Genomic DNA, 72,089 nt, shown 5'->3' with positions numbered 1-72,089 from the left:
TGATATACCCCTTATCTAGTAATTTCTACAACTACTCCTTTAATTCTTTCAATTCTGTTGGTACCATTCTATAAAGAGCTTTTGAAATCGGTGCCATCCCTAGAAGTAAGTCAACAGTAAATTCAATTTCTAGATCAGGAGGCAATCCCAGTAAATCCTCTAGGAAGACATCTTAGAATTCCCTCACTACCAGAATATCTGCAAGGTTTATTTCTCTCCCTTATGCTTCCTTTATACATGCTATGTACCCCTGACATCCGAGTTGAAGTAGCCTCCTCACTTGAATAGTTGATAATAGCTATGCCGAGGAGCGCACACACGACCTCACAAATCTGTACTCCCGCTCCCAAGGAGGTCTGAATACTACTTATTTATGATGCAATCTGTACTAGCACAGTTAGCAGCTAGCTAGTCCATCCCTTGAATTACGTCAAACCCATGCATATCCAACACAACAAGATTGGATGGTAGCACTCTCCCCTAAATATCCACTGGATAACCTTTGAGTACTTTTCTACAAACTACTTCTGTTCTTGTTGGTGTGGCGATAGACAATTCAACATCCAATAATTGGGGTTCTATCCCACATAGTTTAATGTACTCCACAGAAATAAACGACTGTGTTACCCTTGAATCAAACAAAATAATAGCTTTAATTAAAAATATCATAATAGTACCTATCACCACATCGCTGGCTGCCTCTACGTCTCCTAGTGCTAGTGTATAAACTTGCGCTTGCACAGTATTCCTTTGCTAGCCACCTCAAGGTACTCGGTTATTTCCCTAGAATGGTCTATAGGCAAGCGTTTTATTGAGTGGCGATCGATAGGCTTTAGCAATGTGGTTGGGTCTACCGCACTGGTAATAGACATTCCTTCCTACTCGGCACTCTCTTATATGCCTCCTACTACATATGGGGCAAATAGGACTAGTCCGATCACCCTGATACCTACGATTCTTCACCTCCTATCTCTGTCCCCTACTGTTTCTGACTCTCTTCCCTGGGCCTCGGCTGGTACCTGCTCTGAAGTCAGGAGTCGCATACCTCTTCCTCTGACTCTGCACTGCAGTACCTCTTTGTAGGTTGGTCTCTATCACTATAGCTTTATCTACTAACTCTGAGAAGGTTAGGATCTGGAATGCCACTACCTGCTCATAGATACTCTATGCCAGGCCTCTCTCAAATTTTCTTGTCTTCTTCTCTTCATCTAGCACCATATATGGGGCAAATCGGGACAACTCTACAAACTTAGCTACATATTGTTGGACCGTTAGATGCCCCTAAGTCAAATTCATAAATTCCCTTACTTTAGCATTTCTGGTAGTAGTGGGGAAATACCGTTCAAAAAATATTTCCTTAAAGCGGCTCTAGGTCAAAGCTCTAGGTATTGGCCTCTGATCTTCAAGTAGTTTCACTAACCACCACCAACACTTGGCTTCCCCTATTACCTTAAACGTAGCGAACAAAACCTTCTGTTCATCGGTGGAAGAGAGGACTGCTAATATATCCTCAATCTCCTAGACCCAATCTTCTGCCATGAATGGGTCGGCTCCTCCTAAAAATGATGGGGGATTCATACATGTGAACTCCTCAATCGTGCAACTTTGTTCCCCTGAATTCCTCGCTATCTTTATCATTACTTATTGGGCAACACTACGCTACACCACATATGAATCTCTATCGCCCATAGTGGAAGGCCCCACATCATTACTACTACTAGCATATGCATTGCTATTTTCAGGGTCCATCTTGAAATTGGAATAAAATAGTCTCAGAATCATATTACCTTAACACGGTCAATACAATCATTTAACTAGAAAACTATATAAAGTATACAATATCCATACACGACCAACCAACTTAACGTCCTTATTCCCAATTTAAGATTCAGTCTTACCACTTCGAAACAAGAACCGGCGATAGTTTACCATGGCTTTCCTGAAATCGTCATTCTAGGAAAATCACAGAAACAACCACGGAACTCCTGCCTCCAAGCTGCGAGAAAAAATTATTAATCCTTCTTTAACCTCCAATAATAACTTACTAACATCCTGATCTACCATATCCTATTCTCATCGAGATCCATTCTCATACTCTGATATTGTTTTTCGCTGTACACTGAAGTCTATAGAACCTAACAACCTTACCTCGGATACCACAATTGTCACGACCCAAAATTTCTATTATATTTTTTTTTTCATTATCATATAAAGCTTTGATACTGATAATAATATCCACACAATCAACTTGGATCCAGGATGGGGTACCGGGGATATACATGTCCATAAGTACATACTATCATTGTAGCAAAAAAAAATAATGTATCTAAGTCTCATATACAATACCAGAGTGTTATAACCTTCATACATATACATATGCATCCTCAAAAATCCATAAAATACTCTAGGGATTATACAAAATATATGCACAACTCTAAAATAGTTACCTTGAATACTAGGGTACTAAGATCCCCTCTATCTTAGAGCTCGCTCCACTCGTCTATCTTGATTTCCTAAAATGTTTGAATACTAGGGTAAGACACTTCTCAGTAAGATTGGATAGTTTATTATCAATGTGTGGCATCATGAGTTCTAGTATGCTATAAACATATACTGTATATAGTTATCTGTACTAAAATAACTGTAACTGATAAATCAAGTAAATTTGTACTCATACTGTTATAAATCTGGTAAAATCACATTTTTCAACATAAGCATATTGTATCATAATAACTTTCTATATGCATGTAAATCATCTACTATATCTATATATTACTGAAAGTTTTCCCTTGGATTGAAGGCTAAGTCATGAATTAACCCTGCATGATTTGGGTTGTATGGTCCAAAGGCTGGACTTAACTCTTGCTGGTCTACTAGATTAAGTCAAACTATGTATGTATCTGTAGCTGTAACTGTAATTGTAACTATATGCTCAATTGCCTACCCAGCTGGTCTGGACTCCAAGGGGTAACTCTACTCTTCTATGGCTAATCGATGTCCATCCACCTACACCATATCTAATAGTGTGGGTGCACTGGTTGTCTATTTTGTATAGCAACAGTACTGTGCTCTGTATCTGAACGATCCATCAGGGTTTTACTATCATATAGTACACTTCATATAGTATAACTGTAACATAAACTTTTCCTCCTAAAATCTATCATTTGCATATTTCTATATAAAATTTGTCTTATCATGATTTCTAAATTATCATAATGTACTGTACAATGTCATAATTTCTGTAATGTTTTTGACTTTTCCACAAAAAATCATTATCAACTGCATTTTTTGTATGATTATAAAATAATCTGACTTGCTGATATATATACTGTAAAAATATTTATACCTATGCCACACAATTTGAGTGTTATTCTATAACATACTAACTATTTGGGAAAAACATACTTTATTGAAATATAATATTTAATCAACCTCTAGGGCATACTCGGTTAAAACATCTGATTTCCCAAAATCAAACATTAATTCATAAATATCAATCCCATATGCCAGAATATCGAGAATTTCATATATATAGTTTCTGTGATCAAATACTCCTTTTTAACCGGTAATTTTCTAAAAATTTCCTGACATAATTTATTCCCTTACCTATTTCCTGAAAAAATGTCTGTAGAGATCTTATAATAGTGCTTGCAGTGTTCACACAAAACCTATATTCATAAACCCTAGTTTAATCAGTCCAACCCTAGAACAATAACCATATTCAAATTTCCTAGGTCCACACACTCTTAATAATTGATTAAACTTTAAAAATAATTAACTAATATAATTTTATTACCCTTACCCTAACCTTGGAGTGGTGCTTAGGAAGTACAAACTTAAAATTTATATAATTTTTAAAAATGAATATAATATTTTAATATATTCTATCTAAATTTAAATATAAATTATTGACTGTACACCCCCAAATACATAATTAATGTGTAAAATGTATGGGAAGTGGGCATCCATTTTTAATTGGAAAATTTGAAATGAGAGGGGCATTCACAACAATTTAATTAACAAACAAGAGAAATGTGGGGTGGGAGATTGACGCTTGACAGCCATTAGATTTTGAAGTGCGACATAAACTATTACATCTTTCAAGAAAATGGAGGGTGTGGACCAATTCAGAATGCAGAGATTGAGCTTGATCAGGAGACAGAGGTCCAGAGCCCCACCACCCCACCTTCCCAAAAAAATAAAGTAAAATCCACATTTATAGTTTTTTATTAATCTAATCTCAAAAAATAAACTTTAACATGAATGGTTTAAAAATTATTTCATATCTTCTTTAAAGATAAATGATATTAACCTTCCATAATATTTGGTAAAAAGGCAAGATTTTAAAAATTATAAGATTCTCTCGAGGTTTTAAGAATTCTAAAAAACACATAAACTCCTCTTCGTATTTTATAAAAAAGTAAGCTTTATGAGGGAATGATTGTATCTTTTTCACAAATCTTAGAAAAGGTTTATGGTATTTTTGAAACTTTAGGAAAAAATTATAAAAATTTTAAAATCTCAAGAGTTATTTTTATCTTTTTGCTAAATTTTAGGAAAGTCTTCTTTTTAAAAAAAATCTCTCTAAGGATTTAACCATAATAATTTTAAGAAAGACTAAAAATTGAATGAATTTGACCCTTATAAAAATTCATCATTTAAACCAAGTTATTGATGAATTCCAACAATTTCAAGCACACGTCCAGAGGTTTGTAAAGAACGAACCACTTCGAGGTTGACTTAAGGTTCAAAACTACATCAACAAACGATATATTTTGCGTAGCATTTTTTCGTATCGCAACTATCAAAGGTAAACTAGATTTCTCAACCTTGCTAAGTACAAAATCTATCTAATTCAATTGTACATGAATATTTGAAAAGTAAGAAGAGAAAAAAGAAAAAAAGGTGTTGAATGGCTCCCTCACAGTGCCCCATTTGTGGATTTTCTCTAACACACGATTCCTCTCCCTAGTTTTTATTGTTTGTTCGAAATCTAGCAGCCCAAACAATTCCCAAGGCAATCAATTTATCAATATTGCTGACTAATATCAATTGCCAACTCAAAAATGCTAGCTCCACTAGTAGAACTCAGTTTAAGGTTCAAACATAATATTGCAATATTTAAAAGATTAACCTGATTGTGTTGATTAACTCCCATCAAATGTCTTAATTAAATAGACATGCATACAAATCCATTCTTGCAATTCAAATTGCATATTCTTGCAAAACCAAATTTGTATTCTTCTCCTCCCTTGTGATACTATTGGTATTCTTAAAACTACTTAGATTTATCTTACTATCTTAACTTTTGTTAATTGTAATATAGATTTGATTTTATTATTTGTTGTAATTACCTTGGTTTATGTTGACTTTTTGAGTACGATCCCTGATTTTGATAATGACAAACCATAAGTTACTTATGTGTGCACCGGTACTTGAATAGGCCTTTAACTCAAACACACACATAAGGCAAGGAAATAGAAGTCAGAAAGGACATAAAGCGCACATCTTCCTGGCACATTCTATAAAGTTTCAGACGAGTAAAGAAGAAGAAGACTTATTATTTATTTTGTATAATGTATTTTGTTTCATTATTTGGTCTGTAATATTGGGGTTTGTAATAATTACATCTCATGCATGATAAATTTTTGCTCAAAGGTCATAGTCTGACCATAGGGAACTCAATGATCATAGAAAAGATGGTCGACTGACGCCAAGTTTTTAAGCTAAATTATAAAGGTTAGGTCGTAAAGTGACCATAGGTCCCCATGCACATAATGAAAACTCCCGAAAAGATTAAATATCACACTTACAATTAACTTATGAGGCCAATTAGGACCTAGCTTGAGTTTGGGCGACCGAACTTAAAAGGTTAAAATGGTTCGAGCGACCGAATGTGTAAAGACTCAAAAAGTTGACTGAGGTCTGGGCGACCGAACCTACTTTGAACTGATTGTCCATGGTCGACCGAACGCTCAAAGTAACTTTTCCCATTGTCCTCGAGTGACCGAACTTATAGCTTAAAATAGGCCCAGGCGACCGAATTGTGAAGTTCAGCGTCCCAAATCATGGACCAGGTGCCCAAAGTCATGAACGAATGGAAAATTACCTTGACTTCAGCCAACGAAATTCACCTCAGCCAACCGAACCCATGAACATGCATTGTGTCTATTTAAGCGACCGACTCTAAGACCAGACGATCGAACCTCTCGGGTTCTTTAATTTTAACTATGGTAATTAGGGTTAAAAAATCAATTAAACATTTTTAAAATCCTTAATTTGTCCCCCAACGGTTATTTTTTATTAGACTATATATATACCCTTTCATTTGGAGAGATTAGATAGAGATTAACTGTAGTAACCCGATCAAAATATATATATAATAAATAAATAAAAATATTTTTTGGAGGAGGTATTTTGGAGAAGATATTTTGAAAGGAGATATTTTCAGATATTTATATATAAATATCTTGGAGGAGACATTTATTTTGATTACTTAAAGGTTAAGTTAGGTTTTTCTTTATAAACTTTCATTCTCTCTCTCTCTCTGATTTTCGGGTCGTGTGTTGCCGAAATCGAAAATCCGATGACTCTACGTGGATCAGGGAAGGAATCTCTATAGGTTCTACAGATTAGAATTTCATTTCGCAGATTTCTGAGTTTTTCCTGAAAATCGAGTCAAGGGTCGGTTTTTGCTTTTGGTCCGATAGATCTATAGTATATGAGATTATACTGAAGTGTTGTTCTTCGAGTATTGGGTTTCGGTATTTTCGTGTTGTTGTTTTCAACCATTTAGGTTCGGGGTTCGAAAAGTTAGGGCTTGAGTTCTGGGTTGTTTTGGACTCCTACACACGTAAGTAAAGGGGTTATGTTAACACGGTGATTTATACAATATGAATCGATTGAAATATTGAAATAACTTTTAGATATTGAGTTACGGCGGTTCTAGGGTTTTCGGGCCTCGGTTTGGTAAGCTAGCTTTATTTTCAAAACTAACCGATCAAATTCAAATGTTATATTTTTAGAATATTGTACTTGTCATTTCGAACCTTTTCATCGTTTGGAAATGTTGTTTTCGTTGTTTAAAACTCATACTGTGATATTAACTGTTTATATTTACTTTCGAGTTGTTTTCGAATGTGGAAAATTGTGTGGCAGGTGTTGATGTTGTGAAATACTAGAACTATTGTGAAAATGCAGGAAGTTTATTTGACAGCTATTGGCCGGATTTCATGTAATGATGTATTTTGTGAAATGATTTCAAAAGAGTGTTTAAATTACTTAAATTGCACGATATGCTTTAGGAACCCTGGGGACTGATAGTGTTGGCACAAATCCGTTGCCAGGGCACCATACTTTTAATTTATATGAACCCATGCTGTATTGAGACAATAGGGGCGGTCTTAGTGTGAGTTTGCCTCTTGATCGTGTACCCAGGCTGTATTAAGAAAGTAGGGGCGGTCAACCCCGATTGTGGGGATTTATACGTGGTATAGAGTTTGAGGGTGTGTCCTATCCTGCATATCTGTACATTTAGTTAATTGTTGTTATATACTATGGGACTGTTCATATGATGAAAATGGGCTATGTATATAACAATTACCGAAACGATGATTATATATGTTTATGTTTTTGTTAAACACTTAAAGCATGCTGGCCACACACTGTTATTAGCTTAATCGTCCCTTACTGAGAGGTGTCTCACCCTATCATACAAATTGTTTTTTCAAGTCCTTATCGAGGTTAAGATTAGCAAGGACTGGGGCAGGGTTGCGATCTATTTTTGAGTGAGCGTCTCCACAAGCTCGATTTCGTAGGTTATGTTATAGGTTTTCAGAACTTGTAAAATGTTATAAGACTTGAGGATGCGTCAAGTATCATACAGTATTGTATATGGATGTTGGAATAGTTGTATGTATCTATCAGGCAGTTAGAACTCTAGTAATAGTTTGTTGGATGTTTATGTTTTCCACTGTGTATATATGTGTTGAGAAGTATATCAAGTACACAGACGTCACTACAGTAACACCCGGGCCATAAGTTGGGACCGGGGTGTTTCATTAACATTTCAATTAGCAAAATTTTTCTCTGAAAATCTTTAAACTCTCATTTGTTTATACTTCATTCTCTCAAGCACATTTTTAATACTCTCTATTATTCTTGCTTGAGAAAATCATTTTTAAAGTAAAGAGTTCTAGTTTCATATATCCTCATTTGCAAATCAATTGCAAGTTGAAAAGAGTTTTGTGTGTATTTATATACATCATTTTTAAAGCTTAGTACTCTCACTTATTTGCATTGATTGATATTGATTTTTGAGAGTAAACTAAGTTATTCTCATTGTATTTTATTGATAAATATCATGTGGGAAGAACTCTTATTTGTTTTTGAGTCTTGGCATCCTCGTTGCCAGATCTGAAAGCTTGCTTGTACTTTTGATATAAAACGTTTTTGTAAGCTTAGTTCCTAATCTCTATTATACTAAATACTTGAAAAATTTTTGTTGAGATATTTGATTAGGACTTTTTGAAGCATCTTTGATTATTGCTTTATTGATATCTTGAATCAAAAGTACCACTCTCACATACTCATATACACATCTCTAAGAGTTGATATATATAATTTGATCAATCTCACTTTGAGCATAAATACTTATCATACGCAAGTGCATCGATTATACTGTGTGTATTGTGGTACATATCTGCTTGTGTAAGAAACAAATTTATTTGTACGTAAATCTTTATATCCGTTGTATTCCCGATGTGTGGTTGGAAGAGGGAGGCTAGCATGTGAATAGTCCCGGACTTGCACAGACCCGGTTAGGAGAGCACCGGACTGGTTTAGACCCGATTAGGAGAATTAGGTGTATCATCCTGGTAAGGTATTGTAAACAGTATCGCTCCACCCATTAAGCGAGCTATAGTGAAATCCACTTACTTATGAGCTTGAGGCGGGGACGTAGGAAGTATTGGCCGAACTCCGATAACATATTGTGTGTGCACTGTTTTATATTTCCATAATTTATTTTCCTACACATGTATGTTATATTGGATATATTGTATTTATTGCGCTTAATTTAATTTTTATATATTTTATATATCTGTTGAATTGGTATATGCTTAGACAGAGCTAGGGTCTGTGCACTCGCATTTGTTCACTTAAACTCATTATTTTTTAGTTTTTAGTTTTTTGAATATCTCATAATTTATGAAAAATTTATTAAAAAAATAAATATGTGATAAAAAAATGTTGCAAATTTAATGTGCTCTTGGGTCATGAGATTTTTAATTTTCTCATATAAAAATTTTGATTGTTTTTTTAAAATTTTATTGTTTTTAAATATAAATTTAAAATTTTTAAACCTAGAAATAGGAAGCTTTAGGGATTTTTTGTGGGTCTAAAATTTAAGTATTACAAGATTGCATAATTTAAAAAATAATCCACCTTATCATTTTGTTCAACCACAATTTTTGCCTCTTCCACCTCATCTTATTCAAAAATAATGCATAAGTTTTTATTTTCGAGACGATGGTGTCCCACTCTTTGGAAACCTGACTAATTCACCAGAATAATGGTCCAACTTTTCTACGCTTCTCCACTTAAATGCTAAAATATTATCTCAAACGAAAAATCGTGACCTCCAAGACTCAAACCCCAATCATTTAACCAAAAAATCCTTGACTTTACCACCTAAGCTACCACATAAGATATTAAGCAACTTGATGATTACAAAAGTTAAAAAGATGAGCATGCAATAAAGAATCTTGTACATGCTATGAACATGCTTATTGACTTGTTATTTTATTTTATTTTATTTTTTCATATATTTTTAATGTTATATTATTATGTCCAATTATTTTTATTTATTTCAATCTTGTTATGATAAAAAATGGATGGTTTGTATTATCTAATATGATTGTAATATTGATTTTACTAATTACCTGCAAAAAAGAATTATGAAAGAAAGTGGGAGAGGCTACGTGGATGGACATTATCACGGAAATGACTACTTGTAGTGAGAAGTGAGAAGGCGAAATTATTTAATTAAGGGCCATAGCCGAGCTACCACACAATATGCATGCTACCTAAGCTAAGAAGAGACTTAACTTTTTTAGTGTGTGGACCTTACTAATTAATTAATGGGCCACTCCCACAGTACAACACTAAATGAAAAAATCAGATCGAAATTACGAACGATTTTATTTTTTGGTCTTTGATTTCGATTTTAATTTCTAAAAATATAAATTTTTAATTTCGGTTTCAGAATATAACCAAACTGAAAAAATTAAAAAACTGATTTAAATAAAAAATGAATATATATAAATTAATATAATTACTTTATATATATATGGGCTAGGGAGTGGGGAACTAGGGTTTCAAGTTTCATGTTTAATTGTTCATTTCAGTTTTACTCAGAACTCAAAAGCCTCCGTTACGTTTCTTCCTCTTGGCTAATGTAGCATGCATATTAGAGTTTTTTTTTTTAATTTTAATTTTATTATTTAATAAAATATTAAATAACACTTTGCTTGGGAAAAAAAAATTCTCATTTTAAAGCTTACCTACGATTTAGTAAAAGGAAAATTGATTTCACCAAATGAGTCAAACCATGAATATCAATAAATAAATAGATAATTTAGAAAAGAAGACAATATCACAAAATCTTCCAATGATAGTTCAAATCATTATTTCAAAAAAAAAAAAAAAATTACATGCCAATTCAAATCGCAGAAATAGATTGAAACAAAAACATCCACATTCTTAGTAAAACAAATGAAAAAACAGAAGAGTTGTTGATATGAATTGATTTTTATAATAATAAATTATTAGGAGAGCAAAGAGAAATGCAGATATAGAGATTTATGATGGTTGTCACAATGATATACAGATCGTGTACTCTAGTGTGCTCGCCTATCAATATGATTCTCTTAAGTGCTCGAGTTCTCACCTCTATTATCTATTTCTCTCCCTTGCTACCCTGAAAAGCATAGATCACAAATTACTAAATACATTTCAAACTAATTATTGATTCTGACTTAATGTTAAAGTTTGATAACTTGTATTTACTTAAATCAATTTATAGTCGAACAAAACAAACTCATTATTTGGGGACGAAACTGAAAAGGTACTATCTATAAGGTACTATCTATTCCTTATTGATGTAGTGGACAACAAGACTGAATAGGCTTCATGACATTTAATTGAAATAGGAAAGGATTAAGGGCATTTTGGATAATATTTAACTAATTTGGGCACAACACGAATAAACTTATAAAAGAGCATTATTGGATAATTTGTCGATTTTAAAACTTGTCACTTAGGATTACTAATATTTTGCCTTTTACTTTTTAAAAATAGACAAATTAGGAATAGCTAAATATTCATTTTGGTTTGATTAACCATAAGTCAAACCAAAACAAAGTAAATAACCATAAAATAAAAAAATAAAAAAAGAGTGAGAGAAATGCAAATAGGAACAAACTAGAGAAATGATTAACTTTTCTTTGGTTTAGTTCGATTAGATTTTATTGTTTGGTTTGATTTTTTCGATTTTCTTGCCCTAATCCCTAACTAGTTACCACCAATTTGTGCATTAACAATTTTGGAATTTTTTTGAAACATGTCGCTGGTTTGTGATGGTTTTTTTTTTTAGGATTTTAGGAAAACAAGATAAAAGTATGGATAGAAATCAATTAAATGTCTTTGAAGTTAGAGCTGCAATATTAAGAGAAACATGTTTATTCAAATTGTTAGGGCAATCAAAGTCATTATTATTTCTTCAGTAGCAGTTGAGGAAAGAAAAAAATGAAAATACTTTGCTTGATTACTTTTAATATAATTTGGTCGACCAAAAACCTCATTTCCCATAAACAATCTAGTCTTTAAGAAGACGAGTAATCTAAGTCGTGCACGAGTAGGAGCCGGGGGGGAGAGGGAGAGAGATTTGACCCAAAAGCTTAATTAGTCATTGAGTCTTGGAATCAACCATGTACATAAATACCCATCCTCCACTATATTTTTCCAATGTGAGGCAAACTCAACAATCTTCTCTTCAATTGTGAGCTCTAATCTCTCTCTCTCTCTCTCTCTCTCTCTCTCTCTGCTGGAGTTCTCTTTGACCTACCTAAATACACATGGATAAACATCAATTTGACATAAAAACTTATGTAAATAGGTCCTGAATCCAACCATATATATAAGCTCCTATCTTCCATTATATTTTTTCAATGTGAAACAAAGTTACAACTAAAATTCTCCACAAGAGAGATTTTTTTATTGAGAAGAACCTTTTCAATCATCTCATCCTTAGTTAGATTGAAAATTTTAGGAAACATTTTTGAGAAGATAATTTAAAGATATTTTTCAAAAGGAATATCTTTGAAACCAATCTTGAAACAGGGTTACAGAGTAGGGGAAGATACAAGATGGTACATTTTTGCAAAGAAAATTTCAAAATCAACTTTAAAATAAAGTGGAGGAATATTCTTTCCTAAAAGAGTTGTAATTTTTCTTTGCCAAAATGGAAAAGTGGCAAAGGAAAGTCTTCATTTTTTAAAGTCTGAATCCCATTGATTGAATTTGATATGGAGGCATGTCAGTCTTCTTTCACACTGCCAGTGCATGAGTTACCCAATCTACTTATTTTCCCAAGGAAAAAATGGAGATGACCCCTATCCCAGGAAACCTCTTCTGTAGTCTAATCTTCAACCAAAGATCGGTTTTGGAAGTGACAATGAACCAAGACTTTAAATTAATGTAAGAAACCAAAGAACTGAAAATTAAACCTAAAATGAGGAAAAATATTTTGAGACCTTTAAAAAATTTTCTCTTTTTTTTTAAGACTTTTCTTTTAAAAAAAATTTACTTTACGTGTTGATAATAAAAGTAACATTTGGACTTAATTTTTGACTTTTGTTAGGATAACAAAATTGATTGAGCAATGATAAGGAGAACTAAGTTTTGAAATATTTACTTATAAAATAAAGGTAAAATTTCTCTAGATTTTTTATGATGACCCCGGGGAATACTGGGGCTGCAAATAAGTCGAACTACTCACGAGCGGTTTGGGAGTTTGGATTCAATAAGGGTTTCTTTAAACTCGTTTGTTATCCAAATGAACGAATCCCAAGTCCAATTTTTAATATTGGTTTGTAACAAGTTAAGTGTGAACACAAACATGCTCAACTAGTTTCGGCTCGTGAATGGTTCAATAATTGGCTTGATGGACTTGTTTATTAAACTCGCTAAGGAGCTCAGTAATGAACTCGTTAATAGGCACATTAAGTTAACCTACGTCCCAAAGTCCAATACTAACACTAATGTCCAAAGAGGAAGACACAAATCTCAACCCATAGACACAAATCTCAACCCATACAAAGCAAATTGATGAAACTATTGCTTTTAGGTCATTTACAAAATTTCAGCTGAACCCAAGTTTGAACTTGAGCTTGCAAATGAGTTGAACTAGAGCTCGAGCCTGAGCCTATGTGTTTAATCTCAAACTGAGCTCAAGCCCAACTTTCTAAAAAAATATTATAGTAATAATAAATATACATTAAAAATAAAAAATAGTAGCAGTGAGGTAAACCTGTGAGGGTCTCCGATGTCTCGACATTGCAAGTAGGTATATGTGTACATGGGCACAAGATACAGAGAGAGACAGAGAGAGAGAGAGAGCGATGGTGGCACCATGGCACAACAGTGTGACGAGGGTCTACTGCAGAGGAGGAGGGTGAGCTAAGGAGAGAATGGGGGGTCACATAACGAGGCGAGGGGAGCAGGCGCGTTTATTGAGGAAGGCATGGCAAGTTGCTCTGCAGACAATGAGTCATGATGTTTTGGATTTATATATAGGATCGGAATAGGAGCCAACGAAACAGGTAATCGTCGGGTGACTCGACCCGAACCTGATTTGACTCGTTAATAAATAGGAGGGTCATGGATTGACCCGTTTATAAATGGATTGGCTTGCACAAACCCGAATCCGTTTTAAATGGATGGGTCACGGATCTCCAGTCGGGGTTCGATCCATTTTGCCACCCCTAACAATGATCAAGAAAAATAGTTGAAAATTATAGAAAAAAAAGTTCAATGAGTCTGAAAAAAATTTCAGAAGGATGAACTCGAACAAAGAAATTCTCATTTTTTATATAACAAGCCTTTGAGAACATCATAACATTATTATCCTCTAGGCCATGTGAAGAGAGAAATTCACAGAACAATGCCATAAAAAAGGGGAGAGAAATATGATGAAAAGAGAAAAAAGAATTATGGAAATTTTTCAGGAATCCGGGACGATCCTTGGAGGCCCAAGTCATTCCATTTGACTTCACATTGATACCAGAAATAGAGAGTTAAATTGTGCTAAAAATTCTCGAAGAATAATGATAGGATAATAATGAAGAGTTAAGAGAGAGAGAGAGAGAGAGAGAGAGAGAGAGAGAGAGAGAGAGAGGAGATGGAAAAAGAGAGAAGCTATGGAGAATTTCTCTAATTAAGCATGTCTTTGTACGGGTCATTTATTCATTTTATATTGACACCAGCAATTGAAATAAAGAGAGAAATCACACCTCAAAAAAAGTCTTAAAAAATAAGGCCAAGTTTGGATGTTAAAAATATGAGGAAAATGAAAGAAAACTATCAAGGAATTCACATATTTCAAGTTTGATTATCAAGCAAACTGAGGAAAAAAATGAAAGATATATTAAATCCATAAACAAAATTTTGATTTTACAAATAATAAATATTTAAAATTTTCTAATTTTTAATCGTATGAAAACAAACATTTATTCTTAAGAGGAAAAAATAATAGAAATTGAGTTTCTTCCTTATTTTATTTTTTTTTTTAAAATAAAATCCTTGATCCAAATGGACCCTAATAAAGATAACAAAAAATAGTGAAAAAGATAAAGATGATTTAGATGAAAGAGAAATAGAAAAGACACACATTAATTTAAATACCATTCATTCACTTATTTTTCCATGAATGCAGACATTAAAATCACATCAATTCAACAAAAAGTGGGCTCAAATTTTTCATTTCCGGAAGGTAAATTTTGCCTCATCCACTTTGTAAAAGTGATCTTAATGTTTTGAAAGGTACCAACGCACATATGTGCATTGCTATTAGTCTTTTCCCACTTAAGCATTCACACACACACACACATATAAAAGTTTAATTGAGCCTCAACCAGCTCTTTTGGTTTCTAACCACCACACTTTTTTCACCCCAAACAACACCACATGGCCTAGTCAGGCTAGTTCAAGCGGTAAAGATGACTTATGGCTTTTGTGATCCCAAGGTCACGGGTTCGATTTTTTCTTTAGTCATTACGTCGGTAAATTGCTAAGAGTGCGTCAATGGACGAATAACTTTTATCTTCGGGTTTGGTGTCGCATCATAGTATTCAAAGTAACGCGATGGTGACTGGAGTTCCCGAATTATCAAAAAAAAAAAAAGGACCACGTGGATGAGCCAAACCCAAACTTTTATGGCATAGTCTCTCAAGTGAACTCCCCTTTCTCAATGGTTGGATGCTCTCTTAGGTTGATTATATGCCATTCAGCAATATTTTATTCAATCATTATCTCTTAGTTGATGCTTATCGTCCTTAATTTCTTCAGTCAATCTCATTAGTCTTTCTTCCGTTCCATGTATCTAACTCTCACATCGTCATGTCAAACCGTGCACAATTATGGCATAAGTTATATGTAATAGTGTGCCCAATAACTTTACCTTCAAAAGAGTCATATATGTTAGAAACTTATAGTTTTATAATCTTCTTTTAAAATATAAAATAGTGATTAATATGCTTTAATTCTACTAGTAAACATAAGGACGTATACATGACGTTGGATTAACGTGTCTTTCAGAAATTTATTATATTTTATTTATTTTATTTTTATCATATTCATCTATTTCATTTCATCGTGATTAAATTAATATGCATACATTCAATAAATTAGGCTCATAATTTATCACTTTTGAGGTTAATTTGGCATCATTTTCCATTCCAAAGTGATCTCAATAATTTCAAAGATATTAATACAGATTCTTTTAGATTGTCACTCTATTTTTTGTTGTTTCACATTTTTACAATCACATATGTATCTTTACAAATCTATGTTAACACCGGAGGAGTCCATAGGTGTACTTGAAACAGGGCCGGCTCATCTTTTAGGCCATTGAGGTGTTCGCCTAGGACCCCAAAAATTTTGGGGCCCCCAAATTTTTTTTTTAATATAATAATATATTTTTGGGGTCTTAAATTTTTTTTAATGAAATAATGTTAATATTATTTATTAGGCTCTTTTCTCATGCATTAACTTCTCAACTAACAAATAAATGCAATTTAATTTTTTTTTTCAAGTCTCATTGACTTTTCAACTAATAACTTTATTATATTTCTAACTATCTATTCTCTCATCTCTCTCTCTTAGCTTTTCTAAAAAAATCTTTTCATCTCTCACACTCTCACTCTCATCTCTTGGTTTCTCTATGATTTTTACTCCAACTCTTGGGTTCATCATCTTCAAGCCTCTGATTCTCTGTAATTTTCATCAATCCTAATTTTGATTTTAATGTTTGTGCATTATTTTTCTATTATTTTCACTCTGAATTTTTTTTCTATTTTTTCTTAGATTTTGAAAGTTTTGAGGTTAGAGCGTTGTATCCGGTAAGAATCCGATATCTCTAAAGTCTCAGTTGCCGATCGATTTGCAATAATAATAATAATAATAATAATCAGGTTATATTGTTTCAATCTATTATTTCAATAGATTTATTAAATTTATTTTTATTTGTTTACATAATTTGTCAATTTATATTTAGTGTTAATTTTGAAATTTAATTATGTGAACGAGAAAATATGAATCCGGATGTAAAAAATGAAGAAAGAAAAAAAGAAGAAGAAGAAGAATTAGTGTCCTCTCAAAAGGAAGCTTTTAATAAATTTATTTTTGCATTTCAAAATGCTAGAAAAATTAATTTTAAATAAAAATAAAAATTAAAAAAAATATTGCTTGATTAAATCATTCGCCTAGGGCCTCATATTATGAAGAGCCGGCCCTGACTTGAAACACATGGGTGAGTACCAACTTGACCCAAAAGTTTAAACCTATTGGGTATTGCTTTACACCATGTATATAAGCACTCATCAAATACTTAACTTTTTCAATGTGGGACAAACTTCACAAGTCGAATTCTTAACAGTCTCCCCCTTACTTATGAGTTCTAACTGCTCCCCCTTAAACGGAAGTCATCTTCTCCCTTACAAGACAAATTCTCCAACAGTTTGCTCAAGTGGGTTGTCTTACGTGTCTCGGACTATATTCTAAATGGCGCCTCCAAACCAATCCTACCTCCCACGTCTTGACCCTATTTGGATTTGTTGTGAATTATGTCTCACATACTAAGGGAAAACATGAAAGAAATCAAGGTACAACAGAGCAAGGGGAAACCATTGATAGTTTCAAGAAAATTGTTGACGGTTTTGAAAGTTAAGGTGTAGTCTCAAGAGGGGGGTGAATTGAGTTTATAAAATTCTTTTAAGTCTTTATAACAAATTTACAATCTTATGTATATTTAGCAAACACACAAGGATGTTTTGAATTTAAATACTTAATCAAACCAATCACAATCAACACTTCAATATCAATCACAAACCAATCAACAAACAATCAACCATACAATACTTAACCAATTTGCTGCAGCTCTTTCTTATTTCAGCATTTGCAAAAAAGTTTAAAGTTTTAGTTAAAGCCCTGTTTGAATGATTTTTTTGCACTTCTTTTAGTCAATATTTATGCAAGCAATTAATCAACGTACTCCCTTTAAGATTTCTGCAAAAGATTAACCAACGTACTTTCTTAAATTAAAAGACCTTCTCAATCTCAATTTCAGCTACCTGCACGTAAACACAATTTATAGATGCTGAAAATTTAAATAAAAAAGGGTAGAGAGTGAGACTGAGAGTATTTACGAGATTCGGCTTATCCCTAGCCTACGTCCTCGCCTTAGGCAAGACCACCTAAGGATTCCACTAACACACTCCTTTGTGGGCAGAACAAACTGTTTACAATCCCTCCTTTACAGTGGAGTCACCTTTTCAAGCGACACCCCACGCTCGGCTACAACGATCCAATGACCTGAACCGTCAAAGAAATAAGAAACAAGAAAAGGTTTCTTTTGTACAAAGAATGCTCTCAGATAGAGCTGGTTAGTATAATTGAAAGCACTAATATACTTCAAAACTAATATCAAAGAAATTAAATTGAAGCTCAAGAATTTATTCACCAGATCTCTTCTCTTGATAAGAATCAACAATTCAGAAGTTTCAACTCAAAGAAGATTGATTAAAGACTCAAATAATCTTAGTAATTCTCAATATCAAGATGCAAGCAAGAGAGCTTTGAGAAAGCAAGAGAGTTTTTGGCTTGAGAGTAGATTTTCAATGCTTGGTGTAAATTTGATTAGAGAAATCATGTATTTATAGGCTCAAAAAGGTTTAATTCGTGTTACCCAAGTTACTTGGAGTGTTTTCTAAGTTTATACAAAATTTGGAGCACAAGAAACATAAATTTGAATTTTAAAATTTTTAAAAAATATAGTCGTTAGCAGTGTTCAAGCGTCTAAGGTCTTGGGGTCAATCGCCTAATGTTCCTTAAAACATGAATTTTCAATTGAAAATAGGGTCAAGCGCCTAAGGTTACCAGGTGTTGACTTTTTGAGTCCAATCCCTATTTTGACGTTGAAAAAGCATAAGTATCTTACTTGTGCACTGAGCTTATGAACAGGGTTAATTCTTTACATGCACGGATGGTAAGGACACAAGGAAGTCATAAGTACCACAAAGATCATACTTCATAATGAAGCCATTAGAAGGCAAAACGAATGAAGACGTTTTTTTGTATTATATTGTAATGCATTTAATTTTCTAGTTTGTAATAATATTATGGTCTGTAATAACTGCACTACATGCATGGTAGGCGTATAAGCTCAAATGACCGTAGGGAAATTAATGACCATAGAAAACAATAGGTTTTTTAGGCTAAATTAAAAAGCCTAGATCTTAGATCGTCCCTAGGTCTCTACACATCACTTGCACAAATCCCCTCTATTTTACAAATCATAATCATGCAAATAGGGGAAACTTTTCTCAAAAAAACAAGACCTAATTGTTAAGTTTGAAAGCACTTCGGGCGACCGAACCTTGTGTGTTGAAAATGCCTCGATCGACTAAATAGTTAAAGAGTCAAAAGGTTGACTTAGGCTCGGGCGACTAGCCCAAAATAAAAGCACTATTCACGGTCGACCGAACCTAAAAGGTGTCACTTTTCACCTTCCCTAGGCGCCCAAACTCTAAGTTCAAAATAGCCCCGGGTGACCAAAGTGTGAAGTTCAGCAGACCGAACTGACCACTAGGCAACCAAACCTTGAGCAATTTGGAAAATCGCCTTGGCTCAGCCACCCAAACCTTTGTCCGGGCACCCGAAGTTCAAAAATCAACTTTTCTATCTGTGTCTGTTCGGACAACCATGCCTATGGTTCGGGCAATCGAAACCGAGGGTTGCCATATTTTTTAACTACAATAACTCGGGTTAATTAAGATTAAAACGTTTTAAAATAATTTTAATTATTCCCTCTATGTCCCGAGGGTCAATTTTTTGATAGAGTCTATATATATATCTTCATTTGCAAAGATTAAGGATTGATTAGCACTTTGATTAAGAAATTTTTTTTCTCTAAAATATTTTGAGCTACACATCCTTATACAAGCCATATACCTCACCTCGTACTCATTCTATAGCAAAATCATATTGAGTGAGAGTATCTTAAGATTAGCTACATTTGTGCTACATGCTTATACTCTCTTGTTTGTGATTGTTTGTTGTTTTTTAAAGAGAGTTAAGCACAAAAGTTTTTTCCCATAGATTTAATTCATAAATCCTTTTGTGGGGAAACTTTTATTAGCTTGTGAGTCTTTGCATTTTCATTGCAAGAATCTTGAGCTTGTCTTGGGTTTTCTTTGAAGAAAATAATATTTTGACAAGTTTGTGTTCTAAATATCTCTTGTACTCAATTTTCTGGAAACCTTTTTGAGATATTTGATTATACTTTTGAAATCTTTGAAACCCTATTTGTGGTCGATATATTTATATATATTGTTTCAAAGATATTATCGTAGCACACTCTCTCACTTTGATTGCCATACTGACATTATCTTAAGAGCTATAATATTGTCTTCATTGAGCTTATAGATCTTATCATTGTGAAGTGCATTGATTATACTATTACAAATCTGCTTGTTAGAGAAGAACATATCTCTGTACATGAAAATTTGTATTGAATATCTGCTATATTCTAGGCGTGGCCTAAAGGGGTGATAATCTAATCCGGAAGGATTGTATATAAAGGTTGAGGTTAGCCCTGATAATTTGACCTGGTTGTAACCGGTGTCGCTCTACCCGTTAAGTGAGCTGTAGTGGAATCCTCAAGCTTGCGAGTCGAGGTGGGGACGTAGGCACATTTTCCGAACCTCGATAACATATTCGGTGTGATCTTTACTTTAGTCACTTTACTATACTGTGCATGCTTGGTTGATTTACTTGTGCAAATTTAATTACAGTTGTATTTATTGATTTATTTCATATTTGCTCTAGATTGACCCTAGGTTTGTGATATATTGTTGCTAGCTAATTGACTTAGGGCAGAAAATTTTTTAAACATCCAATTCACCCCCCCCCCTCCACCTCTTGGGCGTACACCAATTCCAACACCAGGGTCAATCGCCAGTGTAATGATACGAAGAATAATGGTTCGACGAGGGTACGCTTTGTCAACAAGAAAATATCGGGAGGATATTTGGTCGACTCTGAATTTCGTCGACGAGGGGGACAGTTCGTTGACAAGGTGACATGGCTCATCGACGAAGGCCAGTGTATAAAATGACCAAACTTCATTTTTTCAGCAGAATTTCGACACTCAAACCCTCTCTCTCTCTCTCTCTCCTCCCTATGGTTTCTCTCTCCTCTCTCTTCAATTTCGGCTCTGTCGTTCGTCGGATCAACAATCTGAGGCCACCATGACTCTCCTGGGGAAGTTCTCTCCAAATCTGCCAGAGCGGATCATTGGTGGAATTGAGTTGAAATTCATCCCTGGGTTAAGGTAAGGTTTTTTACGCAAAATTTGGTTTTCCCATAGTTATAGGAAATGTTATTTATAGAAAAATACTGAAGTTTAGTTCTGAGAGTTGTTAAATTTAGGATATTGAACAGGGAACCCTGCGGGTGTAGGACGAGTGGATTTTTAAGGGGTTTCTTCTCAGTGTCAGGTAAGGGAATAAACTAAAGCAGTTATTTTCTATGTAAATTATTATTATTTATCAGCAAATTAATTTTTAGAAAAGCATGTATTATACTTAATTATTATTGAGAAAATGCATAATTGGGAAAATACTGATGTTATATAGGAAATACGATTTTAGAATGAAATGTATGATTTTACTCAGCACCGTGTGGCATGAATATTATTTTACTTGATAAGTATAATGATAATGCAAATTTATGAATAAAGTATGTTTTTCAAAAGTTATGAGATAATGCAGTACACTATGGTTTCAAAATACATGATAAATGAATTATTTATTAAGAACGATATTTATGAAATGTTCGGCGCAAGGCCATGATTGTTAGCCGACACAAGGCCATGTATGATATATGATTTCGGCGCAAGGTCGTATGTATGATTTTGGCGCAAGGCCACAGATGTGAAAGTAAACGAAGCAAGGTCGTATGTTTTTACACTATTACAGAACATTCTATCAACATATTTACGTTAAACTATATATTATCATGTATTATGTATTATCAGAGCCCGGATGATAGTTCAGTTCAGTTACAGGGGCACGGTACTGTTACTATACAGATCAAATATTATGTTCAGACTTGTGCTAACCACCCCACAAGGGGGTAGGAGATGGATAGTCGATGTGGCTTTCAATGTAAAGTTGTAGAATTCCACTTGGCTGTCCAGACCAGGGTGTGACAAGCTCATCATAATTACAGACATTTTTGACCCGGCAGTGGTCGGCCAGCCATTATCAGGTCCTGCGTTTGTGCTGTACAACCCATCATGGGGGGTAATACATGACATCATCTAACTATTCATCTTGGGTAAATTTCAGTAATATTAATTATATCAGATGATTCATGAACAGTATGATTTATTAGAAAATATGAAAATATATGATTATTCACTATGTTATAATGTAAGTTTTTAGGTATATGAAATGTATTATATATTTATAATTACATCAAATATTCATGTTTCCAAACGGTTGTATTTAGTTTATTTTCCCTTACTGAGAAGTGTCTCGCCCCCAAACTTAAATAATTTTTCAGGAAACCTAGAAAGACCTGCGGATCGAGGCCGCCGTTGAGTTAGTTTGATACTACCCCGCTATGAGGGTAAGTTTTGTTCTAGGAACAGTGGATTTGTGTTATGGGTTCCTAAATATGTATATGTTTTGTATTTTTGGAGATTGTATATAAACATAGATATTTGGGAATATAGTTGACTCTGGTATTTGTATTTTATGGTTATGGAAATGTGATTTATATTTACTACTACTTAAGATTTCACTGTGAATGTCAGATGTGTCCCCGTTACCCACGGGTTCGGGTTGACCTTATTAGTAAATATGTTTTATTATATGATTGAATAAGCAAGTCGTTACAACCTGAGCCTACACTGCCTCTTTAGAAATTGCTGAGGAAATTCTTTAGGCACCTAAGGTTAATCTTCAGTCGCCTAAACAGATATAAATTATGTTTTTTGTTTATTTTTCAAAAACACTTAGTCATCTTGCTTTGTTACTTTAAAAGAACATTTTTCGGGATTTTAAAACAATGTCTCTAAGTCCATGACAACCCCTAACGAGCTTCAAAACATTTCAATATGATATTTAGTATGAAGTACTTACATAATTCATCCTAAAGCCTTAAACACTCTAAGCTTGAAGTCTTCCTATGAGTCTTTGCTTTAAATTTATTTTTCAAAAACACTTAGTCATCTTGCTTTGTTACTTTAAAAGAACATTTTCCGTGATTTTAAAACAATGTCTCTAAGTCCATGACAACCCCTAATGACCTTCAAAACATTTCAATATGATATTTAGTATGAAGTACTTACATAATTCATCCTAAAGCCTTAAACACTCTAAGCTTGAAGTCTTTATATGAGTCTTTGCTTTGAATCCTCTTAGAGTTAAGCTTGAGTCATCTTTAGGTTTCCACATGCTTTGATTATTTTGGTTCATTTGAGCTTTCTTTAATTACTTTGAAGATGGAGTGTGACTTTATGATCCTTGTGATCTTGAACTTGCATTTCTTTTGATCTTTTGAACTTTTTCATTCAAGCTTTCCTAAAATATCATCACTTAAACACAATATGTTAAATCAACCTTTATTTGTTATCATCAAAACGAGATTCAAAAGTCATGTTAGGCCAACAATCTCCCCCCTTTTTAATGATGACAAATAAGGAGCAAAGATGAGAGAACCTTGATAAGGCTCCCCTAGCCTTTTTAAAAAATATGAAAAATGATGATTTCAAATATAAGTAAGTTAAAAAAAAAAGGTCACAATCAAGTATATTGCATTATAGCTCATGTCAACATATATGCTTATAGTCTTATTCTTCTTATGTTCTCATGCTTATTTTTGCTTTTACTCCCCCATGCTATATGCCAAGATTTATATGTTTTTCATATTTTCTATATGCTTATTTTTCATGGTTGCTTTCTAAAATACTCATGTTTGCTCGATATCTCTCCCCCTTTGACATCAATCAAAAAGAAATGAGGGGCAGGGACACAAAGAGTTTAGCACATAAAGAGCATAGTCATATTACACAAAATCATAAGTAATAGAATTAAAAGCAACAAGAACAAACAAAGCAATATAAGACAAAGCCAATACATAGATAGGAAATACAACACAAAACAAATCAAGCATCAGCATCATCATCATCTTTAGCTTCCTCTTCATCACCTTCCTCACTTCCTTCTTCAAATTCTTCATCCGATGAAGCATCACTCCGAGGGGTAGTAGTAGTATCCATAGGATCAACACCACGAGATGAGCTATCCTGATATTGCTCGATATGAGTGAGGCACTGATCAAGTGAGGAAACATTCTCCTGAAGGGTTTGAAGTCTTGATCCCATATCTCTGTTGAAAGTAGAGAATTCATGATGAAAGGGAATAAACCAAGAAGGTGTATCAACAGGAGGTCCTTGATCCTGTGCTGGAGGAGGAGGAGGAGGAGGTACTGTTGCTGGTCTTTGAGGTCGTCCTCCTTTCAAAAACCAACCCTGATCGTGCTTTTCATAGCCCATTTTCTTGAGGGTTGTGGAGGTGAAAAGGTCATATCTAGTACATTTGATGAACAACTCCATAGATGTGGTAACATTAAGTTGGGCAAAGATAAGGTTCAATACACCACCATACGGAAGAGTTACTCTAGTAACTTCCAATTTGGCCCACATCCATTTCAAAATGAGGCTAGGGAGATCAAGTTTCTTCCCCTTTAGTAAACACCATAACACAAAGCAATCGACATAGGAAAGATGATCATATAAGCTAGCCTTAGGTAGGATGTTGTTGGAGATGATTTTATGAAGTATTTGGGCTTAAAGGTTCAACTGATTATACATAGGTGGATGACCAAAATAAACGGGCTCGTTTACCATAATTAGAGACAAAAACTCTTCGAGTGTGAAGCCTTGCTCTAGAATCTAAGTTTGAGTAAAGGTTGGACCTTCAAATTCACTCGGGGTGATATTCAAAATAGGAGCTAAGATCTGTGGAGTTAAAACAATTTTCTTTCCTCTAATCTCGGTAGTTAGGACATTTTCGCCATGGATCATGTTTGCATAAAATTTTTTGACTAAGTTGGGATACATTCCTTTGGCTTGATAAATGACAAAATTTTCTCAACCAATATTCCAAAACATAGGTAGGATTTCAGGAAATTCAAAATCGAAGAAGGCGGTGTCAATCACCTTACCAAAAATTGGGTTCGTAGAATAGAGATTAGAATGATATCGAAGCATCAATTGAGGGGTGACAATCCATTGTTCAATGTTGTTATCATCCCTTCCGGAAGAAGATCCTCGATTTGTTGTGGTCTTGGTTCGAGGCATTTTGATTTTTGAAGATTGGAAGAAATCACTCAAGAGAAACCCTAGAATCCGAGGGAAAAGATGTTTGAGAAGGATTTTGGGGCTGTGATTCAAGGGATTTTGAGTGAGAAATCAAGGGAGACCAAGGATTGGAGCTTCGGGTGAGTGATGGAGCAGGGTTCAGTAGCCTAGAGTTAGGGTTTTCGCGCTTAAAATATATAGATATATCCCACGAGTTTAGGCGCCTGAAGATTAAGTTTAGTCACCTGAAGATTTATTGAAATTGAATTTCAACAGGCAATGGCACCTCAATCGCTTAAGATATGATGGCTCAGGAGCCTAAGCCTTCAATATACAGTGTTTAGTCGCCTTAAGTCTTTAACCTTCTAAATATTTTCTTTTCTCTTAACATGAACTCTTCCTTCTTTTAATTTATCATATTATCAGGCTTCAATTGTCTTTTCAAATTGGCTTTTGAGGCATATGACTTCTTTGATCTTTGAACATAAGCTTCGAACACTCCAAGTTTTCTTGATGTTTGGCCAACAATGACATTTTGTATATATATATCTCATAAGCTTTTCTTTAAGTTTCATTTATTTCAACTAGTTCAATATTCTTGCATTAAATTGGATCAAGTAGTTTTCTTATTTTGTAAAAAGTGAATAACTGATCCTAATATCTTTGAAATCCTTTTTATTTAGGTACCCATACTTTCTTGGGTCCAGAAGGTTTAGAAAACGATGTTTCTTTTATTCTCCAAACTTGTCTAATTTTCACACCCTTTCTCTTTAATGGACATTTAAACTTAATGTGTCATTTCTTCTTACATAGAAAGCATGTGGTGTGAGTGTAAGCATTTGAGGAGGTGCTAGCATAATCTTTAGAGGCTTTTGTAAAGTATCTCATGTAAAGATTCGTTTTCCTTGTATTTTCAACTCCATTGAATCCTATGTCTTCTTTATTTAAGGACATTCTTTGTGCACCAATCATTTTATCAAAGTTATCCTTTCCTCTAGTAAAATTATAGATAATTTTGGCTTGGTCCTTAATTTAACTTTTAAGATCACAAATTTCTGAGTCTTGTGGATTCTTACTCTTTTCTTGTAGGTTTACTTGGTCTTGAGACATCTTGCTGATTTTGTTCTCTAGTTCAAAAATATATTGATTTTCTCATTATCAATAGAAGTTTGGGATCTTATTTCTTCTAATTCTTTCATCATCTTTTCATTCTTACTTTCTAATCTCTTGATTTTCAAATCTTTTTCTTTTTCAGCAAGTTTTTGAGATTTCAATTCTTTCATTACAGCTTCATTCTTATTTTTTAATGATGTGTATCTTTTAGTCATATTAACTAGAATCTTATGAACTTTGAATAGTTCACTTTGTACTTCTTCATAAGATGACATACTCTCATCATTTGATTCATTAGATGAATCACTACTATAATCATTAAATGATTTGGATGAGGAATTTTATTCTTCATCATCGTCCCATGTCATAAGGCAAGCAACCTCTTGGTCACTTGATTCACTATCTAAACTACTTGTACTAATATTATCCCATGTAGTGGCTTTCATTGCCTTTTTCTTTTCTTTTTGGAATCTTTCTTAAGTTGTGGACAATCCAGTTTTATGAGTCCAACTTTCTTGCAATTATAGCATATAGGAGGTTATTTCTTTGTTCCTTTCTTATTAGTTTCTTCTTCATCTGATTTTGAGTTCCGGATTTTTCTTTTAAATTTATTCTTCCTTTTAAGTATTTTTGCAAATTTGTTGGATATGAAGGCTACTTCATTTGTATCCATCTCTTCTTCATCTTCATCACTAAAGCTTTCATTTGAGGCTTTACATGCAATAGATTCCTAGACTTTAGATTTTTCACTTCTTTCATTTATCACCATCTCATATGTCAGAAAGGATCCAATTAACTCATCAAGGGAGGAATTTTTCATATTTCTACCTTTCATTATTGTTGTGGCCTTTGGTTCCCATATTAAAGGAAGTCCTCTGAGGATTTTTCTAATCATTTCATATGTTGAATAATACTTCCCTAAAGCATTTAAGGAATTTATTATGTAAGTGAACCTAGTATACATGCTAGTGATAGTTTCTTTCGGATTCATCTTAAAGGCCTCATACTTGCTAGTGAGCATGTCGATTATACTACCTCTAACATCTATAGTTCCTTCATAGGTTACTTCTAACTTGTCCCAAATTTCTTTGGCTAACTTACATGCCATGACTCTATTAAACTCATTAACGTCTAAAGCATAATATGGTGCATTCATGGCACTAGAGTTTACTTGCATCATTTTATAGTCATTATCGGTCAAGTCTTTTTCTTCTTTAAGAACTTCTTTACCATCTACTAATTTAGTAAGAATGTAGTCACCATATGTGACAACTTTCCATGCTTTCCAATCCATAGTTTGAATATATATTCTCATTCTTTGTTTCCAAAACGTATAGTTTAAACCACAAAAAATAGGTGGTCTAGTTGAGGATTGGCCTTCAGCAAATGGGGATACACCTAGGTGTGTCATTTAGACCTTTATATAGTTTCCAATTAAGATTTGCTACAACTTAATTCTGATACCAATTGAAATTTGAGGTGTAGTCCCAAGAGGGGGTTGAATTGGGTTTATAAAATTCTTTTTAAGTCTTTTTAACTAATTCACAATCTTATGTATATTTAGCAAACACATAAGGTTGTTTTGAATTTAAATACTTAATCAAATCAATCACAATCAACACTTCAATATCAATCACAAACCAATCAACAAACAATCAACCAACCAACCACACAATACTTAACCAATTTGCGGTTGCTCTTTCTTATTTTAGCGTTTGCAAAAACTTTGTTTAGAGTTTTAGTTAAAGCCCTGTTTGAATGATTTTTGTACGCTTCTTTTAATCAAGATTTCTGCAAGCAATTAATCAACGTATTCCCTTTAAGGTTTCTACAAAATATTAACCAACGTACTTTCTTAAATTAAAAGGTCTTCTCAATCTCAATTTTAACTACCTGCACTTAAACACAATTTATAGATGCTGAAAATTTAAATAGAAAAGGGTAAAGAGTGAGACCGAGATTTTTTATGAAGTTCTTCTTATCCCCAGCCTATGTCCTCGCCTTAGGCAATACCACCTAAGGATTCCACTAACACATTCCTTTGCGAGCAGAACAAACCATTTACAATCTCTCCTTTAGAGTGGAGGCCCCTCTCCAAGCGATACCCCATGCTCGGTTACAATGATCCAATGACCTGAACCGTCAAAGAAACAAGAAACAAGAAACAAGAAAAGGTTTCTTTTATACAAAGAATACTCTCAGATAGAGCTAGTTAGTTCAATTGAAAGAACTAATATACTTCAAAACTAATATCAAAGAAATTGAATTGAAGCTCAAGAATTAATTCACCGGATTTCTTCTCTTGATAAGAATCAACAATTCAGAAGTTTCAGCTGAAAGAAGATTGATTAAAGACTCAGATAATCTCAGTGATTCTCAGTATCAAGATGAAAGCAAGAGAGCTTTGAGAGAGCAAGAGAGCTTTTGGCTTGAGAGCATATTTTCAATGCTCGGTATAGATTTGATTAGAGAAATCATGTATTTATAGGTTCAAAAAGGTTTAATTTGTGTTGCCCAAGTTACTTGGAGTGTTTCCCAAGTTTAAACAAAATTTGGGGCACAAGAAACATAAATTTAAATTTTAAAATTTTTAAAAAATATAGTCATTAACAGTATTCAGGCGCTTGAGGTTACCAAGGTTAGTCGCCTAAGCCTACACTACCTCTTCAGAAATTGGTCAAGAAATTCTTCAGGCGCCTGAGGTTAATCTTCAGTCACCTGAACAAATATAAATTCTGTTTTTCTATTTATTTTTCAAAAACACTTAGCCATCTTACTTTGTTACTTTAAAAGAACATTTTCTGGGATTTTAAAACAAGGTCTTTAAGTCCATGACAACCCTTAATGAGTTTCAAAACATTTCAACATGATATTTAGTATGAAGTAATTACATAATTCATCCTAAAGCCTTAAACACTCTAAGCTTGAAGTCTTCATATGAGTCTTTGCTTTGAATCCTCTTAGACTTGAGCTTGAGTCATCTTTAGGTTTCCACATGCTTTGATCATTTTGGTTCATTTGAGATTTCTTTGATTACTTTGAAGATGGAGTGTGGCTTTATGATCCTTGTGATCTTAAACTTGCATTTCTTTTGATCTTTTGAACATTGTCATTCAAGCTTTCCTGAAATATCATCACTTGAACACAACATGTTAAATCAACCTTTATCTGTTATCATCAAAACGAGATTCAAAAGCCATGTTAGGCCAACAAGTTTGGCTAGGTTCTCAAAAAGTTTGCTCTCAGTATCTGAAACCGTCGACAGTTTGGCTCGGTATAGAATGCACAGATTTTTTATTTTAAATTGTTTGGATGTTATTTTGGTTGGGTTTCAGGTGGAAACTTTTGAGGGGGCTTATATATACATATATTACATTGTATATTATGTAAGAGGGGTGAGAGAAGGAGAGAAGATCATTTTAGTGTGTAAACTTTGATCTTCATAGTGAAATCTCTTGCCAATTGCTCCCATGGATTTAGGCTTTGCTGAACCACGTAATTCCTATTGTCATTGTCTTTATTATTGTTTTCTTTATACTATTGTGGTTGTGGATATATTCTATTTATCACTATTTAGATTGTTGCAAGTGCATGTTTGATTCTTTACAACAATATTGTTATTATGCTGTGCCTTGTTGGAACAGGCCCTTAATTTACAACAATTGGTATCAGAGCGTGTTGTATGGCCTCTGAATTGAAGGATCTCTTAGTGCAACATGGTTTGGCGGAAGGATTATATAGAATTTCAACTGGATAGCATGAATGCAGCGACTTGGAATGAATTGGGAGCAATCATTCGACTTGGTTTGGTTTGTGAAGTTGTATCACGTCATGGATGAGATACTCTGGCATTAGTTTGGCGAAAAATGGGAATGCCGATATATGTCTAAGAGTTTTTCAAAAATATGCAAGTGTAGTGGAGGAAGAGTCAAAATGTAGTGATGAAGATATGTTATGTGTTTCATGGGGTTCAGAGTGCCTTACGGGTAATTCTTGGCTCTTGGACATCAGATGCTTTTATCCTAGAAAATTGTTTGACACCTATAGGTCAGTTTATTCTGGTTGTATTTTGATGAAAAATAATATTTCATGTCAAATGTTTATTATTGGAAATGTCAAAATCAGAATGTATGATGGTGTTTTAAAAGCCATATGTGATGTAAAGCATGAATCGAGTCTAAGGAAGAATGTTATTTCATTGGATTCTTTAGATTGTAATGGTTATTGTTACAAGTCTGAATGTGGAGAAATGAAAGTATGTGAAGGCGACTCGATAGTGATGAAAGGAGAAAAGGTAGCGAGAAATATCTATGCACTACAGGATGTTACGGTTATAAGTGGAGTTGCAGCCGTTGAATTTGAGTCAGATATCTTGTGGCATATGCAGTTAAAGCCTATAAGTGACTACATGTATTCAGATGTTTGGGAACCAATGATGATAGCATTAGGGGATAGACATATGTATTTCGTGGATTTATCACAAAGGGTCTTAGTGTACATCATGCGATGGCTGATGTGGAGAACTAGATCAGTAGAGAGATTCTCAAGTCAAACATTGGGAATGAGTACGCTGGTTTTATTCAAGAAGTTTTTGAAGGGTAGGTTATATGCATGGCTTATAGGGTACTTCTTAGTGAAGTCAGTGAGTATGGCGTGTTTCTTGTGTGACCGATCGCCAAAGGCATCACTAGATGGAAGAGTTACAAGTGAATTGTTGGCAGGTTTTGCAATAGACGACTCGGTTATGAGTGGATGTCCACTAGTGCAATATTCTAGTGTTGGAGCATTTAGGCTTGGTGTTATATTTGGACAGTACATTTTTCTAGGGTATAAGAAAGGTGGGTTCAAGTTAGGTGATCTTATGGAAAACAAATGGGTGATCGAGGACATGTTTTTTTTGGTGATAAAGTCATGGGGTAGCGTACTCAGGTAAAGGAAGAGAAACAAATGTCATAAAATTACACCATCTGAAATCATGTTATTCAAATGGAGTTAGGGACTCAGGGCAGAAAAGCAGGGAGTTCTATCTCGGGTCAACAGTATCATGGTATGAAAGGGTATGTGATGCAGGTGGAGCAACAGATTCGGGGTAGAAATGACACAGTTCATATTGCAGGGAGTTTTAGCTCGGGAGACCAGAGAAATCACGGTGGGCCCATGTGTACTGTCAGACCACTACTTAGGTGTGTGAGTTGGTGAGGCTTTCAGTTTAGAAGATGGTGATAGGATATCGTGGGGTGATGTATATGTTGTGTATGAATAACATGTTATTAGCTGGAAAGGCTTTGACTGTGGCTGATCAGTTGGGAACTCTGTTGAAAGTTTTTGACATGAATATGTTGGGTATAGTCAAGATGAGTCTTGGTTTGCTAATTCGAATAGACAAAACTGTAAGGAGATTGGTGTTATCTCAGGGTGGTTTTGTGGACAAGGCTACAGGGAGATTAGTATTATCCAGGGTGGCTTTATGGATGGAACCGAAGGGAGACTTTGTTTGCTATCTCAAAGGGGTTCTATAGAGAATCAATATGGAATGTCTACCGCTCGATACCCAAGGACAGGCTGTGATGTCCAGGATATGTCAAAGGTCCTCCATGATTGTGCAATAGAGTGTTTCATCAGGCAACAGAGTGGACCGTTAGTTGTTAGTTTTTTTGAAGACTATGCAGGGGGCTTTGGTGATAGGAGACTTGCAGCAGTGTTTGTGTTTACTATTATGGGAAGGTCTTGTTTGGAAGCCTAGGGTTAAATCTTCGGATATTGCATCTGCAATTGTATCGGGGTTAATGGTAGAAGCTGAAGTTACCATTGGTAAGTTCAAGTGTTGTTGCTTGTACTTGATGTTTGTCTCCAGTTGTTAAACGGGAGGCGGTCCCAATCTAACATCCCAAGTTCAAGGTGGAACAGCGGGTTCATGTTTTTGGTTTCTCCTATGGGGCGTATGTTCGCCAAGATAGAGTTTGTTATGAATTATGTCTCACATACTAAGGGAAAACATGAAAGAAATCAAGGTGCAGCAGAGCAAGGGGAAACCATCCACGATTTTAAGAAAATCGTTGACGGTTTGGCTGAGTTTTTAAAAAGTTTGCTCTTGGTATCTGAAATCGTCAACGATTTGGCTTGGTACAGACTGCACAGATTTTGAATTGTTTAGACATTATTTTAGTTAGGTTTTAGGGGGAAACTTCTGAGGGGGCTTATATATATTACGTTGTATATTATGTAAAAGGGGTGAGAGAATGAGAGAAGATCATTGTTGTGTGTAAACTTTGATCTTCATAGTGAAATCTCTTGCCAATTGCTCCCGCGGATGTAGGTTTTATCGAAGCACGAAATTCTTGGTGTTGTTGCCTTATTATTATTTTTTTATACTGCTGTGGTTGTGGATATATTCTGTCTATCACCATTTAGATTATAGCAAATATATGTTTGATTCTTTACAACAATATTGTTATTCCGCTATGCATTGTTGGAAAAGGCCCTTAATTTACAACAGGATCCATCTTGGCAGCTTAGATGATCCTTCTTTAGCCTCGGTTACACACTCCCACACCCAGAGTTATGAATTATCGGCTCTGATACCACTTGTTATCACTGGAGGAGTCCATAAGTGTGATTGATTTACATGGGTGAGCACCAACTTGACCTAAAAGTTTAAGTGTATTGGGTTTTGGGTTACACCATGTATATAAATACCCATCAAATACTCACTTTTTTCAATGTGAGACAAATTTCACAAGTAGAATTCTCAACAATCTATGTGTACGGATACATATACATGATTGTTCCTAAATCATTGAAATTTGTTTGATTAATGCAAATTCCAATAAATTGAAGTTACAATGAATGAATTTAATATAATGTACATGGATCCAAGGGAATCCTAGTGGAAGCATTTGTTTTCCAAAGGTCCCAACTCTATAAATATTTTGTTGATAAGTATCCCAAGGGATTTGTTAAAATAACATGAGTAGTACATAATTTAATAAGTTACTACTACTTTTAGAGATATTTTGAAATACTCCCTCAATTTAAAATGTTTAGGAATTAGTGTTTTACCCATCTTTTCAAAATTATTACAATAAAGGTGTCTCCTACAAAACTTTACATGTCCCATTTTAGCATAAATGTTAGAGACATTAAAAATTATTTTTATAGTCAATTTAACAATTTACTTTTTTATAGACGTTCTAAATTATTTATAACTAGAAAAACTATTTGTGCTTCGTGGTAAAATAATGTAAAAGAAAAAAAAATATATATATATATATATATGAAATATGTTAAAAATAAATCTAAATATTAAGACTTATGATAACAACACAAAATTGCAATAATATATAATTATAACATAAAACTTGAACGTAAATACAATCCTAATATTAGTAAAGGTGTATAGGAAAAATATATTTGGAATAAATAATTTTGTTAAACAGTACCTTTAAAACACATATAGGGCACAAAATATTTAAGTCTAATTTTTTTGTGTATTTTTAGTGAGATTAATTGTTAATTAAATCATGACAAAAATATATCAACCTAACTTCCTCAATCAGTAAAGGATTTCGAGAATATAAAATTAGAATAATATATCATTTTAGCATGGAACTAAACATTACATTGAAACACATAAAATACAAATAATATTTAAGTATAACTTTTTTTTTATGTGTTTTTTGTGAGATTAATTGCTCATTAAATCACTTAAAAAAATATATCAACTTAATTTCCTTGATCAGCCGACAACAATACGAAGGAATTACTTAAAGATGTAATCAAATCTATTTAATCAAAGGGGAAAATTTTCACCATCAGTTGCCGAAGATAATTACTGAAAGCAGGCTAGTAGTAGGGACTCTCTTTTTTTGCTAAAGGTCCAACTGTCATATGTATAAATTATAAAAAAAAAAATGAAAAGAAAACAAAAAAATAAGAGGGAGAAGAAGATGAGTCTTAATACAGATAATATTTTAGTATAAATTTTTTGTGTATTTTTAGTGAGATTAATTGTCATATATATGTATTTCAATGATTAGTTTTGATAATACTATTATACTTTGACACATTATTTTATATATTTTTTTCAACATAATTGACAAATATTGATAAATTTATATGAATAATAGAAAATGTATATAGTATATAAAACTTTTTAAAAAAATTATGGACATATATATATGATATAAATTTATTTGTGGTGGATGAATTTAAATGTAAAATTAATTGAGAAAAATAAAATACAGATACAAGTCATAAAAATATTGAATGAGGATTTAAAATGTAAAACTTGAGCAAAATTTAAATATTTTATTTTATAATATATGAAAAGTTGAATACTTAATAAATTACATGTGTTTATGCATGTATATATAAATATATACTCATATATAAATGTAATTTGTTAATATTAGAACTTTTTGGTAGAAGGTAAGTGGGAAAACAATCACTTATTCTAATTTTAATGCATATAATATATGTAAATAGAAATGTAACACACACACACACACACAGATATATATATATATATATATATATATATATATATTTGAATAATATTAATTAAAATTAATTCAATAATTTTAGTGGAAAAAAATTATTTTGTATTGTATATATTATATTGAATATTTTAAAAATATTTCCAATGATTTATGTTAATTTTAATATATATAATGTATGTAAACTAAAATGTAACACAATACATATATATTCTTTTTATAATCCTTAGAATTAAAATTCGAGACTTTTAACATGAAAGTCTTTCACAATTAAGATCCAAACACTTTAAAGTGGAAATAATATAAAGTATTTTATAATTTAAAATTTAATGCCTTTTAATATGAATAAGTTAAGGTCTCTTTAGTTCATTAGAGGCTCATAGGTTTGTGCAACAAAACGAGAGATAACTCATCTTCTATCTTATACTCATGTTTTTATCTTTCTCAAAATTAGAACTCAAAACTTTTAATATGAAACTCCTTCAAAATTAAGACCCAAAAACTTTAATGCGCTGATCATTTAAGTATTTTATAATTTAAAAGTTAGTATTTTTTTAAAAATGAATAAAGTAAATATGTCTTTACTTCAGTCAAGGTCATTAGATTTGCACAACAAAATGAGAAATGATTGATCTTCTATTTTCTACTCCTTTTTATTTTCTTTTTCAAAATTGGAAATTGTAAGTTTCGAGATGGAAATCCTTCAAGATTAAGATCCAAGAATTTTAATGTGTAAGATTATGATTTCCAACCATTGGAAAGTTGAGTGATCCATAGATCCTCTCTGTATGATTCAAATTTCTTTGAAAAAAATTCTTTTATGAAACAAAGTAAGATAACATTTCCGCACAAAAAGGGGCGTTCCGAGAATCGAACTCGGGACCTCTCGCACCCAAAGCGAGAATCATACCACTAGACCAAACGCCCAGATGAAATGACTGATGCAAATAATTATATTATTCTAATAAATTTTGTTATATAATGCATGCTGAATACGCTCCGCCCCAGGGGAAAACAAAAAAAAAAAATCATAGGACTAACTCTTTGGCTTATATAGGAGAAAAATTAAGTCATTTTATGTCTTTTTTTTTTTTTTTTTGATACTCTTAAGTTTATGGGCTTACGCACCAGACTAATCTCACGCCTACGCCAACCATGCTCTCAGCCAACATGTAGGAAATAAATCGTAAATGTGCACTGCAAGCGGTAGGGTTTGAATTCCAGATTTCACCATTTGTCCAAGGTCGTCTAGTGAACCTCCTTACCAACCTGAGCTTATGCTTGAAGGCCATTTTATGTCTTATTGCTTGTTAGTCTGGAAACATTTCATCCATATGGAATGCGAAAATGCACTTTTCAGCTAAATGTTCATTGAACTTTTCTGAAAAAAAAAAAACAGGGAATGAAGTGAGAAACAGTATGATGATTGATGAGACACTAGGATGATTATGAAGACATCAAAATTGATAATATGGTGATGTAGGAAGGATAAGAATATTTTAAAATTTTTAATTAATTTTATGTTAAATTACATGTGTCTGTGGTGTGTAAATGTTGTGATTAAATGATAATTTCTAAGGATGAAAATTTTTTAACAATAATGAGAAGATAATATTAATTGAAAACCATCCTCTTGTTCACTAAATTACTACATGTGCACTCTTTCGCCCGAATTTTTATTGTCTACACTCTATAGGAAATATTACATATCATTAATGAAAAAGAATCCCTTGTTTTTCAAAGATCTTTCTGAAATTTTAAAAATACTAGACATCTCTTTTGAGATTTGTCAAAAGAAAAAATTATCTTTTTACAAAATACAAAAAAAAATGTTTGTGTTCTTTGGCAAACTTCAAAAGAGATCACTAAGAATTTTAAAACCTTAAGTAGGTCTTTTAAAATCTCAAGGAGACCTCAGGCACTCACGAATGCTTAGTGCCCCTATTTTTACTCTGATTTTTTTGAATTCAAAATTTACATTTTTTATCTATCTTTTTCTCTAAATAAAATAACATGATGATAAAAGGTAATACAACCATTCCTTGAACTTAAGATAATGAAAGAGTTATAGGTAACTTTTTGAGGATACATTATTTTACTAATTAACCATTAATTGATATTATTATTTTAATTTTATACTTACGAAAAATACAGCATTTCAAGAATAATTATCCCATGTTTGAGAACTTGGGATTCAAATTAGGAATATTTGCATAAAACAAAATATAGTCAATCTATATAAATCTAAATTTAAAGTACGAAATTTATTCTTTTATGCAACAGTGATACAGAGTGAGATTGGTTTCTTTCTTTATCTCTCACATTTTTTTTCCCCCTGGCTTGGGGAAGTTTGAGGTTTTTTAGCATGATGTGATCAAAAGAAGGGGCTAAAACCTTTTGCTCAAGTTGAAGCAGGGATACCCAGCTCAGTAAAGCTTGCAGATGAACATCTGAAGATCACAACTGAGAAATAAAACAGGAACTTGCAGAAAAAATTCTGGGCTACAAACTACAGAATCTGTAGAATAATACAGGCCTAAATTTACAAAATAAATACATGTACAACAGTGAAACTGAGGTGCACCATGACCAAATTTACATAGTAACATTTTGAACACAAAAAAAAAATCAGTATAGCCATTGAAAATGGATCAACTCACAGACCAAGTCTCAAATGGCTCAGTTCAAGTGCAAGTCTCGATCATCTTCCACAATCAGGTGCAGTGCAGACCCTGCAAGCTCCATTTGAAGATTCCTGCAGCATGCCCTGGGCAACCGAATGGCTCGGTCCTAAATACTATAGAACACTCAATAGAAAAATAGCCCCTTCCCAAATTTCCCCTACTTTCTTCCAAGAAGAAAGGGAGGGAAAAAAGGGGAAAGAAGCTGCCATTAGGACAATATACCCAAGGTTGTTGAGCCACATGATTCTGATTCCAATTAAGATGCTATCACATCATTCCAAGAAAAAAATGATGGAAATTGAATCTAAATATTAGGTGCTTTAAATATTTAGAGATGTTTTAGGTGGCTGGTTCGTATCTGCAGACACAGTCGTAAATGTTTCCTCCAATCAGCTTTTCTGCCAACCTTTGATTCTTAACCATTGCAAGCTGCAAAACATAGTGTTGGTGTTAAAATGCAAGTATTGGAAGAGAAGTGACTTTTTGGATGAAAACAAACATTTTGATAAAGATAAATGAGAAACTAATTCAATTTAAGTTCTTTTTTGGCCCAATTATTGATTAGAAGAGATGAAAACAAAAATTTTGATAAAGATAAATGAGAAACTAATTCAACTTAAGTTCTTTTTTGGCCCAATTATTGATTAGAAGATTTAGCATGTATAAATGGCTATTGGTTTAATACCAATAACGGCAGTCGTTACACAGGTTGGAGCTGCCAGTTACTGGGTTCCACAAACAAGAAGATATTCATGATTTTGCAAGTCTGACCCCATCACCAACACCTACTACTTTAAATCTTGACGTTTGAAAAATGAAAATGGAACGATTAAATCTGACCTTAAGAACTTCGCATTTAAACGAAACATTGAAGTTGGTATGAAGAGCCCTGCCCATCCCTTCTAAGACAATCTGCATAGGATAAACCCAAATGCTTTTACCTTCATAAAATATATATTTATTCCAACAAGATGAGGGAGAAAAAAACAGAAAAGGAGGAACACTTTTTCGGGGTGAAAAAGTGAACAATTTAAACATGTCTAACAATTTCCTCAGAAAGAGAATTTTTTTCCTCAAAAATTGGTTGTAGAATCATACCAAGTCAGCATCTTTTGCAGCAGCGGCTAGCTCAGAGCTTACTTGCCTCAAGTCTATGCATGGACTTCCACACCCATTCTCAACAACCATCAAAGGAGGTACAGGTGAGTTTTCTTTAGAACCATCTCGGATGTTAATCATTGCATCCACCAGTAGACCTCCTGCTTCAGCAGCTCCACGGAGGATGTCACAGTGCTGCAGACTAGAAGAGTCAGTTGCACTTCCATCCATGTGTGTTTGGACATACAGTGGAACAACAATCAAAATCATGTGAGCGAATAGCAGAGCAGGCATTATATAGGGTGAGGATCACGTGTTCAATTTTCTTAACAAACCCCCCATGGGGCCCGTGGCAATACTGCAGCTTAGAAGAGTCAACTGCAATTCTATTGGTGTGTTTAAATATCACGGTATAGTGGAAAAACCAAAACCATGTGACTGAACGGTGCTGTGGGCATGATTTTTTTTTGGCAGGGGGAGCACCATCCCAAAGAAAAAATGGAGAGGCAATTAATGAGTGTTCGTCATGGTCAAACTAATACATACAATGACCCTACAATCTTAGGATTTCAGCAGAAGAAAAGCATTAATTCAACATAATTTTGATGATAAAACTCCCAAAAAATCACTTATGAAAAATGATGCATTAATGCTTATGGCACAAAAAATGTACCAGTATAATTGTGTCTGTCAGTCTCTCACATGGACCACTATAATCTTAAATATTAATTTGGGAAAATAAACAAACTCTTTTTTCTTCATGAATACAGCAAAGCAACTTGTTTTTGTATGCAAAGTGAAAACTCAATTCAAATGTCATGTTTTTAGTGCCATCCAAACACCACTTAATTTAGTGACAGAATGTAAAATTGTTAATGCTAAATGCTCAGATGACATTAACTGAACCAACTTTGTCAGTTTAAAGAACACTGGACTATCCTAGCAGAGTTACAAATCAATAGGTATGCTAGGAGCTTAGGATATGGAAACATGAAAATATGAGAAGTGTGTAGTACCGAAGCAGATAAACCAACCTTGGCAGCCTCGGCCACAATATCAGGAAGCTCCATTGCAGTAACATCATTTAGAGCAGGAAGGGAGTTTGCAACCAGAACAACCTGTAAAAATAATTTAAGGAAACAAATACAATTTAATATAAACACCAGTAATTATAACAGCTAACTAAGGTATTTATATACAGAATAATTTCAAACTTCCAGACATTGGGGGGTTGGAGGGAAAATTACTACAAATGTTTCGTATTTACATTTTAGAAACAGCAACCCTGGAGAAAATGTGTTGTATATGCAATGAAAATGAAATGGTACTAAAATAATGAAGGTTAAAAAAAGAAAATTGAGCAGATAACTTAACATGCAGGATACTAAAGATAATGAGATGTTACCATACAGGCACTAAAATTAGAAAGTTTAGGCTCTGTTTGGAAATCAGAGAATATTGAGGAAGGGAAAGGAAAATATCAAGGAACCCACATTTTCATGTTTGGTTATTGAGGAAAGTGAAAAAAATATAAAATATAAAATATACAAAATCCATAAACAAAATTTCGATTTTACACATCATTAATGTTCAGTTTTTCTTAGTTTTTAATCATATTAAAACAACTTTCATTTTTGATAATACTTAATAGAGAAAGAAAATACAAGGGAAAAAGAGTTTCCTTCTTATTTTCCTTTCCTTTCCTTTTCCCAAGTAAATCCCTTGATCCAAACGGACACTTAAAGATTCAGGGACAAAGAAAGTGAGGTAGGGCAGTAAGCTGGAAATTGAATGAATAAATTTATGCACTTTCGGTGATGATCCAAAGAATAGGACTAAGTGTTTCTTGGGTCCTAAGCCCAATAAACTATGTTTATCTAGTCAGAATTATTTTTATGTTGGACGTTTATTTTAAATTTTAGGGGCCTTTTATTTAATTAGGAAGGGTTTAGGTTGTGACTTTCACTAGTTAAATTTCTCTCAAGGCTACTTAGGTGGGCCTATTCAAAGTAGAATTCAATTAGCTCCAATAAGAATGGGATATTGAGGAGAATAGGATCAAAAACATCTTTTAACCACACAGCTGCAAGGACAAAACAATTAGTGAAACCCATCAATAGTGCTATCAATAAAATGAATTAAGCTTTGAAAGGGCAAAGGATTCCCATATGGTAGCTTGTGGAATGTTCACCCTTCAACAAAGTGATTCCAATCCTTTTTTCTAGCATTTCAGAGGAGCAAACTTACTTCAGTTCCATGCCGCAAGAGTTCCCGTGCCAGGGGAAGCATCCCTAGGACAATGTCAGCTCCTGAGTTGTCCACAAAAAGCAGTGCCCTTTTATGTGGCTGAGCTTTCTTGCCTCCAGACCCTAACATTCTCTCCTTAAAAATGTCAAAATCATCCACCTGAGACAAAATTTTGTTTTTATATTCCATGTTCATTTACCCAAAAAACAAATAAAACTCAAAAGAATTTTATCTAGCCAATCAACTATTCTCTCCAAACTGAAAATATTTTCACTGCACTTGCCCGCCAAGGTCTCTGCATCTTGTTGCGACTCATTCTGTAAATTTCAATAATTGTTCCTTTATGATATAGATCTACACATGCACGAGATCCCCAGTCAAAGATGTTTGCAGCAAGAACTCCTTCAATTACGGTGAGCAGTCTTGTTTCCTGCAAATCAGAGGAGCTTTAAATCAACAAAAGAATGGTGCAAAGGGTGTCATCAGGTGGGGTGGCAAGAATGAGCCAAAAATAATTGAAGGCCCACACTTCTGTAATATATAATTCAGCAGGAATCATTTCAAACTAAAATTAATTTCGTTTAAGCGACAAAAGGAGTTTCAGCCAAGAAACAAACACAGATACAAAGAGGCATACCTCGCTCATACTATCGAGCTCCATCAGAAGGTCAGGAAATACAGCAAGGGATGCTTCATTTTCCCTGTTGCATGCAATGCAACAAAATAAAAAAGATTTATAAAGGCATGGGAGATACACATATTTAGGTGACTAACTGGGAGCATTCAATGCTTTAATCTAAGCATCCCCATCCCTATCCTTTTTTTCATTTTTTCTTTCCTATTTACTTTCACATGTAAAGACATAAGAATTAAAACAGATGAAATGATCACGTATAATTTTTTTCCTTTAATTTATTTTAGGATACTATAAGTTTACCCACTATGACCTGTTTAAGCAGGCAAGTTGGTGATTGCCATTCATGAGATTCCTGCAAGCTAGTATGCAGGTAAATTACTCTATGCTCATGGAACTATACAGGAAACAATGCCTAAATCAATAGCTGTAAGTGTATGCACATTCTAATTGTCCAGCGTAAAATAGTAACACAAATGTAAAATGAAACAAGATTACTGTTGTTGATCCCACCAAAGGAGATGTATTTTTTGTAAAGAAAAGGTTTCATAAAATTTGATAACTGGGCAAAGTGCCCCCCCCCCCCCCCCCCCCCCCCAAAAAAAAAAAAAAAACCGGGAAAAAGGAAACACAGACCAGATATTAATAAAAAAAATCATCTCAAAGCTTGATCAAGAATGTTGATACCTCTGCTTTATGCTTCTATATGCATCAAAAAAATGGAACTCTCTCAAACATTCCTCCCTTAGTTCCAAAAGATTGGCCAGCCCTAGCTTTCCATAAGCAGCAGGCTCCTCCATCAACCTATTAAACAAGTTAAATGATTGCAATGAAACTCGGCTCATTCAAAATAAACTTGCAGGAAGTTTACGACTTGCTCGACAGCCAGTGGCCTGACAAGGCATAAATAATGCAACACTGTGAACTGTATAAATGATTGCAAAAAGAAGGCACGACTCTTTACAAAAAAAAGGCAAAAATTGAAGCGGCATCAGTATGGACAGTAAGACAAAAAAAAAAAAAAACACTACGTGATGGGCCTGTCTACAACAGCCACCACCCCTCCCCTGCCCACCAGCCCTGCCCAAAGAAAAGAGAAATAAAAAATCATTTCCTTGGTGTTTGTATTCCACCTTTATGTTGCTATTTTGGTGTTCATGTCTTCCGTCCTAGTGATTTTACATTTAAGATTTGTTGGAAGCTCAAGGCAGAACTCTGAAATCCAAAACTTAAAACCTGAGGAGGGGGGGGGGAGGGTAGCATGGGTGGAGTTTCCTATTTAAATTTTAGAAAACGAAAACAATAGTTTTTCTGTTCTTTGGAAAACTAGAAATGAAAAATGAGAACAGCTTTCCATGGTAAACAGATCCAGGGAGAGCAAATACAATAAAGCCAGCAGTTTCTACAACCTTTGCTTGTTTCCTATAGATATGGCCAAGTGTAACAAGCCGAACACGTCACACCTTATGAAGTGCTGTGCGACACTTGTTATAGCATACTTAGTCAGCCAAAAGTATACTGCAGTTTCACCACATCAACAAATTCACAACCACTGAATGCAAATGAAGCAGAAGCAGAGCAGTAAGCAAACATGATAGTAAACAAGAGTCTCGCAGTGAACTGTAAAGCAATGCAATTCAATACTCACACCTCTGTAGACAATGTGTGTTTAGCAAGGGAAGCAAGTTAGGCTAACCCTCCCCTAAAGAGCTTTTCTTACGCTATTTTCGTTCTCATTCTGTCGAAAACATCAAAATGACCGAAGAGCCACTCACTATTTTCACCAAGGCATCATCCTACTCAGAATAAATCCTACACTGGTATTTACATGATAGTTACACATCCCATGCACACAAGACAAACTGTCATATGCATGCATAATGCCCTGAACAAGCATAACGCATGACACCAAGGAAAGTAGGGACCTACAAATTAGTTTTTTAATCCATTCATAAATCATCTTGTTTATATTGACATGGCAGTAATACGGCAACACAAGCCAGGATTGGCACAGCAATCAGATGATTTTAACATGATAAGTGCTCAAAAGAATCCTGACCCAAGACATTCCAATCCTTCCAAGATAATGTCCATATCAACAAACATGAAAATGAATACTTTCTAGTAAGGAACAACTGCAAAACACTCAATCAAGAATCACCTTGTCAACACACATCTAGGAAATATGACTTACATCTTTTTCATCTAACCACACAAAAAATTTTTTAAGATAATTTATTAGTATGAGTGGAATTTCAATGATTTATCAGAGTTCCTTTTACTTAAAGCATTGATTTTGATGATTACTAGGCTTGCAATGCGTTAAATACAAAATTTATGGGCCTGCAATGCACCCTGGAGGCCACCCCATACCAAAGGTGGTCTCCAAACTGCCTCAACTTGAATGGCAAACTTGAGATGAAAAATATGGGGTGGAAAATAGCGTCGTCACTAATATGTTACTACCAATTAATTGGTGTATAAGCTACGATAAGGACCAAGAGACCAATAGTCATGTTCTACGCTACAAGAGTCGGGTTCATCATTCATGAGTACTGTTATGCAAGGAGAAGGTATTAACACTCCCTACACACCCTTCCTATGAATGTTACCTAATTAACTAGAGATTACTTTGTGTCTCATTTTTTGAATCAGAATGACATGCAACTAGGTTTTATTTATTTTAATAACTAGCCGTTTTAATATTGAATTCCTCGTGCCCTTGGAATTCCTTCAAGCACATAAGGTTCATTTTACATTAGGAAAACTCGAAGTGACATAATTGCCTCTCCCTAGAGCTTTGTTGTTAGATTAATTTTAAGAATTTTATCAATTTTATTTATACCCAGCCTTTAGGTACTGAATCCCTAGATGGCCATTTGAAATTCCATTCATGCACATGCAGTTCATCTCACTTTAGGAAAACTTGAAGGGACGCAATTGTCCCTCCTCCGAACTCCATTGAACATTCTTCAATTTTGAATTTTAAATGATTTTTAAATCAGAAAATAAATATTTTCTTTCATAAAAAAAAAAAAAAAGTGGGCATCCAAGTTGAGTCGGTTTGAACCAATGACCTGAATAGGTGGGAACAAGCACGAGGGGTTTAGATTTCGTGATAGGCCAACCAGTCACTGCAAATGAGGGTTGCCACATAGCCTAGGGTTTTCAATTTAACCCAACGACATTCTCAAATCTTCCTCTTCTCCATCTTTACCAACCATGTAGCTGTGCAAAAGGCAGCCCAAGGCTGCTCTCCTCCTGCAGACACCACCAGCAGCCACTATGCTACCCCGAAGTGCCCTCAAACTCCAGTTGTGGGCATTCCAGCAACACCCTCGTGTGCTCCTCAGGCCACCACTACCGTGCGCCTCATCGTGCCCTCAGCTAGTCAAGTGAGCTTCTTCTTTGTCGTCTTCTCCCTCTCTCTCTCTAACTCTCATGGCTGCCAAGGAACATTGCTGCCACCAGCAGCCATGGCTGCCCATGCACGCTCCACCATTCCTTGACTCTGATTTCTTCTCTTTCAAGATTTCTGTTCTCTAGCACTCCTCTCGGGTTCTTCTACTCCATGCCACCTTTCAGGAACAAACTAAGGACTTCCAAATCTAGTCCTTTTGTAATCCTTCATCTCTGCTCCTAATCTTACTCTTCTTTCTTGTCTTTCTATACCAAAGGTCAAAGACAAAAAAAGGTAAAAAAAAAAACCCTCTTCTCAACCATCAAGCCTCTTACATGGACTCTTTTAAGCTGCACTCTTCTCATCCATGACATTTTTATTAGCCAATACAACTTTTATTATTATTACTTTTTAGAATTTTTTTCCCCGCTTTCTTCTTAGCCAAACAAAACTATACCCTTCTAACTTCTAGGACCAAAATTCTCTCTACAGTTCGCTCTACAAACTCTCAACTATCTATGATATCCTCAAGCTAACTCTGCAATCCTGGAACACATATCTACCCAACTAAAGCTCCCTCGTGGCTTTTGAACTTTTCACTCTCTAATTCACCCCCATGATGCACTTGCTCTCTAATTCCTCTCTAAAACATAAACGAGAACACATACAACACTCACAGCACCTTCACATTCTCTCACTTGCACTTTACTCAAAGAAAACACAACATTGCCCATTTCTGCAATTCAGCACATAAATGTCAGCACATGAAACTTCACAGGCTAGTTAACTACAAATTAACAAGCATTCACGGATTAAATCCTCAAAAATCAACGAAATTGAGAGCAATATGGCAGTACCTATACTCAACCGTGGCTGAAAGTAAAGAAATAGTGCTAGGATTCCTGTATAGGAAGGAAAAATAGAGAGAAATCCATAAAAAGAAAGACCCAAGCTCTTCCTCTACCTCTCCATCTCCTTTTTCTGAGTTTCAATCCCTCCTCCAATGGAGAAAAAAATCAGCTGCTATGAGAAGGGAAGAGAGCATGTAGTAAGGACAGGAGTACTTTGCCAAAGTGGGCAGCCCCCTAGCAAGGAAAGCAAGGATGCCTAGTTAAAGGGAGTGATGAGAGTTGGCTATTGCAAGATTCACATCTTTCCCACATTTCCCCCTACCATCTAAGGCACTAAAGCAAGAAGAAAAAAATGAGGAGGGATTTCTTGGATTGTTAGGCAGCTGAAAGGAAAGAAAGACAGCAGGTTAAGGTGGAAGGTCCTTGTTGGAGGGAATATACAATTTTAAGAAAAAGAAGAATGATGAACAAAGAAAAGGGTGGTTAGGGGGAATCTAGGGTTACATTTGGTTCTCAAAACAGCGATTCCTTGGAATAAGAAGGAAAATGGAATAAGAAGGAAAATAATGAGTAATTTAGGAATAGAGTTAATAGATAATCCTTGTACATTCCTTATTATTTCATTCAACATGCAAGAAGAAAGGAATACACATTCCCATGGTGAAATAGGGGAATATTTATTCCTTATCTATTTCTTGTCCATGATTCATAAAAAAAGTTAACATTGTTATTGGCTTTCATATTTTTTTTTAGAGCAAAAGACATTCACCTCCCTTGAGGTTTGGCAAAAAGACAAAGAGCTCCCCTAAATAATGAGAAATTTGGGAATAGAGGTAATAGATAATCCTTGTACATTCCTTATTATTTCATCCAACATGCAAGAAGAAAAGAATAGACATTCCCATGGTGAAATTTGGGAATATTTATTCCTCATCTATTTCTTGTCCGTGATTCATAAAAAATTTAACATTGTTATTGGCTTTCATATTCCTTTTTTAGGGCAAAATACATTCACCTCCCTTGAAGTTTGGCAAAAAGACAAAGACCTTCCCTAAAACAATAAGAAATTTGGGAATGGAGGTAATAGATAATCCTAGTACATTACTTATTATTTCATCCAACATGCAAGACGAAAGGAATAGACATTCCCATGGTGAAATTTGGGAATATTTATTCCTTATCTATTTCTTGTCCATGATTCATAAAATATTTAACATTGTTATTGGCTTTCATTTTTTTTTTAGGACAAAAGACATTCACCTCCCTTGAGATTTGACAAAAAGACAGAGACTTCCCCTGAGGTTTGCCAAAAAGACACAAATCTCCCCTAAAAAAAATTTTCCTTTTGCAAAATATAAGGGGATACTTGTGTCTTCTTGACAAACCTCAGGGGTGGTCCCTGGGATTTTTGAAACCTCAGGGGAGGTCCCTGAAATTTTTTAAACCTCAAGGGAGGTCTTTGTCTGTTTACCAAACCTCAAGGGAGGTTAGTGTCTTTTGCCTTTTCTCTTTTTTTTTTTCCAAATATAAACTATCAAATTCTTTTATTATGACTAATCTATTCCAAGGAATAGGTGCTCTGGGAACTAAATGTAATCTAATTGCAGGAATTGGAGCAAAGGGGAAAATGGGAACACATGCATATTTTATGTGCACGTGTAGTGAAATGTGAGTATTATGTAAGTAACGTAAGTGGACTTTAGTGAATTGTGGATGGAATTGATGGCATGCAAATGAAATTGAGTGAAATAGGTGTGACATGTGATATATATATGGAATGGGAGTGAAGTGTGAGGTTAAATTTCTGTAAAACTGAGTGATTTGCGAGGTTGTTAAGAGTGCTTTGGAATTCAATTTTAGGGCCTCTGGACATTTACTTGTGGAATTGGGTCGGGGTTATGGAAGTTTAGCAAGGCCAGGATTAAGGAAATGAGTTGGGAATTTCCCCGGGGGGGAGGGGGGGGTGGTTGAGGCTGATTTGGGTTCAATTAGCATGAAATTATGGACCCACCATGAAATTGGGATGAAATTTGGTCCAAATGAAGGTAAGGATTGAGTCAAGGTCCATTTGGGTGAATTTGGGCTTGATTGGAAGTGGTTGGACCCAATTGGCACCCAATTTGGGAAACTTGGCCCACTTAGGCTATATTTTGAGAAAATGGCCTATTTAGGGCTCAATTTTGAAAGCAAGGCCCAATTGGGCCTCAATATTGAAAACATGGTACAATTGGGCCTCACCTTTGAAAACATGCCCACCAAACTTTAAATTTTAACCCTTGGCTATGTGTTTGTGGATATGTGTAGGTGGAGGTGAACTAAAGATGAGGGCTTGAAGAAGTTTCCTTTTTTCTTCTTTGTCTTGATCCTTGTTTCTATTTGTTGAAGAAGTTTCTTTTTTCCTTCTTCGTGTTGATCCTTGTTTCAATTTGTTTTCATTGAATGTGAGATGATTTGTACACTTGTCATGTTGTAGGGTTGGTATTTGGAAGGTGGCGATGTAACACTTGAAAATTGTGAAGAAAACCCCTTTTAATTTTTGCTTTGCATTGATGTGGGAGGATGAGAGGGAAGAGGGACATGAAATCGAGAAGGAAATCCACCCACAAGAGAATGCCTACCAAAAACCACTTCAAGTGCTGTTTGAGAGCTTGGTGAGATCAAAGGAAGAGAGATATAGGAGCCCTTCAAAGTGGGAGAAAGAGGACCCCCATACAAAGTCCCTACCATGCAATAGGAAAGACCTTAAATGGCAAAATTTTATTGAGGAAGAAAAACAAAAAAAGGAAAGTTTTATTAACCCTTTAAGATTCTATTTTGAAGATTTTTTTTTTCTTGAAAATTTTGACTCTAAGACCTCTTAAACTTGTTTTGTTTGAAAGATAAAAAAGATACAAACTGGGGGTCAAAAATGCCAAGTCTTTGCTATATGATGCCTCAGATGAAATGGGGTGTCTCACTTATAATGATTTATACATGTACTTACTGCTCACAGTGCATGAGATTTAAGTATTCTTGCAAATAATATGATTCTAGCATAGCACGAAACGGCTCAGGCTTCAAGTAAGCAAAATCATGATTCAGCTGATGACCTAGCACATCGAGAACTGTTATTTGGCAGAGGAAAAAAAAAGGAACTGTATTGTTTTGCATGGTTATTTTTGGATAGTCTTGTTAATTAATTAATTCAGTATTAATGTACGTGGGCACATATTTATACAAGATTTTTGAGGAATAAATGTTATATTTTTTATTTATTTAATTTCAGAAATCTTGTGGACTGCCAGATTTGGAGCAGCACTTGCCTTCAACAGGCATGAATTTAAAATTTTAAATTTAGAAGCTACTGACAGATATTTCTGAGTCAAATTGACTTACTTGTTGCCTTATCTTTGAGATTGAATATTTGATGATTTCCAAAATAAAGTGATACACAATCTTACCTATTTTGCAAAGTGCTCTAGGATACAATAACTTTTCAGACAATAGGAAATTATATGTTAGAACATTGTTTGTGTATGACTAAACCATGGGGCGTTCCTATTTAACCCTACTTGAGCAGTGTTAAAAAAATTTCATGTTGATACAGAAAGACACCCATAAACTTGAAAGTAAGAAAAACAAGAAAGATACAGCTTTGCTCTTTGATTGATAAAGTTAAATTTTGTATCTGTGTTCTTCACGCTGAGGCTCAAAGCAAGGTTTGGATCCATTCTCATGAATATTGTTCAAGTTTATAATTCCTTTCAAGCACAAAAGCATTGCTGCAGCTTACAGTGCTGAAATTATTGTGGCTGCATCATAATGCTGAATTGTGGCTGCATCATGATGCTGAAAAGTCGGCTCAACTGCTCACTGCTCTTGCACACTATATAAGAATCTTGTTTGTTGAGACTGGTTCTATTTGTATAAGTTTCTAGATCAAGTATCCATGGACTATCCACCGGTTGGCTAAATAGCCAAGTTGTTGTATTGGACCAAGAGTTGAGTGCTGAGAGCATAGTTCTTGGGAAGTAGACATAGTTCATGCGAGACTGAACCAATATAAACCATGGTGTCTTGTCTGTAATTACTTGATTGCTTGTATTTGGTTTTTGATTGATTCTTCATTAATTTTTTCTAGACTGGTTTTTATATGAAATCCTAATCAGACCCAATTCACCTCCTCCTCCACCCCACCACCACCCTAAGTCCCCTTAATAGCTGGGCCAACTTCATCCAATATGATACTCTCAAATAAAGACCTAAGCCTGTTGATTTTATAAGAGATAGCCCATAAGAGTACTCCAAACAAAAAATAAAATAAAATAAAATAAAAAATCATAGGATACTTACCTTGCCAAGTGGGCACAAAATGCACGAGCAAATGCATCACCCCTTTTTTTAGCGTCATCAGTTCCTCCTTCACTTGCCACTGCCTGCAACACTAACATTTAGCTCTCAAAAAATTACAGAATAATCTTATAACTGTCCTACTTCCAACTACCAGGAAAAGAGACAATTCAAGTGAAACAAATTAAGAAAGTCTATATACTAGCTAAGATGTGAAAATGTTATTTTCATGCACCAAAGAAACAATTTCAACTTCCAAAACAGTAAGTCGGTCAATAAGGAGGTTTATTTGTCTAATTTGCATCTTCAATCAGAACTTCTGATTTTGCTAATTGGCACATGCTGCAAACCAAGCAGATAGTCGTGAACACCGTCGGCCTCAATTAGACTAGGGAAAGGATCCAGTGAAGATAAAATCCTTTTTTGAAAGAAAAAGAAATTCTCTCCCTCATCGCTTTTTATCTTTCCTTTTCCATTCTATTCCATCCAATAAGATCATCATCATTTTTTACCTTTACAATACACTATCAGACACATATTTTTCACCACCATCATATCCATATCATCTCAAACAAACTTTGCCTTTATCTGAAACTGTTAATATCAGGATATTTTGTGAGCAAATGCCAATATTTTAATCATGTCTTAAATAAACCTGTATAATCTTTTTGACAGCTTAGAAATATTTGGAGAATAAAATATAACTATGAGCCTCAATCCCAAACATTGCTTCAAAAGAAACATGAGGAATTGATGCACTCAACTTAGGATTATATTTATAAGCCTTTGTAATCTATTAGATGGACTAGAAATATTTGCAGAGGAAATAACTAAGAGCCCAACGCAAAATCACACATCAAGATAAAACATAAGGAAACGGATGCACCTAACATAGGATAATATTTATATGTGTAATCTATACCATTGTTACATATTCCATTCACTATCATGCATGCTATCTTGCAGACTTGCACAGATATTTAGAAGTTAAGGTCATAGACATCTAGAATAAATAGAGTCCCATTTGTTTCATATGTCAATGAATATAACAATTTGATCTCATTCAAAATAAAGAGCTGTTATTAATGTAGGAATATTTAAAAAAAAAGGATTTGATACATAGTACATAACCTATGTAGAAGTAAATCATAATAATAAAAACGTAACAATACTACTCTCAGGATTGCTAACTCATGCCAAAACTACTTGTGCTCGCTGGCTGGACTAGTTCACAACAAATCCTTCACTATTACATCACTCATGGAGACCTTGATGTGTTAAAGCCCACATGCCTATGAGTGTGTATGGTTGTGTTTTTGTGATTGTATCACTGTATGAGTGTCGTATGAGAGCAAGAGAGATGTTTTATACCTTATCAACAAGGTCTGGTAAATGCTCTGACAGCACAGTGAACCAATACCTACAGGAAAGTTCATATCCAATATTAGCTACAGGAACATTACATTTCTATCTTGCAGAATCATAATCAAACTACACTTATTATGAAGATTCCATGTACTTTGAAGATGAATTTCAGTTATTTTTAAAATAAGCAGCAATTTTACGCTTCGACTCACTCTAGCTCACTGTGATCTGAGAGGTCTATGGTGTTGGGCTCGTACCTGTGAACATGTAAGCCTATATCATGTTAATAAAAAAAAACGGTAGGTATCTTTTAGATAATAATGTTCTGAGTGTAAGAAATGGCATAATGATGAGAAAACAACCTATGCAAATTTGAGCATTGTGTCAGATGCTGGCTAAGTAAAACTATTATAAAAACAGCGACTGGCAGCTGAATTCTCCACACACTATTTGTTTTAACCATATATTTTAACATTCTGCACAAGTGATAGGGATTAATGCTTAGTTGCTTTGAGTTGAGGACTCTGCAAATCATTTATATTCCTCAATATGTTGGCTGCAGTGTATGGAATATAACAAGTGCCATAGCCATCAATCAGATCAAACCTAAGGTTGCCCTTAATTCACTGAGAGAAAAAAAAAAAGGGATCTTTATCCTTCTTTGTCTTTGGCACTTGAATCATACAAATTGAATTAATCCTACAAAATATTATTAACTTAACAAATGGGGTAACAAATCAAACAGAATATATAATTTGACATCGTAAACATATAACTTCTCTTTTCTTTTTCTTTTTTGCAACCCCTACATGAAAGAAATTAACTAGAAAATTTTAGGAGATTATTTAAGATGTTTGTAAGTGACTCATAACACAAATGATGCTGTGTCCTTACAATCACTAACAGTGATCAAAATTAGATCAAAGCATTAAAAAGTATCATGAAATTATGAAAGCAAGTTTTCGGCAAATTTAAAGCAGGAAATATTTAACCACATTTAGCAACATCAGCAGGCATCTGGGCATACATTTTGGGATTGGCCAACAACGGAAACACTTCCAGAGTTGGAACCAGGTGCAAGACACCAACATTTAAAGCACTCGCATCAGAACGCAGAGCACGCCCTCTTGATGACAGAACTTCAAAGCCTCCAAGGCCAGTGGTTCCAGGTGGAGCCATGGGTACAGGAGCAGTAATCTCAGTTCCCTTCAGCACAAATTTTTCCATCCATGAAATCTGCATTAAACCCACACAACCAGATATTAGGTTATTTAGAACACCAGATATCAATAGAAAAATGCTTGCAAGGACAAAGTCTTAAAGCGCCTAGGAGAGAAAAAAGCATAACAGCAAAAGATCATGGATGAATTAAGCAAATAGACATGACTGTTGGAGAAACTTAAATGCTTCTTTGTACAGTTGTAGTAATATCAAGCATAAAATTTACGGAGTGCAGTAGGATTTCATGTGAACATCTAGAACTCCAGATCAATATTAATAGTACGTTTTTTTATTTTAAAAAATCAACATTAATGGATGTATCAAATATCAAGATTGCGTTCATGAAAGGGGGATGCCAATATTTAGCTCAAATCTTGACAAAGCTCACAGTTGCATTACCCGATGACACCCCTAACAACATGAAACTTCAATGAATAAATCATAAATACTCAGATTTTATGCATACATACACGTACACGCGCACATGAACACACACACACACACACACACATATATATGCAGTTGCAATACGCTGGTGGTTCGGTGCAATAAATTAGTCAGTAAAACATGGTGATGATGAATTGCTTGGCTGGTTCAAATTTACAAGCTTTTACCGTCTACAAGTTAGCTTAGCTGGACTGCAGTTGCAATATGCTGGTGGTTCGGCACAATAAATTAGTCAGTAAAACATGGTGATGATGAATTGCTTGGCTGGTTCAAATTTACAAGCTTTTACAGTCTACAAGTTAGCTTAGCTGGACTGCAAAAAATCATACTTGACAGAATATATGCAAATACAGTTGCTAAATGAATCTATTCTCTTCAGAAGCCAGAAAACTTTTAGCATAAAATAAAGAGAAAAATGTCATGGAATCATTACTATGGAATTTCTTTCGTCCACTACATAGCAGAATCATTACAATCAATGGGGAAAAAGGAAAGCAAGAAAATGCAGGACCCACTTGTACATGATAAGTACAGTTTAGCTGCCATAGAATCAAGATCCACAGGATTGAATCTAATGAGCACCAGCATAGGGTGCTTATGTTACACACTGGGACACAAGCTTTGAGCTTTCTTATACTGATACCCAGTTAGATTTGTATTCTAACATAATGTCATTTGGCATGACATACTTCTCAAACTTGAACTAAGGTGAATATATGTTTGAACTGCATGCACAACAAAATGTGTATAATTTGCTCAACATGTCAAGAACTGACACAGGCATCAGCGACAACTTTAGCTCTAGTCACGAAATGATGCAATGAAATATAATAAATCAAAAGGGGAAATAAATACACAATTAAAGAGAAAAATAAATAAAACTTGTTACACATTGGCAAAAAAATAGAAATTTATACAAAATATAGTAGGAGATCCCGTAATTATGACTCAAAACTTAAAAAGCAAAGGTTAATCTTTGCAAATGGTAAGACTCACAGTTTGTTACTGATTTACTGCTATGTTTTGTTCATTTTTTATAGTTCTGTAGAACACAAATTTTACAGGAAATTCAAAATCTCATATAACAAAAAATCCTTGGCTCACAAATGAGATTGTTAGGCGCCATGTTGGCATAAACCACAGGCTGGTGCCTAGCATCTGCACCTTGCAGACTACCAGTACAAAGGCAGTGGGTTGGCATAAGTCGCCTTCATATCATGCCCAAAATTGTCCAATCTGTTTAGCATAATCAGGTTGTTGGTATTAACCCATTCCAAAATTAATTGGTGATCAACCTGAAACCAACCAGGCAAACTGAATATAAAGAGAAAAAAAAGAGTAGACATTATAATATGTGGCACATCAGAAATATATCAAATAAATTAATAACAAAATTTTCTTCTCAAAAAATGATAAATTAGTTCTGGGTAATAGGATTAAGCACCAATATTTATTATAGGATTCAAAGTTTATCCAAAACTGACCCACCAAAAAAAGCACCAACTCAAATTCATTAATTTCAAGCAGGTTGGTAGCCAGCAGGTAAAGATTGTATTCTGCACACTAACAATGTACTTGCCTTCTCATTCAAATCACCTAAGGGTGGTCCATGAATCTTCCCACCCACACATGGTGCACCCATTGGGAACCTTTCAACAAACTGGTGGACCATCAAATCATCAAGCCCATGCTTTTCATAGCTCATGAATGCACCTAAAGCTCCTAGAAACCCTTCATGCCGCAAAAACATTGCTTGTGCCTCTCCTTTTGACCTAAACCAAAACAAAAATGCATATTAAAATTTTGGAAGAAAAAATGAAAAAAAAAAAAAAAAAGTACCTAAACAGCAAGGAACCAAATGGGAAGTAAATTTTAATAAAAGAACAAGTCTCAACCTACAATTTCATTATTCATAATTAAATATCAAGAAAATCCAGTCCAAAGCACGAAAGAGTTAAAGAATTACCAAAATTGAACAGCAAAGGAGATAGAGTCCATAGTATAAGCATGACCCCTAATGAAAAATCCTCCAAAAAATATTCTCTTCAGCCCAAATTGAAGTGCAGTCAAGTAAGATATCTATAATAGCAAAACCAACAAATTAGAAGAAAAAATTATCTAAAATTAGCCAACATACCTATATTGGTTACTGAAGATGAAGATGCTGTATTATACAAGAAAAAACAGGTACAAAGAATAACCTTAAATATTAAATAAATACCAAAAACAAGAGTTTTAATGCAACAAAGACTTCAAGTCATGTGGGTTACAGGTCATCTTCGACTAGTCTGCAAAATTCGTCTATCACTCATTTATATTCTATTCTAAAAGCACTCGAAGCATTTTCATAAGAGAAAAGGAGTAAATTTTACAGTATGATCCAATTTGGCCAAAGTTCCAACACTTGATACTGCTGCTGTGCTGCCTTATTTGACTCCAATGTCACCTAGAATGTGGAACTTTCTGGAACAGGAACAGGATCGACAGATGCTTCAAAATGTGGAACTTTAGGGGTCTACTTAAATAGATATGTTGGTGAAAAAAATATGTGATGCGCTTGTACATTTTGGAGAAGGTGTTGAGGTGTTTCTCAACCTAGAACATAGTTGTTAGAATCTTAAGATTCTCAATTTGATTCATACAATTCATATCAATTCCACACCAAATCGATTCAAATCTTATTACCGAATCTAAAAACAACTGAATCATTGCCAAATCTATTGATTCACCTCGTGGATCTAACTAATTGACATGAATCTACCGATTTCACACAATTTTGGACCTAACATATCTTGGCATACTCAACTAGTTTAAAACCCCAAAAAAACAACATTTTTTTTTGCTTTTATTTTACATGATTACCCTCCATCCCTTTTCTATGCCAATTTTGTGCTAGAAAAGAGGAGAAAATAGAACTTTGGTCTAATGTTGCCTTCACAAAACCATTTCTTCACTCTTAGAGGGTTATGATGCTCTGCCATTGAGAAGGAGCCAAACACTCGTTGGCTAAGGTAGTACAGGTGGTACTCATGTTTCATTGTATTTCAAAGATTCAAAAGTTGGTTCGAGAAGTTTGTTCAATTATTATTATCTTTTTAGGTTAATTGTTTTTTCCTTTTTAATTTGAGAAAGAATATGCATGAAATATTATTTTTTTAATTGTCAATAAACACTGAAAGTTCAGTTTTTTTTTTATTCCTTCTCTTAAACAGCACAAAAGTTCATTTTTTGTTAACATTCTTGACTCATTCCCATACTTTTTCATTTGTTTAGGGAAAGCATGCACATGAAATATGATTTTTTTTAATTGTCAAATTGTAAATATATTTTAGTATTTTGCTTCTTGTTTGTATATATATGCATGTCATTTATAATTGGTATTGAAAATTTGTGCTGAATCTTACGATTCAATTCGATTCTTGATTCTCGATTCCCAAATTTCAATTCATGATTCGAATCTCAATTTGACAATTATGATCTAGAAAAGATTTTCTCTTACAAAATACTGAAAATAGAATTATAAAGCGGTAATTCTCCAGTTTAACTAATAAAAAGTATGTTACGTAAAAAATATTGAATTAAAACTTTGGATCATTAAATTTAGTGTTCTAGAACAAAAATGTTCCACAATTTAATATTTTTGTACCAATTCATGGTTCACTAGGGTGCTAGCATTTTTTTGATAAGTATGGTTTGACTTGTCAAAGAAGGCAGTTAAGAAGAAGAGGCAGCTTGTGCAGACACACGGGCATCAAATAGATACACCCACATTAAATAAATAACAAATGATCACAACTATGTCAACGCAAATCACAATTAAAGCTTTACGCAGAGCATACTGTTGTCTTCATGTGCCCTCCTCTTATCTCTTGTATAATTTTTTCAGTCATTTCATTGCACAGAAGATTCTTGTCATTCTGCAACTCACCTGCCCGATATTATATGAAATCATAAGCAAAAGAGAGAGGGAGATATCTTCAGGCCTATAGTCTTGGAGTTCCTTGTTTTCAGAAATTGTTTTGCCAAAACTGGAAGCAATAGTTGATGCAGAGAGACCAATCTGCATGCATTTAAAAATTAGAAGATGCATTGTCACTTAATAATTTACATGCCAATGCACAAAGATGCATGCTAGTGCATGTTAACACTGTTAAGTCTGAAACCATAAATTTTCAGTTGTGCCATAATATGGCCAACTAGAAGTTAAGAAACTAAAAGAAATATTTAAATACGTAATTGAAAAAATAAAATATACCTTAGAGTAATCCATACCACCATATATGTCCCCAATAAGCATGTCTATGGTCCTGTTATCTCCCCGTTGGCTGAGCTCTAGCAACTCATCGAAACTGAAACAAGAACAATGTAAAGACAGAATAAAGTTTCTACACGTAGAAAAGAAATTTACGAGTACTAGAAAATAGACCAGGATATCAAAGGACCTCCTGCACTTTGTTAACAGCCTTCCCAATCCCCAATAAGTACCACCACCTACATTCGTCCCGCTAACCCGCTGAAATTTTCCATCTCCATCAACCTATTTCAAATAAGAAGCATAGATCATAATTTCAGAAGTTTTTGCAAGAGCATACCTCAAAGCGTTCAACAGTAAATAACAACAGAGAAGAGAGCATACCTTGATAATACTAACACCAGAACCAATATTAACAAGAAGATAAGGGAACAAATCATTATGGTCAATCTGAACAAACTCTTTTTGACCATCCATGTGCATGAAAGCCTCATGACGGATTGCCTAATCAAAGCACAGAAAAATCTGTTGAGAATTTCAGGAGAATACATATCCAATGACAATAAATAAATAAATAAAATCTGACAGTCCCACAAATATGGATGAAAAAAAAAATCAGGAAAAAAACTTCTTTTGGATGTTGGTGTTCTGTTGGTGGGAATTATTCTCTTAAAAGAAAATAGGTCTCATCCTCTACAGAGTTTTTCATTGCATAATAATGTGAGCCAAATTTTTTTATGGCTTTGATGCTACAAAAAAATATAGGATTTCAAAGAAATAGATAAAAGAAAGTTAATTTAAATGGGAGAATAATAATAGGATCAAAACATCAACCTTACACTCTATAACTGCAAATTCATCCCACTCTATCTAATCTGCATCTGTGAATGATAAATAGATCATTCTTCTTCACCCTCAATAAATTGATTTCTACTTTCCTCAATTATCTGCAAGAGATCTTCGGATGGGAAACTATAGCTCTAATCAGATAAAAAACAAACTCATCTACACACCAGACACCCCCCCCCCCCCCCAAAAAAAAAAAAAAAGGGAAAAAAATAAAAATAAAAAATATATACAGGAGGGAAAAATGTTGCACATGGAAAGGGAGAAGTAAATGTCCTTATTTTGAGCTTCCAAATTCTAAATCACCTATAGTGGTGCCAAGAGGAAGGCTATGATACAACTTATGAGTTATGGCAATTACTTTTTTTTTTTCATGGTCACTGAGTCACACGTGCTGATACATTGCATGAAAATTAAAATCCTCATGTCATCTCTTCATTATATAGTCATCATTTATGTTCAGCTACAGTCATCTACATAATAAAATACCAACTAAAGCCCTTGTTACCTTAAAATCAACTATTTCTTGATCATCAACTTGAACTCATATGTAACACTCGGCGTCTTAAACATTGTCTATATAGAGCAGTAGCAATGAAAAGAATGTAAATGAGTACATAAAGAAATAACATATTATTTGAAGATTATTTAAATAAGCAAAGAATAGCTATTCATATTTTTCAACTGGGAAACCATCTATGCTATAATCAGGGGAGCAGAACCAGAAGCTAAGTTTCTAATCTTCAGCACTGTTAACAGAGTCACTGGTTGGAAAGGCTAAAGAACCAAACAAAAAATGCATTTAAATCTCCATGTAGCATTGTACATGCACACTAGTACATATAGAAGATGGTGTTTTACTCAGGATTTCACCTTCAGCAGAAAATTGGCTCCAGCCACGAGGCAATCCATTTCATCCTCTTTGTCAAGATTAACACCAAGCCTTTCTTTGAATAAATCTGCATATTTGTAAGCCCCACCACCTGTGGCCTTTTTCATGAACTTAACTGGTTAATAAATAAATAAATACAAGCAAAATAATCACCAACTACAAGCAGAAACTGGACTTTTGTATGTCACACTAGACAAACTTCATCATTTGCTGATTCACATACCATGTCCACATCTAGTTAACTGATCAGTGGCAGTAAAGCCATTATCATAATTCAAGAAATAAGGAACTTCCTACTTGCCTATAGATTGGAACAAACAAAGAGAAAAAGATCTATTGAAATTGCAAGGCCCAACAAATAGGCAGAGTCTCAACGAGTGCTTCATAATAAGAGAGCCAAGAAGTATGGAATATATATGGTTTTGAGGCAAAGAGCAAACACAGATTCAAAGATGACATTGCTACTGCATTGGGGTCAACACATGTAAAAGGCCAAATGAAAACATTCTCTAATTTTCTAAAGTTTACAAGAACAAACTTTAAATCAATGCCATAGCCAAGAAGATCTAAGGAGCTTGGAATGTGGCTCTTTCAATGTGGGTTTATTGTGGGTGGTAACAGATTCAGTAAAGGAGCTGGGGCCTTAATTGGCAGAAGGACCAGAGTAGAAAGGAGAAAATTTATCTTATTCTTATTTTTTTATGCGGCTGCATGGAACAAAAGAAACAGAAGAGCTTTGAAGGAGAGGAAGTATCCCTCTCAAAGCTCAAAGATTAGCGATTAAAGACTAAAGAGCAGTTATGTTGAACAACTGTAGGGTGTCGTCCAAGGATGATAGTTGTCCTTGGTTGTTGCTTACCTCGGGTTCTTTTTTGTGTAAATCTTTCTTTGATTTCTTGGTTGGTATTAATCATTCCTTTCCACTCTACAAAGTAATCTGGAAGGTTAAAATTCCCCATAAAATGAAAGCATTTCTTTGGTTGGTTGTGCTTAATAGAATAAATAGTTAAATACTAATGACTTGCGGCAGATGAGGAGACCTTAAAACGCTCTATCCCCTGATTTTGTATGTTTATTTTGGATTGTTCAGAATCTGGTTCTCATATTTTATTGCATCGCGATTTTGCATGGAAGGTTCGGAATAAGTTATTTAATTATTTTGGAGAAAGCCGGGTTTGTCCGAGAACAGTGGAGAAATTCTTGGCAATTTCTTTTGTGGGGTTTGGCAGGAGGAAAGAAGGTATTTGTTATGGAATCGTGCTTTATTTGCAGTGTTATGGGCTTGTGGAAGGAACGTAATCTACATATTTTTTCAGGGAAGAAGGTCCCATACTGGTTGGTGCGGGAGAAAGTGCTCTTTATGGCTTCTTTGTGGCGTGTGGGCAATGGAACTTTTAAGGGGATATGTTTGACAGATGTTCAGTGTGATTGAAAGTCACTTCTAAGGGCATGCTGATTTGAGCTAGCTGTTTTTTTGTGTTTTCCTTTTTTGTTTTGTGTTTTGGGGATTCTCAGATTTTGTTAAGGAGATGTCTTCTCTACTGATTGTACATTCTTCCTTTATCTAATGGATTTCTTTTTCGATCAAAAAAAAAAAGACTAAAGAGATACACTTCAGGTGGGATTTGTGATAAGCATTTGCAGATTGTTTTAGATTTTTAGTTGATTTTTTTGGCTTGTAAATGACTTTTTTACATGGGTTGGGACACCCTGGTGCCCTAGTCATACATTTTGCTTCACCACTGATCAAAAAGTCAATAGCATATTCTCACTTGTTAATATTGTCTAAAGCTTAATTACTTCCAGACAAGAAGGAATGCGCCAATTCATCTTCTAGAAAACTGAAAGTGGAAAATGTTAGAAGTAAACTCAAACATAATTACATGAACTATACCTTAATTATGGCATTTTCATTAGCACGAGCCTTCGACAACCAACTGGGAGAATCCATCCCTATCCATGAAATAATGTCCAGAATAGTAAACAATATGTGACTAACAACTTGGAGAAAACTATATATTTTCCACAGCCAAAGGTATGCATTTCAAAGGTAGTGTAGTCTACTACGTACAACAATACAGAAAAGTAATTAAAAAAATTGGAAGAACAGTGGAGAGATGTCTACCACCACGGTGAAGTTGCTTCGAATATATAAAATCTAAGCACTCATAAATCTTGCTTGTCTCAAACTTCAAAAAATGGAGCCTCCCACCAAGAATAGGGTAGCTCCTCCTATTAGCATTTGAAATTCCCAATCTCTCCTTGATGGATCTCCTCCTTTTATCGTTAACGGATCGGTCCTCATGTCTTGAAAAGTATACCAACTTGATGAGAGATCCTAAAAACAAACCAATGATAAATTATAATTTAGAAGGTCATCCCTTAAGACGCCACCAATGGTTCAGACCATAAATCATCACTCTGAAGGCCTAAAATGACAAAATAAATAGCAATAGTAGTGGAAGAGTACAATACTTGCTTGGTTTTATTTAATATAAACAGCGCATAGACGGGGTACATCCCTTTCCCTTGTTTTGAACTACAACAGTTTGAAGAAAAAAATATAATGTTGAATCTTGATATTCTGCCAAAAATCATATTCATTTAATTTGAGAGACTAAGTATGACTTTACGACCTACAGAACGAGAAATGAATGTGGCTGTTCCACATGAACATAGGTACTTGTTTGCTTGAGCGGCTGTGCAGCTTCACTGTCAGAGGGCCATAGAGAAATAAATATTGGCAGGAATGCATGGTAAAATTTTTTTTCTTCAACACATTTTTTTTTTAAGTGAAATAGAGGTTGATACTTGTCGACCTGGGTAGCATGAACTGCACAAGCATGAGCAAGGTGCCATATCAAGATGTGCTAGACAGACTGGACACTGATTGGCAATTACTTTTTACCACCTAGCGAATCAATGATTACTATTTATATGCATATTCCAGCAAGAAAACTATTTAACAGGCCAATTGACAGATACTGTGATGAAAACAACCATAAATTATATATTGGAAAAATATTTTACTGACCAAAGCAGCAAAAGTCCACTTGGCCCTTTATCTCTATTCAAGTTCTTGACCATTACAACTTCACTTTGATAGTAACTATTAAAGCCATTAAGCATAAAAATGACACTATAATCGCAAACAATGAATAACAATACGCAAAGAGTGTAACTGCAGTGAAAAGCATCCTAGTAGTTAGCATCACCATCATTAAGATCACCTTGGAGTGACGGTTTTGCCCATATGCCAATTATGTAAGATTAAATATGAAATATCCAAGGAGGGAAAAAATAAAAAATGAAAAATAAAGATTGTGCAGGCTTATCATAACATTGGCATTTAGCATATTAAGAAATATTATCAATTTCACATCAAAATTGTAATAAATATAAAGGGTGTCATCAGGCCATAAGCTCCCCGCTTTGCGGGTAAGGGAAGGGTCATCACAGTGTAGGCAGTCTTACCCCTACCTTTATGCAGAGAGACTGTTTCGTTGGGGTCAAACACATGACCAACCTGTCACAAAGGAGCAACCTTACCGTTGATCCAAAGCCTGCCCACCAAAACTGTAATAAATATCATATATAAATTCCATGTTCTTAAAGATGACAGATGCTGAACCAGGTTCTGCCCAACAGTACCAGGGAAAAGGAAAGTAGGCAGGCATGCATAATTTAAATTTAAATGATATACAATCAAGCCCCCTTTCCCCTCTTTGATGCCATTAGCTCAAATACATTTCCAAGATGATGCATAGAATCAGTTAAAGGCAGCAAATAAAAAAAGATAAACTTGGAAAACAAAAAAAGTAAATAAATCCCAGCAAGGAACAATCATAATTGAAGATCAAAAAATTAAAAAAGACCCAACTAATGAAAACAATCATGATTAATAATTAACCTAATAAAAAACAATTCACCTCCAATATCCAGAGCCATATGAGATATGTCATCAGTTTGATTAGGCAACAGAATGGTAGGGTTCCTTTCCTCAAAATTCCCCTGAATTGCGGCGCCACTGAGGTCGAGCTGCGGCCGAGGACCCGACCGGTGAATCGAGTTTCCGGCCGCCACCGGCACCATATTTCTCCCTCCCTCCTCCCCTATATCCTTCTTCTTCTTTCTCTCCTCCTCTTCTTCTGCACTTTCCCCTTTTACACCGAGAATTCCAAGAACTAGGTCATCTGTTGGGCCAGCCATCAAACCAAATTGTCACCACCTGCTGCCTACTCCGCAGCTGTTACAGCCAGCGACCCTTTTGGCTTCTGGTCCAGCGCGGACCCAGTTAATAAATTTTTTAAGAAGAGAAAAAGAATGCAAAACAAACAAATACAAATTTAACACCCTGCAAGTATAAGATTGGTGTTATGAATGACAGCAGCTTTGCAGTTAATAAAATATTAATCTAAGCTGTGTTGTGGATGAAGTGATGGCTATCCTTTGCCTCCCTTTCACATGACTCCCATGGCTTCCTCATTCGTCTCTTTTTCTCCCACTCTCAATTCCACTTAATTATTAATGAAGTGGACTGTCCCTTTGCCTCCCTCTCACATCACTTCCATATCCTCTTCCATTCGTCTCCCTCTTCTCTCCCTCTCTCAATTCCACTCAATTATTTTTCCCTGCTCCTGACTATATAAGGAGGAGCAGACGCAAAGAAGAAGATATGCACAACATGAGCAGAAGTGAGAAAAGATATTTAATATAAGGTATGATAGTGAAAAATTTATACAAACCCAAATATATGTTGCAATTCCTTTTAACAACATAAATTCGGTCTCACTATTTATTTTTTTATTTTATTTTATTTTATTTTTATTTGTCTTCATTACTTCTGATTATCCACGTTTATTTATTTCTATGTTATTTTATAACACGTTATCAGCACAATGCTCTACCAAACTGATATATACCACCTTAATGAATGATTTTATTTTTGCTTATTAATACCGCCTTAATGGCTAGTTTTATTTTTATATGGCAAATATATATATTACCAATCTCAATAAGAGATGGTAAAGTAGTTATCCTGAAGAGATTATATTTAATCTCTCGAAAAGATAAGTTTTCTAAAGAGACAATATATTTAACCTTCATAAGAGATAATAATTATTTACCTCTTAAAGAGGGTATATTTTTAATCTTTCGAAAAAATATTATATTACTATTTTTGTATTATTTTAGTTAACATGTTTCGTTTTTCTAAATCACTTTATTATTGTCAATTTATTTAGATGATGAGTTTAAGCAAGTTGAGTTTGTTCCCCTTAACATCAAAGGCAACAACTATCTCTTATGGATTCTTGATGTAGAAATCCATTTGAATGCAATGAACTTAGGAAATACAATATTAGATGGAAATACCGCATCCCTGCAGGATCACGCTAAATCCATAATCTTTATTCGACATCATTAAAAAGAAGAAATAAAAACGAAATACCTCACTGTTAAAGACCCACTCGTTCTATGGAGAAATTTAAAGGATATATTTGATCATAAAAAAACAGTGATTTTATCAAAAGTTCGATACGAATGGTTGCACTTAAGGTTGCAAGATTTTAAAACTGTCAGTGAATATAACTCAGTTTTACATAAGATTAACTCGAAGCTAAAGTTTTGTGGAGAAAATATTACTGATGAAGACATGTTAGAAAAAATTTTTACTACTTTCCATCCCACTAATGTGCTCCTGCAGCAACAATATAGGGAAAGGAAATTTACTAAATTTTCCGAACTTATATCATGTCTTATTGTCGCTAAACAAAATAACGAGCTTTTGATGAGAAATCACCAAAGTTGTCCAACTGGTTTGACCCCATTCCCTGAAATGAATGTAAACACATCTTGTGGTCGAGGGCGAGGCCGCAGGATTGGTCATGGGTATGGTCGCAACCATGGTCAAAATAATTACTGGCATCTATGTCAGTTAACAAATCCCCAGAAGAGGGATGACCCCTAGGAGAGGAATGACCCCCAGAAGAGGGCAAATGATCAGAATCAGCGACTTAGACACTATGAAACTAAATGTTACTGATGTGGAGGAAAAGGTCATTGGTTGCGTACCTGTTGTACGCCCAGACACTTGGTAGTTTATACCAAGCATTCATAAAAGAAAAGGAAAAGAGTAAAGAAATTGAAACAAATTTTGCCATGATATTGTTCCAATGGACCTTGATACTGAACCTTCCAACTCTATGTATTTTGATGTTGTTGATTTCCTTGTAAATCTAGAAGAAAATAATGATGTAATATTTTAGGATATATATATATAGTAAGTAATATTCTATTTTGATAAGTTGGCTATTATCAATTATAGTAATGAGTTTTTAAAATATTTTCTGTAATGAAAATTGTCTTAAAACTTTGAACGAACCTAAGATATATGTGGAAGAAGTTTGTTTAGCTGACAGTGCTACAACATACACAATTCTCTAAGATAGAAAATATTTTCATTATTTGAAAATATCATCAACAAATGTTAATACAATATTTGAGTCTACAAATTTGATTGAAGGCTCCGGAAAAGCTAATATAAAGTTACCTAAAAGTACTTTATTACAAATCCATGAAGTTTTATATTCTAACATATCTAAAAGAAATATGTTAAGTTTTAAAAATTTAAGACTCAATGGGTATCATATTGAAACCACAAATGAAGGTAGTAAAGAATTTCTTTACATTACTTCCATTATTTTTAAGAAGAAACAAGTTTTAGAAAAGCTGTCAACCTTATCTTCTGGACTATATTATACAAAGATTAAAGTAGTTGAATTATATAATGTCTTGCACTAGAAGTGCAATGACCCAAAGTTATTTACACTTTGGCATGATCGTCTTGGACATCCTGGAGATGTAATGATGTGAAGAATCATTGAGAACTCATATGGTCATCCACTAAAGAACTAGAAGATTCTTTTGTCTAGAGATTTTATGTGTATTGCTTGCTCTCAAGGGAAATTAATTGTCAAATCATTTGTTTCGAAAGTAAATTTTGAGTCACCCAGTTTCTTACAAAGAATTCATGGTGATATATGCGGACCAATACATCCACCATCTGGACCATTTAGATACTTTATGGTTTTAATTGATGCATCTACTAGATGGTCACATGTTTCTCTGCTTTCTACTTGAAATGTTGCTTTTGCTAGAATTATTTCTCAATTGATTAGATTACGAGCTCATTTTCCTGATTATCCAATTAAATTGATTCGTATGGATAATGCTGGTGAGTTTACATCCCAAACTTTTGATAACTATTGCATGTCACTTAGAGTAGATGTTGAACATCATGTTGCTCATACCCATACACAAAATGGTTTAGCCGAATCTTTTATTAAGAGACTTCAACTTATTGCTAGACCTATGATTATGAGAACCAAATTGCCCATATTTGTTTGAGAACATGCTATTTTTCATGCTGCATGTTTAGTTCATATAAGACCAACAGCTTACAATAATCTTTCACTCATACAATTAGTCTTTGGGCAATAACTTGATATTTCTTATTTGAGAACTTTTGGTTGTACAGTATATATTCCTATTGCCCCTCCTCAAAGAACTAAAATGGGTCATCAACGTAAACTTGGTATCTATGTTGGTTTTGATACTCCTTCTATTATTAGATATCTTGAACCTTTAACGGATGATTTGTTTAAAGCACGGTTTCAAGATTGTCATTTTAATGAAATGGTATTCCCTTCATCAGGGGGAGCAAAATTAGTGCCTCAAGCACAACATGATATCACATAGAATGCCATGAGTTTATCTCATTTAGATTCTCGTACAAATCAATGTGAACTTGAAGTTCAAAAGATTATACATTTGCAAGGGATTGCAAATCAGTTACCTGATTCTTTTGTAGATACCAAGGCAATACTAAAATATCATATACCTATTGTAAATACTCTTGCACGTATTGATGTCCCTAAAGGACAACAGCCAGCTAATAAATCTAAGATGCAAGTTTAATGTGAAAGGTCTGTTGGTGCAAAAGATAAGACTCCTAAAAGGAGAAAATTAAAATCTGTAAAGGCTCCAGAAGAGGTTACAGAGGTAAGTAATCAAATCGACATTCACAAACCCATTTCTCCTGAAAATGAAATCACTATTATAGAATCTCCTGAAGAGAAATCTCCTCCTGAAGAGGGACCTCCTGAAGAGGAATCTCCTGAAGAGAAAACTCCTGAAGAGAATCCCTTGAAAAGGGACAGGTACCTGGAACTAATAATAAGATCTCAATACATTACACATGAGAAATGTGGGATAGAAATAAAGTTGTTGTCAATAATGCATTTGCATATGCAGTACTGACATTATCAGAAGTAATGAGGATCTTGAACCAAAATCTGTGGATGAATGTCGATATAGAAGTGATTGGCCAAAATGGAAAGAGGCTATCACATTAGAAATAAACTCTCTTTTAAAAAGAGAAGTTTTTGGACCTATAGTCCAAACACTAGAAGATATCCAACCCGTTGGATACAAATGAGTATTTGTGCGTAAGCGAAATGAAAATAATGAAATTACTCAATATAAAGTAAGGCTTGTGGCACAAGATTTCTCGCAGAAACCCGGAATTGATTATAAGGAGACATATTCTCATGTAATGGATGGAATCACTTTTAGATTCCTAATTGGGCTAGCAGTCGTTGAACGACTGAGCATGCATCTTATAGACATAGTAATAGCATACCTATATGGATCGTTGAATAGTGAAATTTATATGAAAATCCCTGAAGGATTTGAATTGCCTGAAGCAAAACCTAATTTATATTAGGTCAAACTCCAACGTTCCTAAACCCCAACGTTCTTTATATGGATTAAAGCAATTTGGGCACATGTGGTACAATCGATTAAGTGAGTACCTAGTGAAAGAAGGATTCATAAACAATCCAATTTGTCCATGCATTTTTATTAAAAGATTATAATTCGAATTTGCTATAATTGTTGTTTATGTTGATGATTAGAATTTAGTTGAGACTCCTGAAGAGCTCACCAAAGCTACTAAATATTTAATGGCAGAATTTGAGATGAAAGATTTAGGAACGACAAAATATTGTCTTGGCCTATAGATTGAACATTTAAATGGTGGAATTTTTATTTATCAATTTAAATCTACCGAAAAGGTATTGAAGCAATTCTATATGGATAAAGTCCATCCTCTGGGATCTCCAATGATGGTACGATCACTTGATGTTAAGAAATATTCATTTCGACCTCGTGATGAGGTGGAGGAATTACTTGGTCTTGAAGTACTATATTTAAGTGCTATCGATTCTTTGATGTATCTGGCAAATTGTACAAGACCTAACATTGCATTTTTAGTGAATCTACTAGCAAGATATAGCTCTGCTCCTACTCAGCGACACAAGAATGGAATTAAATACATTCTACATTATGTGAGAGGTACATTTGATTTGGGTCTATTTTACTCGTTTAATTCCAAATCTCAACTAGTAAGATATACAGATGTTGGATATCTATCTGATCCTCACAATGCTAAATCTCAGTCTGGGTATGTATTTCTTTATGGAAAAATTGTTATATCTTGGAAATTAGTGAAGCAGACGATTACAGCAACATCCTCCAATCTTTCTAAAATACTAGCTATTCATCAAGCTAGTAGAGAATGCGTCTAGCTTAGATCAATGATTTCTCATATTCAAGAAAATTGTGGTTTTCAATCAATCAAGGATATTTCAACAGTTTTGTATGAAGACAATGCCGCATGTATAGCTCAATTGAGAGGAGGATACATAAAGGGTGACAGAACAAAGCATATCTCTTTGAAATTATTCTATACATATGAACTCTAGAAGAATGGTGATATAGATGTAAAACAGATCCAATCAAGTGATAATCTAACAGATTTATTCACCAAAACTTTGTCATCTACAACATTCAAGAGACTGGTACATCTTATCGGAATGAGACATCATAAAGATCTTAACAGAATAAGTTAATATATGAGTGACAGCCAAGGGGGAGTATTATGAATGACAGGTAGCTTGGCAGTTTATAAATGATAGCTACCAACTGCCAATAATAATGGTTGCCACTTGAAAGAAAAAAAATTCAAAATTATACCTGTGTTGTGAATGAAGTGATGGTTGTCCCCTTTGCCTCCCTCTCACATCACTCCTATGGCTTCTTTCATTCATCTTCCTCTTCTCTTTCTCTCTCAATTCCACTCAATTATTTTTCCTCTGCTCCTCCAACGACTATATAAGGAGGAGCAGACACAGAGAAGAAGATATGCACAAGATAAGCATTAGTGAATAGAGAGCAGAGTGTTGACCATATAGGTCACACTCGGTTTTGACAATGACAAATACTTGTTGTATTTAATGGTTGCCTGAGGATATGTGCAAGTATACAATTGGCAAATCAAAATGATGGCACAAGAAGAAGAAGTTGAAGGCCCTGAAGACTTTATTTGTGCTGTATATAAATTCATTATTTATTATGGGTCTGTAATAGTAAATAGGATTTAGGTTGTAATAATCAAATGCATCACATGCATGATATGATAGGTAAGCTTAAATGAAAAAGACCTAGAATGACTCTAGGACAATCATACATGCATAAACATATTGTGTTTATAAGGATAGGGTGATTGCATAAGGAAATAGAACCGAAATGCATTAAAAGTGCATGCTCGGTCGACCGTACCTTCACAATGAAAATCTTTCGGTCCACCAAACCGATCACCAGGTCAATAGTTTGACCACTGCACGGTTGATCGAACCTTGCCCAGTTCAAATCACCCAGTCGACCGAACTCTCTCTCGGTCAACAATTTGACCATACGGTTGACCACACCTATTGCTTAAGCCAACCACCTGGTCGACTGAGTTCCCAGGTGTTTGGCCAAATGCCTGATCGATCGAACCACTTAGTTTAAATTCACACGATCGACCGAAGAGCATGGAAATGAAAAATTTGCCTTGGAACCCTATTGTCTAGTCAACCGAACTTCCAGTTCAAATTTTATTCGATCAACCGAACTTGGACACTTGGTCAATCGAACCTCACCTTCGGTCGATCGGTGCTCTCGGATTGCCATATTATTTTTACTGCAATTAAAATGTTTAAATAGGGTTAATTGGGTTAAAATGGTTTAAAACACAACTAATAATCCCTTATGTGTCCTGAACGGTTATAATCATGGGGTAGTCTACATATACCCCCTCATTTGAAAAGATTAGGGATTGATTAGCAAACTTGATTAGTGAAAATTTTATGAATTCCAAAATCTCTCTTACTCACTTCCAAGCATCCTACACTCATACTTACCTTGCCATATTGCCAAGATCCACTTGTAAGTGTGAATTGAGTGTTCTTGCCTTATAGGTTTGCTCTCTCCATTTTGTGATTGATTGAGATTATTTTGTTTGAGAGCAAGATCTCAAGTTTTCTTAGGAGACTTTATCAATAAGTCTTCCCTAAGAAGACTTTACTTGAACTTCTGAGTATTGTACTATTATTGCAATATCTTAGGGAGTTCTCATTCAATTTTGGTTGCTAAATATATTTTCAAATCATTTTCAAATATCTCATGTGTTTCATTTTGAGAAAAATTCTTATAGAGATATATGCTTATGTTCTAAAGATTTTTGTTGCAATATTCTTTGATTACTATTATCTTTTGAACACAAAGATCAAACCATTTTTGCAAACAAAATCTAAATATCTATTGAGGCTTATATTTTGAGAAAAATCATTTGTTAAGATATCTAAAGTGTGGCTAGTATCTTTGTTTGAGCATTGTAATTAAAATCATTATTTAGACACAAAGATCATTTTATTTGCACTCTCATGCACTAATTGCAACGCTTGAATAAATATTTGAGAGTAGACATTTTAGACCACACTGAGCTTACTTCATTATATCATTTGGTGGTGTATGTGATTGTTTATATTGGGTACATATCTACTTTACATGAAAGTATAATCAATGTATCAATCTCATTATTGTGAACATACTGTTGTATTCGAGGCGTGGCCTGAGCGGGCGGTAATCTAGCTCGGTAAGGATTGTGTGTAAAGGTTGAGGTCAGTCCTCTGCTAATTGACCTGGTTGTTTAGGTGTCGCTCCACCCGTTTAAGTCAACATTATAGTGGTAATCCTTGTGCTTGTTAGCCAAGGCAGAGACGTAGGCAATTTGACGAACCTCGATAATATTTCTTGGTGTCACTTATTTCTTTACTGCTTTCTGGTGCATACTTAGTTGATTAGATTGTGCTATTTAATTTTTGGTACATATTGCAATTGATTTAACTTACATGCACTAGATTGACTTTAGGGTTGTGAAAATACTGTTGTTAGGATATTGACCTTGGGCATCAATTTTAAAATACCAATTCACCCCCCTCTTGGGATCACGATAAAACTAACAATTGGTATTAGAGTCACGTAACATAGACTAATAGTTATTTTGCAAAAGATCTTATATGGCTCATAGCTCCGTGACCCCTTTCCCTGAGGGACCATCTTCCACATGACCTCCGGTTTTTAGTGGTGTTAATTACACCTTCTGGAAACAGAGGATGCACATCTACTTTCAAAATACAGATTGGAAGGTGTGGAGGATTGTCTCTAAGGGAAATTATGTTCCTATGAAAACAGAGGGTACAACTAGAATTCCTAAAACTGAGGAAGAATATGATGATGATGATATGAAAGCTGTTAGTTTGAATGTCACTGCTATGAATATTATGCATTGTGGTTTTGATGTGAATGATTTTAATAGAGTAATGGCATGTGCTACTGCAAAAGAAATCTGGGATAAGTTAGAAGTCACATATGAAGGTACTAGGGATGTGAAAGATAGTAGGATAGATATGCTAACTAGTGAATATGTGGCCTTTAGGATAAATGTAGGTGAGTCCATTCAGAGCATGTACACTAGATTCACACACATTATAAACTCACTGCATGCATTAGGTAAGACCTATCCTACATATGAGATGATTAGGAAGATCCTTAGAGGCTTGCCTCATG

General features: G+C 34.4%; 1 protein-coding gene, 1 long non-coding RNA gene and 1 other non-coding gene across 3 annotated transcripts; all 3 read right to left on the bottom strand.

Moving 5' to 3' along the window:
* Positions 1-11,943: 11,943 nt before the first annotated feature.
* Positions 11,944-13,822, bottom strand: LOC131146948 (uncharacterized). Its single transcript, XR_009134500.1, has 2 exons — positions 13,589-13,822; positions 11,944-12,124 (listed from the first exon to the last, which is right to left on the bottom strand). It is a non-coding gene; the product is annotated as an uncharacterized LOC131146948 (long non-coding RNA).
* Positions 13,823-35,667: 21,845 nt separating this feature from the next.
* TRNAP-UGG (transfer RNA proline (anticodon UGG)) lies at positions 35,668-35,739 on the bottom strand. The gene has a single exon. It is a non-coding gene; the product is annotated as a tRNA-Pro (tRNA).
* A 1,537-nt stretch (positions 35,740-37,276) lies between these two features.
* On the bottom strand, positions 37,277-63,764 carry LOC131146947 (pantothenate kinase 2-like). The gene is made up of 22 exons (XM_058096812.1): positions 63,008-63,764; positions 61,204-61,416; positions 60,973-61,031; positions 59,060-59,176; positions 57,725-57,844; positions 57,531-57,625; positions 57,344-57,437; positions 57,017-57,148; positions 55,055-55,167; positions 54,668-54,860; positions 52,448-52,656; positions 51,633-51,677; positions 51,427-51,475; positions 50,059-50,141; positions 42,163-42,279; positions 41,479-41,542; positions 41,125-41,271; positions 40,842-41,000; positions 39,629-39,712; positions 38,595-38,789; positions 38,337-38,408; positions 37,277-37,925 (listed from the first exon to the last, which is right to left on the bottom strand). Exons 1-22 carry the CDS (start codon positions 63,285-63,287, stop codon positions 37,836-37,838), a joined length of 2,730 nt encoding a protein of 909 aa, XP_057952795.1. The 5' UTR covers positions 63,288-63,764; the 3' UTR covers positions 37,277-37,835.
* Positions 63,765-72,089: the final 8,325 nt, after the last annotated feature.

The sequence above is a fragment of the Malania oleifera genome, chromosome 13, assembly GCF_029873635.1.
Source record: "Malania oleifera isolate guangnan ecotype guangnan chromosome 13, ASM2987363v1, whole genome shotgun sequence".
In the NCBI taxonomy this organism is placed as follows: Eukaryota; Viridiplantae; Streptophyta; class Magnoliopsida; order Santalales; family Ximeniaceae; genus Malania; species Malania oleifera.
The sequence above is the reverse complement of the archived record's forward strand: the minus strand, read 5'-3'. Positions and strand labels throughout refer to the sequence as shown.

Bases quoted from the DNA above. Each gene is read 5' to 3' on its own strand.
- LOC131146947 (XM_058096812.1), bottom strand. From the start codon at position 63,287: ATGGCTGGCCCAACAGATGACCTAGTTCTTGGAATTCTCGGTGTAAAA. The intron at 61,417-63,007 runs GTGAATTGTTTT...GTTTGTTTTTAG, and splicing joins TATGGCTCTGGATATTGGAG to GATCTCTCATCAAGTTGGTA. The intron at 57,149-57,343 runs GTATATTTTATT...AAATGCATGCAG, and splicing joins GTGGTATGGATTACTCTAAG to ATTGGTCTCTCTGCATCAAC.